At 38.8% G+C, this 60948-nt stretch overlaps 3 protein-coding genes and 1 pseudogene across 3 annotated transcripts; 2 read left to right on the forward strand and 2 right to left on the reverse strand.

The window, feature by feature from the left end:
• Positions 1-24333: 24333 nt before the first annotated feature.
• Positions 24334-28682, forward strand: LOC146377086 (uncharacterized; annotated as a pseudogene).
• A 254-nt stretch (positions 28683-28936) lies between these two features.
• On the reverse strand, positions 28937-34625 carry LOC146377087 (uncharacterized). The gene is made up of 16 exons (XM_084944339.1): positions 34596-34625; positions 34099-34121; positions 33465-33678; positions 33275-33350; positions 32862-33133; positions 32578-32655; positions 32218-32259; positions 32065-32138; positions 31666-31707; positions 31194-31399; positions 31018-31114; positions 30755-30974; positions 30511-30614; positions 30275-30419; positions 29687-29810; positions 28937-29292 (listed from the first exon to the last, which is right to left on the reverse strand). Exons 1-16 carry the CDS (start codon positions 34623-34625, stop codon positions 28994-28996), a joined length of 2046 nt encoding a protein of 681 aa, XP_084800465.1. The 3' UTR covers positions 28937-28993.
• A 10998-nt stretch (positions 34626-45623) lies between these two features.
• LOC146377088 (uncharacterized) lies at positions 45624-53195 on the forward strand. The gene is made up of 11 exons (XM_084944934.1): positions 45624-45942; positions 47200-47262; positions 49100-49525; positions 49732-49792; positions 50358-50493; positions 50705-50800; positions 51028-51320; positions 51601-51824; positions 52112-52312; positions 52430-52619; positions 52876-53195. Exons 1-11 carry the CDS (start codon positions 45841-45843, stop codon positions 53178-53180), a joined length of 2097 nt encoding a protein of 698 aa, XP_084801060.1. The 5' UTR covers positions 45624-45840; the 3' UTR covers positions 53181-53195.
• Positions 53196-53594: 399 nt separating this feature from the next.
• Positions 53595-55999, reverse strand: LOC146377089 (uncharacterized). Its single transcript, XM_084944187.1, has 3 exons — positions 55618-55999; positions 55367-55429; positions 53595-55013 (listed from the first exon to the last, which is right to left on the reverse strand). The coding sequence occupies exons 1-3, from the start codon at positions 55717-55719 to the stop codon at positions 53901-53903; spliced, it is 1278 nt and encodes a 425-aa protein (XP_084800313.1). The 5' UTR covers positions 55720-55999; the 3' UTR covers positions 53595-53900.
• Between the last annotated feature and the right edge of the window lie 4949 nt (positions 56000-60948).

The following is a 60948-nucleotide window of genomic DNA, read 5'->3' on the forward strand; positions in this document are numbered from 1 at the left end:
TAAGATGAAGTCCAGGCTCTGAGGAGACCAATTTAAAAGTTCCTTTCACTGCATAGACAGTGTGTTTGGGGTAATTATCATGCTGAAAAATAAAGCTGTTGCCAATTAGGCATTTTCCAGATCATATCGAAAGGTGGATCAAAGTCTAAAGACACCCAAACACCACTGGCACAGTTTTAAACCATGACAGAGTCTTCACTGTGTTCTACAGATGACTATATACGATCACAGTTGTATCTCTCTCCTAACCTTTTTTGTGCATATTGACAAAGACACTGACAATGTTATATTTAGACATGAAATTCTTCACCTCTTAAAACATCTTACTGATGATTTAAAGTCTTGTTCTTGTGTACTTGGCACACCTCTGTCACTTGGATGTGTTACAAAATGTTTCACCCACTGAAAAAGCAACATCCAGATTCAATTCAATTCAATTTTATTTATATAGCGCCAAATCACAACAAAAGTCGCCTCAAGGCGCTTTATATTGTACAGTAGTTCAGTTGTACAGATGAACAAAGTCAACTTTTTCGGAGGTTAGTAAGGGACTAATAAACTTAAAATACTACAGTTTTACATCTCTGCAGACAGGTTGTAGCATCTAGCAGGCCAAATTGTTTCTCTGTTAATCCCATTAAGATAACCCCCACTACAACACTAAAAAGAGGTCCAGGTCACTTATAGTTAGTTGGAAAAAGACACAATATTTGTAATATTTGTCATTTTGCCTCTGTGCACTACCGCAGTGTATTTTAAATCACATTTAATTTACAATTACAGTACATTTAATATCTGAAGCACAGACTTTCAGCTTTAATTCGGAGGGGCTACACAAAAAGTTTGAAATAACTGTTAAAAATTATTGTCATTTTTATGGATAGTCCCCTATTGTCTATAAGTACAGCTGACAGACAAGCAGTTTGACTAGTAAAGTAGGCATTATATCTGAAGTTGATTCAAAGTGGTGAACTTGCATTAGATCGTTTTTCACTGCAGTTTTAATTTGAAGCCCAAAGAGATACTAATGCACGTGGCATTGTCATTATCAGACTGAACAAAGAAAGTTAACCTGTCACAGACTTTGAAAAAAAAACTTTAGGAAAACGCGAATCAACAATCTGGTACTTTCTTAAAAAGAAGGAATTCAACAAGCTGCTCAGCAACACCAAAAGACATGAAAGACCACAGAAGAACACTTCCATTTTAAGAAAGAGTCAAGAAGGACGTAGGTGTATCATTGTCAAGGTCTTCATCCTTCATCAGCCAGCCTCAAGGATCTGGTCGTGGAGGAGGTCTCGGTCTGGCTTTCGTAGAGCTCATTCTACTGAAACAGCTTTTCTTAGAGTTTCCAGTGACATTCTGATGCAAAACGATGCAGGAAAATGTTCTGTACTCCTAATGTTGGACCTCACGTCAGCCTTTGACACCGTTGATCATTACATTTTGCTTGAAAGGCTGAAATACTGGGTTGGTGTATCTGGGTCTGCCTTAGAGTGGTTCTCCTCGTATCTCTATGAACGATACTTTTCTGAGGCGGTCTCTAAGTACAGGTCATCTTCCAAGTCCCTTTCCTATGGTGTGCCACAAGGTTCTGTGCTGGGGCCCTTATTGTTTGTAGTATATGTACTTCCTCTCCAGCATATTTTGAGCCCCTTTGAGGACATTTGCTACCACTGCTACGCAGATGACATCCAGTTATATATTTCTTTTAAACCTGAAGATGTTTCTAAGCTGTAAACGAGTGCTTAGAATCCATCAAAGATTGGATGGCTGACAACTTCCTCCAACTTAATGAAGAAAAGACTGAAGTCCTTGTATGTGCTCCGGACAGACATGTACCTAACATAATGAATGCTCTTGGTCCTCTTTCAACATTTGTGAAATCGTCTATCAGGAACCTAGGGGTAACCTTTGATTCTGCTCTTACCCTGGATGTCCACGTTAAATCTCTGGTTCGGTCCTGCTTCTATCATTTAAGAAACATTTCTAAATTGAGCCCCATTGTATCTCATACTGAACTGGAGATTGTTATTCATGCATTCATTTCATCACGATTAGACTACTGTAATCCACTGTTTACATGTCTAAACAAAAACTCCCTGGATCAGGGCCTACTTGTTCTTCAGCATACAAGGCTGAAAACCAAGGGAGATAGAGCTTTTGCCACTGTGGCCACCAGACTGTGGAACTCTCTTCCTCGGAACTTAAGATCTGCAGACTCAGTGATCACTTTTAAAAAACAACTAAAAACACATCTTTTTAGAATTGCTTTTTGTTAACTTTTGTCTGTTTGAAGCACTTTGTGATCTTTTTATCTAGAAATGTCATATTTAAATATAATTTTACTTACTTACTTACTTACTTACTTACTTACTTACGTTAATCAAGAAGAAATACAGAGTTTATAACAATGCTCAAACTACTGATCACACTCAACAACAGGAATGCACTTCTTTTTGACTTTGTCAGAAAACATCTAAAAGGGCCTGCACAGCGCTGGGAATAAATAGACTGATGAATCCGAGATCAACTTGTAGAGAATGATAGGAAGAGAAAAGTATGGAGAAGGAAAGGAGCACCTCAGTCTGAAGGATTGCACATGATCTGTCAGATATGTTGGAGGCAATGTTACCTTTGAAGGGGCAAAACATGAAATGGACATGATGAGCCAAAATGTCTACATTAATACATGCTTTGCCTTAATATTGGGCTGAAGTAGATACTGACCCAAAGCATACTAAAAAAAAGTCTTTGGGCAATCACCTGATCTCAGCACAACAGAGCATGCTTTTTGTTTGCTGAAAACTGAAGGCAGAGAAACTCACAAACAAGCAGCAGCTGAAGATGGCTGCAGTAAAGGCCTGTTAGCATGTTTTTAAATGGGGAATCAGCATTCAGTAATGTCCATGCGTCTAAGACTTAGACACTCATTAACTGCAAAAGGTTTCCATCAAGTAGTAAAACAATAATAAACATTACAATTACAATTTAAAATTGTATTAATTTGTCTAATTACATTTAAGACACTAAAAATGGGTGACTATTTATAAAAATGACTGTAGTGATTTTAAATTTTTGTTAAACTCCTTGAATGAAAGCGGAACGTCTGCACTTCAATCTTGACTGTTTGATTACTTTAACTGTACTCTTCACACAGTTGTTATGAAAGGGGAAATGATCAATAAGTAACTTTTGCAAACATGTTTTTTAAAGCTGTAAAGTTAACACGGGAATTTGTGGGAATTTCGAGCCAGTGTCAATTGGCCATTGAAGAAATTGCAGATTTTGACACTTTGGCATGATGTGAAAGCTCCGTAGTTAACCGATTACACATGGATAATAGTATGTCTCTTGTGTTACACAATTGAGAAAGAAAAACATGCTGTCACTGTCACCAAACAGTGAGACTTAATTAAGAACACAGAGACACTTCTTGGAATTGGCAGAGCATGATCAACACAACAGATGAGATGTTATGTTAAAGTGAAAGCAGTCCTTATGTAAAGACACACAGGAGACTGTGGGAGTTACCCTAATTAATAATAAATAGCACCAAGGCAAAAGAGAAGCTCAATTTTCTTTGTTGAAACACCGAAGACAAATTACTGTTCTTCTTCTCTTGTCTCCTCCTCATCTGTCATCTTTTCTTTCTCATCATCTGCTCCTCTATTGTCTTTGGTCTGTCCTCTCTCTTCCCTCTCTTCTATCTTCTACTATTCCGATTCTTCCTTTGTTCATTTTTTAAATTTTCACATCTTTTGTCCTCACTTTTGTCCTTGATATTCTTCTCATTTCTTACAAGTGTTGCTCTTTCTCTGTTCTTTTCTCATTTATTCACAACTCCTTTCTTTTCTTTTCTACTTGTCTCTACTGTCATCTCTACATTTTATATTTTCTTCTTCCCATTTTTTAATTTTGCCATCTTACTTTCTCTTTTTCTTCTGCTTTCATTCATTGTTGTTTGTTTCCTTTTTTGTTTTCTTTTGTTTCATTTCTCTTCTTTCCTATGTGGTTACATCACTTCTTTTATTTGTTTTACTTTCACTGTTTATTTTTGTCTTTACTGCTCTTTTCTTTTCTTCGCTCTCAATTCTTTCATTTTGTTTCACACCTTCTTTTTTTTTCTCCCTGCTTTCTAGTTTTCAGCCCCTTTGTTTTCTTTCCAGGTTCTTTTAGCACACATTTTACTTTTCATTTGCTTTTCATTTGCTTGTTGTCTGGTTCCCCATTTTCTACCATTTCTTTTTAATCTGTTTTTCCTCCTTTTCTGTAGTCTTTTCTTTCTCCTCTCCTTGTTTCCCCCTCGCTTTACTTTAGCAGTTCTGTCTTAACTCATTTTTTGTATCCACTTCTTTCTTCCCAGCTTTTTTCTTTTTTCCTTCCTATTCTTTATTGTTTTCTTTTTCAACATTTCTTTTGATCTTTATTTTTCCTATTCTTTATTCCTCTTTGCTTATTTTATTCATTTCTTTTTATTCACTTTTTTCTTTTCTGTTCTCATACTTTAATCTCTGCACCTATTTGTTCTCTCTGTGAGAATTTGGGCAGGTGTGGGTTTACAGTGTTTTCTGTTCCTTCAGGTGGAGATGTGGACATCGCGTACCTTTAACTATAGTGGTTATCTGTGTGTGTGTGTGTGTGCGAGTGAGAGAGGGAAAGTGAGAAAGAGAAGTACTCTGGGAGCCAGTATTGAGCGCCACCTCAGCTCTTCGATGGCCTTGATGAAATATAAAGCAGCAGTGTTTTCCCCGAATCAGCATGCTGGTAATTGCATACGACAGAAATGGATTTCCTGTCACTCCTGGGCTTTATGAAGAGGCCTGAGCCACTTTTTTCCTTTACAACATGTGTTTTGATTTCCAGCATTGTGAAAAATGGTGATAAATTAGCAGACACTTTTATCAGCCATCAACTCAAACATGACAGATTCGACCACAGCTCCATGAAAAGTCCAGTCCAGTCCACTCATGGATTATGTCTTTAGTTTAGTTCCTGTTGTTTTAAGTTCTCAGATTTATTTTGCTGAAGTTAGTCCAAAGATCTAAATGAATCAGATGAATCTTACTGTCATAATTTATTTCCATTTAAGAAATTAAAGTGGAACAAATGGCTGATTTTTATGAGTGCTCCACTTGGCATTGGAATCTGATGAGAAAAGCATTTTATGGAAACACATTAAAAAAGTTTCCAGGAAAAAAAGCACTGCCCGGGATCAATATGGTTGCAGCAGAACAATTTGTCATTTTCTCAGTCATAAAACAACATCTCATGTTTAAGCATTAGTTCACGTTTGTGTAAAGACAAAAAAGGGGCAAATTAAGAAGAACGTAAGAGGAATAAGAATGTAAGTAATCTCTACCAGCATGCACAGTGGTTTCTAGCTAAGTAACTTTACACTGCTCTCATTCACACAGTCTCTCATGACTGGTCTTCTGGAGGGCCACTTACCAAACTCTGTCTTATCGGAGTTTGCAGAATAGCAAGCGGAGGAAGCCATCAGACCCTCAGATCTGAAGCTGTTTGTTAAAATATGTGTAATGATTATGATGATCACACATCGTATCAATTATTATCTCAGTATAGCCTTTAATTATAGCCAGACACAATTTAAGCCAAGACCAGAGGAGAGAAATAAAAGACAAAAAGATCAACATGAAACATTAGCTTAATGAGATGAGAACTTAATGCCTTTTCTGTGGCGCGAAAGGTGTAGTTCTGATGGTGAAGTCAAGATGTGGACTTTCTGGACTTCATTAGAGCTGCTCTTTCTTACTGATTCTGTTCATAACTTCTATCAACACATTTTGAAGCCAAAGTCACAGTGAAGAGTGTGTCAAGTTTGGTAATCTCAGGATCTCTGCTTTCTGAAGCCAATAGGACCAGAGCAGTGACCTCCAACTAGCGCTGGGGTGATTTGTAGCTGTGCAAAGTCATGAGGTTTGCAGAGTGTAGACAGCATTTTAAAAACTAAAATAAATAAAGAAAAAAAATGAAACAATGAATAATGCTCTAACCAATACAAATGGGCAATGTCCAGAAATGTATTACGCATACACAGATATTTTCCGCTTACTGAATGTGCCGGTTCACAAGGTTTCCTTAATCTAAAATTTGGTTAGTTGCTTAACTAGTTATAAGTGAGTGGACATGTAGTTGTTTTTGTTTTGTTTTTCCTTTCATGACCAATAGAAAGTGTCAGAAATATTTTAAAGATGAAATAGATATCTACACACAGATTTACACATTTAATTAAAAAAGCATTGAGTTAACACCTAAAAAATTCAAACCATTGTTAACAAGAGTTAACATGACAGCTCATGTTTTTCTTCATCTCCAGTTTTGTGCACTGGTGGTCATGTCAATATCCATCCATCCATCTAACACTTATCAGGGTTATGCTCATGACACAGCAGTCAGAGCAGAGAAGCCAAGACTTCCCTCACCCCAGCCATGTCTATCAGCGCATTCTGGGGGACATCAAGTCAGTCCCAAGCCACCTGAGAGATATAATTTCTCTAGCAAATCCTGGGTCTGCTCCGGAGACTTCTCCCTGTAGGACATATCCAGATTACTTCACCCATAATGCATCCAAGAGGCATCCGAGTCAGATACCCGAACCACCTCAACTGGCATCATCAGTCCTGACATCAACTCCGTTCATTGTGGAGAAGCAGCGGCTGTAGTCCGAGTACCACTCTATGTCCAGCCACCTTTCAAAGCAAACTCATTTCCACCGTATGTGTATGTAACCTCGTTATTTCAAGTCGCTCTGTGTAAAACACACTAGTAACTCATTCGGAAATCGCACTCCATTAGGACAAGCAAGGTCCAGTGAAATTTAAAAATAGAAAGATAAAATCAATTAAAACCAAAGTGAAAGTGCATCTCAATCAGCATTTTGTGCCATAAGCTACAATCAATGCCTATTATCTGCTTTTAATTATTACCCTCTTGTGGTTTAAAGAAACAACAAAAAAATAACACCTCTCCTTGGAAAGCTCCATTCTCTTTGACGATACTGTGGGACTTGACTCTTGGTCAGAGTCTTGCTTTGTCTCAAGGAATGGAGCTTGATGTATTATTCTAATGGTGTCTCATCACACGTTCCCCACAAGTTTCCACTCTTTCTAGTTACGTTGTGTATGTGCATGTAGCTGTAGTTTATCTTTCTCCAATGTCACAGTGTCTGTTAAGGTACTGTTATGTTTGTCTCTATTGAGAAGTATAGATTCTTTAGTTTGATTTATGTTCTGGACTTAAATACATTATTGGACTTCAGTTCTCTACCTAAATAAAAGGTTGGTTTTAGTTCTTTTCCTGTGAGTCCTGCATTTGGTTCCTTCCTGCCTACTCTTGACAGTAACTTTGTATATTTTATATCAAAGGAGCTTGAAAAGAAAAGCATCTGGACTTCTTTAAGTTACTTGAAGACGTTTCACCTCTCATCCGAGAAGCTTCTTCAGTTCTAAGGTCAAATGGTGGAGAGTCCCAGATATAAACCTAGTGGGAGTATCCCCCCACAGAGGGACAAAAGGACCCCCTGATGATCCTCTAATCGCCTGAGCCAAGGTGTGAAACTGGGTGTGGGTCCCAATCAGCCAGAGTTTCGGGTGTGTTCATTGTGAAACCTGGCCCCACCTTATCATGCGAATTCCTGAGGTCAGATGGCCCAGGATGTGAGTGGGCGTTAAGGCGTCTGGGAAGGGATCTCAAAACTGGATTATAGATGGCAGAGAGTTGGTGTCGTAAACCCCCGCCTCTGTTCAAAGATGGTCGCTCACAGTGGACATAGATGGCTTCTTTCACTCCTCTTTCAAACCATCTGTCCTCTCTGTCCAAAATGTGAACATTGGCATCCTCCTTTATCCTTAAGATGCAGATGGACTGCTGAGTCTTGTCCTGTGGAGGTGGCTCTTCTGTGTTGTGCCATGCGCTTGTGAAGTGGCTGTTTGGTCTCTCCAATGTAGAGGTCTGGGCATTCCTCGCTACACTGTACAGCATACACCACATTGTTAAGTCTGTGTTTTGGCGTTTTGTCTTTCAGGTGAACCAGTTTTTGTCTGAGCGTGTTGCTGGGTCTGAAATGCACCGGGATGTCATGCTTGGAGAAAACTCTCCTGAGTTTTTCTGATACACCGGCTACATAGGGGATGACAATGTTGTTGCGTCTGTCCTTCTTATCCTCCCTCGTTGGTGTCTGGTCTTCTTTTCTGTGCCTCTTTGCTGACTTTAAGAACGCCCATTTAGGATAGCCGCACGTTTTGAGTGCTTCCTTTATATGTGTGTGTTCCTTCTTTTTTCCTTCAGGCTTAGAGGGAACATGTTCTGCCCGGTGGTGTAGGGTCCTAATTACTCCAAGTTTGTGTTCCAAAGGGTGATGGGAGTCAAAGAGGAGGTACTGGTCCGTGTGTGTGGGCTTCCGGTAAACTTCGATGTTGAGTTTGCCGTTCTCTTCAATGTGCACAGCGCAGTCCAGGAAAGGCAAACAGTTGTCCTTTGTGTCTTCCCTGGTGAACTTGATGTTTTTATCCACAGCGTTAATGTGCGCAGTGAAGGATTCCACTTCTTGTGTCTTGATTTTGACCCAGGTGTCGTCCACGTATCTGTACCAGTGGCTGGGTACTCTTCCTTTGAAAGAGCCAAGAGCCTTCCTTTCCACTTCCTCCATGTAAAGGTTGGCTACAATAGGTGACACGGGGGAGCCCATGGCACAGCCATGTTTTTGTCTGTAAAAGCCTTCGTTGTATTTGAAATATGTAGTGGTGAGGCAGAGGTCTAACAGTGTGCAAATCTGATCGGGTGTGAAGTTGGTCCTGTCCTCCAAGGAGCTGTCTTCTTGTAGTCGTTTTCTGACAGTCTCCACGGCCTCCGTGGTGGGTATGCAAGTGAAGAGAGAGACTACATCAAAGGACACCATGGTTTCATCTGGATCCAGGGTAAGTTTCTGGACCTTGTCGGTGAAGTCGGTGGAGTTCTTGATGTGGTGTGGGGTGTTCCCCACAAGAGGAGCAAGGATGGTAGCAAGGTGTTTAGCAATGTTATAAGTGGCTGAGTTTATGCTACTGACTATGGGTCACTGTTTTACCAGCTGATAAGGGAAGATGCACCGTGGTCCTAAACACTACAGATTACCATACAAAGATCACTACTCTCCTCAGTGACAACAATACCTACGAAGCCTTAAAGCGAGACCCCACAAGCAGCTACAAAAAGAAAGTTATAGCTTGCCTTCAAGACTTTGAAAAGGACAAAATTATTGACCGCCTTACATATCACCGCCTTTACCCAGGGGATGCCATACCCTGCATCTACGGACTTCCTAAAATCCACAAGGAAGCTGTCCCACTCAGACCCATAGTCAGTAGCATAAACTCAGCCACTTATAACATTGCTAAACACCTTGCTACCATCCTTGCTCCTCTTGTGGGGAACACCCCACACCACATCAAGAACTCCACCGACTTCACCGACAAGGTCCAGAAACTTACCCTGGATCCTGGTGTCCTTTGATGTAGTCTCTCTCTTCACTTGCATACCCACCACGGAGACCGTGGAGACTGTCAGAAAACGACTACGAGAAGACAGCTCCTTGGAGGACAGGACCAACTTCACACCCGATCAGATTTGCACACTGTTAGACCTCTGCCTCACCACTACATATTTCAAATACAACGAAGGCTTTTACAGACAAAAACATGGCTGTGCCATGGGCTCCCCCGTGTCACCTATTGTAGCCAACCTTTACATGAAGAAGTGGAAAGGAAGGCTCTTGGCTCTTTCAAAGGAAGAGTACCCAGCCACTGGTACAGATATGTGGACGACACCTGGGTCAAAATCAAGACACAAGAAGTGGAATCCTTCACTGCGCACATTAACGCTGTGGATAAAAACATCAAGTTCACCAGGGAAGACACAAAGGACAACTGTTTGCCTTTCCTGGACTGCGCTGTGCACATTGAAGAGAACGGCAAACTCAACATCGAAGTTTACCGGAAGCCCACACACACGGACCAGTACCTCCTCTTTGACTCCCATCACCCTTTGGAACACAAACTTGGAGTAATTAGGACCCTACACCACCGGGCAGAACATGTTCCCTCTAAGCCTGAAGGAAAAAAGAAGGAACACACACATATAAAGGAAGCACTCAAAACGTGCGGCTATCCTAAATGGGCATTCTTAAAGTCAGCAAAGAGGCACAGAAAAGAAGACCAGACACCAACGAGGGAGGATAAGAAGGACAGACGCAACAACATTGTCATCCCCTATGTAGCCGGTGTATCAGAAAAACTCAGGAGAGTTTTCTCCAAGCATGACATCCCGGTGCATTTCAGACCCAGCAACACGCTCAGACAAAAACTGGTTCACCCGAAAGACAAAACGCCAAAACACAGACTTAACAATGTGGTGTATGCTGTACAGTGTAGCGAGGAATGCCCAGACCTCTACATTGGAGAGACCAAACAGCCACTTCACAAGCGCATGGCACAACACAGAAGAGCCACCTCCACAGGACAAGACTCAGCAGTCCATCTGCATCTTAAGGATAAAGGACACTCTTTCGAGGATGCCAATGTTCACATTTTGGACAGAGAGGACAGATGGTTTGAAAGAGGAGTGAAAGAAGCCATCTATGTCCACTGTGAGCGACCATCTTTGAACAGAGGCGGGGGTTTACGACACCAACTCTCTGCCATCTTTAATCCAGTTTTGAGATCCCTTCCCAGACGCCTTAACGCCCACTCACATCCTGGGCCATCTGACCTCAGGAATTCGCATGATAAGGTGGGGCCAGGTTTCACAATGAACACACCCAAAACTCTGGCTGATTGGGACCCACACCCAGTTTCACACCTTGGCTCAGGCGATTAGAGGATCATCAGGGGGTCCTTTTGTCCCTCTGTGGGGGGATACTCCCACTAGGTTTATATCTGGGACTCTCCACCATTTGACCTTAGAACTGAAGAAGCTTCTCGGATGAGAGGTGAAATGTCTTCAAGTAACTTAAAGAAGTCCAGACGCTTTTCTTTGCAAGCTCCTTTGACTACGATTACCTGGATGACTGAGAACCTTCACAGATATATTTTATATCCATTGTTTTTCCTTCACCTCAACTAACTCTTGCAAAAAGATGAGTGTCTTGTGGCCATCTATCTTGTTTATAGTTATTGAGTCATGCATAATTCAGTGCAAGAAAAATAAAATGTAACTTCATTGCTGTGCAAAAAATTATATGAGACATCTTGAAAGGCAGGTTTTGCATGAGCTGTTTCAACTGAAATACAGTTATAAGAAATAACAAATTAGTAATGTGCTTGATATAATTTTATCTTATTTATTACAGGTATTTATCGTACAAATTCTAACCAGTGAATAAACTAAGCTGTGTATAGCAACCTCTAAATTAGCGTGTGTGTGTGTGTGTGTGTGTGTGTGTGTGTGTATATATTTTCTTTTTTTTTATCCTGCTGAGAGTTGAGCTCAAATGCTTCCCTGACATTCAGCACTTTCTTAAGCTATTGAAACAATTTAAATTGAGCAGAAACGTTTGACCGGGGTGTGACCCTAGATTAATGTAGAAGTGGACATGCCTAAGTGAATGCGATGTCTCTGTAATAACTACTTTTAAGATGGCTGCAACATTACATCAACCATAAAAGGGAAGGGTTTTAAGTGCGGCGGCTTTCTACTGCCAGCCTCATTAAGACAGCAACATCAAACACTCCACTGGGAGATAATCCCAGCCAGTTCTCAACGCTTTAGCTTTCAGCAATAATCAAAGAATACAGGTAGATGCAGAATAATTTAATCCTCTAGATTAGTGGGAGTGCATAAAAATGAAGGAATTGAAAGGGAACAGAGGGAGGAAGAAAAACACTGCTGAACATAGAGAAACTGAGACAGGAGAGAGTTTCTGGCTGTCTCCTGTCAGGTATAGATCTAGCTCAATACCACAGAAATCCATACCAGCATACAACTCAATGCAAAACTCATTTGGTATCAGTAGCTATTAAAAAGCATTGATCACATAATCTTTTACGCAGTCTCAAGGACCTCACAAAAACACTTTCTGTGCTTAAACAGCTTTATGTTTCTACCAGAGGACAGGCCCTTATGACCCTAAAAGTCCAGGACACAAGATTCGTCCTGCTGACTGCATTTGTCAACACTGCTGAGAATGAACCCATTTCCAAAGTACAGCCTATAACATAACAAACTGTTATCCTATAACTTGCAGGCTCTAAGGAGGTCGATTTTTATTCCTTTGTGACACTCAAAGCAATTTATATAAAAGCAAATGAACTGAAGTCTGATTATAGTTCAGCTAGTATAAGTAACTATATCTCATGGGTGTGTTACAGAAACATATGTATTGCTATTGATAGGGATGGGTATCGAAAACCGGTTCTTGTTGAGAACCGGTTCCCACTGTTTCAATTCCTTGGAATTGTTTGCCATTTTTGCAAACGATTCCCTGCTGCAAAAGACTTTGTTTGCACAACTCAGTTACTTTTTTGAAGAAGTAACTATATAATTAAATTGCCCAACATTGGTCATTATATATTGTATTTTGCAGACAGAGAGTTACAGGACTCTCTCCCAGACCACAGACTCAGACTCATAATATGAGTTTGTGGTCTCATAATATAAGTCAGAGCTTTAGGAAGAAAAAAAAAAAAAAAAAAAAAAAAAAATATATATATATATATATATATATATATATATATATATAGTGGTGCTAGACAAACATGAGAAGGCGGCCGTAGTGATCGATGTAGCGGTTCCGAATGACAGCAACATCAGGAAGAAGGAACACGAGAAGCTCGAGAAATATCAAGGGCTCAGAGAAGAGCTCGAGAAGATGTGGAGGTTGAAGGTGACGGTGGTCCCAGTGGTAATTGGAGCACTAGGAGCAGTGACTCCCAAGCTAGGCGAGTGGCTCCAGCAGAACAACATCGGAGATCTCTGTCCAGAAGAGCGCAGTCCTACGAACAGCTAAGATACTGCGCAGGACCCTCAAGCTCCCAGGCCTCTGGTAGAGGACCCGAGCTTGAAGGATTGACCGCCCACAGGGGCGAGTGGGGAATTTTTATATTTACTTCCAATAGTGTTAACATACTACACAGGTCATGAACAAGATTTTTTTTTTCTAATTTTCATTGTAAGTGGGCTAAAGCAGTTAATTAAAAGCGTCTAACATAAATGTAAATGCTGTAATTTGATTATTTTAATAAACCATATAACTTGGATGGATTAGATGCTGGTGTGACCACAGTGCACACGTCTGCTGTTGCTCACAGTGGTCCAAGGGATTGCTCAGGGAGTTTGTGTGTTCGCTCAGACACATGAAAAATTAGAGGGAACATTGGTTACAAATTTACACAAGAAAGCTAGATACAAGAAATATAAAGTGCAGGCAGGTCCACCTTATATTGGTGCTTGTGCTGGAAAAAATTAAATGATCTTATTTTCACTCACAAAGTCAAAAAATGTACATTTTGTTTTCTGGGGTTTTTTTTGTTTGTTTTTTTAACCCTGTGGAAGAATTTACATTTACACTACCTTAAGAAAGAGCTTACTTGCCAACCACTTGCTTAGTTTTGGCATTTCTTTGTTAAACATCACTGATCATAAACATCTATGCTGTTTGCACTAATATTGTTTCCTTTCCCTAGTCATTGTCAGTCGGGGAAGCTTCTATTCTCCTGATATGGTCACCACACAGAATGCTTGCTTGTACCTGAGCAGTGAGCCCCATCGATGGAGCCACTGTCAACATGGAAGAGATACTTGCATCACTACATAAATGCTAATATTACTGTCAACCCTTTGAACTTTTTCATTTTGCTGCTTGCTTGACTGGCTTTTGTCATTGTCATCACTGTGATTTATTTTACTGAATACTGATTAGTCTGTATAAACTGATAATTCAAAGCACTATACAAGCCCATCCATCAACTGACAGCCTGTGCACATGCAATTTGATGCCATTCATAATTTGGTGTATTGTGGTATTTTGTATGGGTATAAATTTGCTGAGTGGTGAATTTATTGCAAATACAAATGACAAGTCGTCTGTATTTGTGGGCTGGACCGCAGCTTTAGTGGCATTTACTGCAATCAGAAATGACCTTATGGATGACCCTGAAGTAGGATATTGAAGACCCAAACTTTTAAAATAAATACATGTCTGATAATGACTGTGTTGAGTCTGTTCCTTCCCATTCCATGCAAGGCCACCTGGGTTGGCTGGAAGACTGTTTACTTAGCCTGGCAGGGCGAAGGACACTGTCTCAGCTGAACTATGGACACGCACACACATACATATACTGATACTCACTGACGCATCACCCTCCCTACCCCGGATCCAACGCCACCTCCAACGCTTAGCTCCCCTCTGATGTGGACATCGGGTCAGCTGGAGGCGCAGTCGAAGATTGCAGCAGTCCCAGATCAGATGTACACACTGGAACACTTTCCCATGTTGCTTGTCTGTGTTTATTGTGCTATGGTGTGTTGATATCTGTGCATTCCTGTATTATCCTTTTGTGTTACACATTTCGATGTTTTTTTCCTCGCTACCTAGCCTGACCTGTCTCCCCAATGTGATGTTTGTGTATTGTATGTACGGTCGGCAAGGTCTGTCATCTCGGTTGTGGGCAAAAGACCTGCGACTGACAAATAAAAGCTATCTCATCTCATCATCACATGTCATGTAGCACACTTTTTTTTATTTATTTAGAGGAACAGTATTACATATACTTCTTCAGGTCTGCACTTCATTCCTTGATGCTTATTAAGCTAAAGAGCTTCACAAGCTAGGACAGAATTAAAAACGGTACTCTAACGTATTAATTAAATGAACATATTAGTCCAACTTTCACAGTACTGGGTCGTGTGACCCAGTGTTTTTGAGTTTCATTGTATTTTGTTATTCATTTGTGCTCTATTTTCAGTTTAGCTTATCTAGTTATTTTCTCCGATGCCTAGCTTGCCGTTTTAGTCCTTTGTTTTTAGATCCTTTTGTGTCATCTCTCCCTGTACTAAGTCTCCCTGTCATGTTTCATGTCTGTATTGTTCTTGTTGTCAAGTTTGTGGCATGTCTGCATCTCGTCATGTTTCCTGTTTATTTTGAACGTCTTGTTTTCATGTTATGTGTGCCTAGTTTATACTTCCCCTGTGGTGTCATTATGGCCAGTTGTGTCAGCTGGTTCCCCATGTGTGTTCACTCCCCTCTATTACCCTCCTGTATTTAAGTCTTGTGTCTCTTACTGTTAGTTGTCAGGTCATCTGCTTATGTTCCCCCCATGAAGTCACAGTCATAGTCAGAGTCAAAGTCACAGTTAAAATCATAGTTTAGTCCACAGTTAAAGTCATAGTCCAGTCTTAGTTGTTGTTTTTGGTTTTGTTATTCATGTACCGTCTTTCTCAGCATCTGCTTTTGGGTCCTCTTCCTCCCTCCACATGGTCTGCCAGTACAGATCTTGACACCAACCTTGCATTTAGTACTACACATGTGATAATACCTGTGACTTAACTGTTAACAACTTAATAGTGAAAAAGACAATCTTTTACTGAATCATCTGTTTTTGATTGTTGCTGAATACAATGCTGTCTTCTCCAAGTTCAACGAAGACAAACAAAACAACAAAGAAAGAACAAAGAAAATGTCAGTCGTGTAGTAGCTAATCCAATTCAGAACTAAGATGATTAACCCTCAACCAAGAAGGCAGAAAAGCAAATCTTGTAAAAATGGAAAAGTGTCTGTAAAACAGAAAAATATGTAGCACAAATAAATGTTTTGCAAACATGGTTTATTTGACTTCATGTTATCACATTTGATAAATGAACATCTGAATAGATTTTAATCTGTTTTTTGTTTTCCTAATAGTTGATATAAAGAGGTTAAATGTTATTTTGATGTTCACCTCTGGCTCTCTCTTTAAGAATTCTACATGTAACTCAATATTAGCTAAATTAGCAAGTTATTGTGAAATGTATTCACAAAGTTCCAGGACTCTAACTTTAAAATGTATTGTTTTTTGTTGTTGTTGTTTTGATTTTCATTTTTTTTAATTTGTTTATTTTTAAGTGCAATCTCCAGAACATTTTTATCACCATTGAAAATCAAGTTAGTGTGATAAACAATAAATTTCTGCTTTCTGGATAAGGGAAGTCAATGACAGAATGGAAGAAGTGTGCAGTTTAGCAAATCTGCAAAAGGGGATCACCTCACGAATTAGGTCAATAAAAGGTCAAATCAGGCATACTGTTTTACTTGGTGTAAACAATCTTTTAAAAAACCACAAATTCCTCAGTGTAGTGATCAAACTGAGTCTACGGCTGACGCATGTTCCTGATATCCAAAAAGAAATGTATTCCACTTGAATCACTTGTTTATTTAGAAAATAACCAAAGAGGTAATAATGAATTCCTTCTAAAGACAAGTATGTACATTATTAAGACATTATGAAAACTCATAAGACATTAGAACTCATGTACATAAGAAAACTGAGAGACTCCTAACCTCTCAGCCCATGCACCTCAACTCACTAATGTGCCCATGTTCTTGTCTTGCCATTGCACTTATGTGCTTAAAATGGTAAACACTTAGTTGACCAGTGGACTAATTGTCGTTGTTGTCACTAGTTGGTACCAGAAATACTAGTTGTTTAATCTAATTGTTAGAATTTTAATTGATGCCTTATGCCAGTAAATGTAAATGTTATGCAGCCATCTGCCATCAGATAGCGCATTAATGCCATTAATGCCCATGCCCATTAATCTGTGAATCTAGGTCTCATCTTTTTGTTAACACTATTAGAATCAGGACACGAATGCGAGTGATGGAAATGAAATTTTTCCAAAAGATGGATAGGCCCTCCCTTAGCAGTAGGGTTAAAAGTTCAGTCAGAGCGGAGGGGTTCAGAGTAGAGCCACTATTCCTCCACATCAAAAGGAGATGGCTAAGTCTGCTGCTTTAGGAGGACTTCTGGTTTAGGTGAGCATGGAGTAGGTTGCATTGAGCACAGCTCTTGCAAAGTCTAGTTATTATCTAGTATTTCCAGGCACATTTTGACATTTTTTTTAATATATTAACAGTTTTATATTATTCCAAGACAAGATCGTTTTTGCTTTTGGCATTTATATTGTTGCAAAAAGTTAGTAAGAATGCAAACACCTCTCAGCTGAACCTGCGGCCTGCTGCTAATACTGCATCCCCACCTCGTGGTAAAACTGCCTGGGCCGTCCGACACGCCGCTTGGCGATATGGAGAAGTTCACGAAGGCTGAACTCCTTTCTGAACGTCGTGAAGAAAATTCAGCACTTTTTAAAAAGGAGCTGACAGCAGCATTTGCAGGGAATCTATATGTCGGACCTGATAGATGTGAGACAACTATCAGGTCCGAAATATAGCAGCTAAAAACTGACCTTTCCTCAGACATAACAACCATGCAGCAGGAATTCACTGGGCTCAGAAGCACAGTTATGGAGATGGAGCAGTCCCTCTCTACATGAACAGATGATATTGTCCACCTCCAAGCCAAAGTGGATGGTATGTCAAAAGAGCTGGCCAAATTGGAGAATAAATGCGAAGATTTGGAGTCCAGGTCTCGTCGCAATAATATACACATTGTTGGTGTGTAGGAGAACATACTGTCTACTACAGATGTGTCCATGCTTTTGATGGAGGCATTTCAGCTTGGGAAGGAGACGCTTGAGGACAGAGCCCACCGAACTTTGGCCTCCAAGCCTAACATGTCCCCGCGCTATGGTTGTGAAGCTGCACTATTACGCGGACTGTACTAGGATTCTTCAGAAAGCCAGGGTACAGATAAATAACATGACCATTGCTGTCTTACCTGATCACACCGCTAAAACAGCGCGGGCCCGTGTGGCTTTTAATGAGGCCCTTGGCATTCAGGGAGTCTGATTTGGGATCCTCTATCTGGCCAGGTTACGGATCACATATCAGGGATCGCAGCATGACTATGTTTTGCCAGAGGAGGCCAAAGAATATATTAAGACAATAACAACGCAATAAAAACATAGTGGGACATATATTTTTTTGTTTGAAATAGCGAATAATCCAAATTCAAACGTAATTTTGCTGAGTTAAGTTTTTCACTCTGCCAAACACTTGTTTTGTTCTGCTTGTCTAATAGTAAAGGATAATTTTGTTATTTTTATTTTATTTGTGCCTTCTAATTTATTCGGAAATTACTCTGTTGGAGCTTTAGTTTGACATGGTTCGTTTTGTAAGCGTTTTTGTTCGGATTGCTCCACGTGGGAGTGTGCACTGCCGTCGCTATCGTTTGGGGATGGAGGCTTTTGCTGTGCAGGTGGGAGGCGGGAGGGTTTGACGTGTTATTATTATTTTTATTCTGAGGCTGTACTTCTGTTGTTGTGGTTTTGGTTTGTTTGGTTTATGTGTGAGTGTGCTTTTTCTCCCCTTTTTTCCTTCCTTGGGGTGAAGGAAAAAGTATTTTCTTTTTAATCTGTCTGCAATGATCAGCACTAGAGGTCAATCCTTAGGCAATAATAGTATTAGATTTTTAACTTGGAATGTAAAAGGTATGAATAACCCAATTAAGTGATCTAAAATATTCTCACATCCATCTAAAAAGTGATGTAATGTTTTTGCAAGAGACCCATTTGCGGAATAGGGATCATCTTAGGATCAGATGTCCATGGGTGGGACATGCATTTCATTCAATGTTTAATTCAAAAGCCAGGGGGGTGGCTTAATAAACAGAAGGGTGCAGTTTACGGCCTTCGAGAATAAAGCAGACAAAAACGGGAGATATTTAATTGTTGTAGGCACCATGCACAATGTATCCGTCCTTTTAGTCAATGTGTATGCGCCAAATTTTGATAATCCAGGTTTTACAGATGCACTTTTGAGTAGTCTCCCTTCTCTTGATACTCATCTTTTGATATTGGGTGGTGACTTAAACTGTGTTATTGATCCCACCTTAGATCGCTCGAATCCTCGGACCCTGATCCAATCCTCTATGTCCAAGTCTATTTCAGAGTTTATGTTTCAGAATGGTTTTGTAGATCCTTGGAGGTTTTCTAACCCTACTAACAGAGCGTATTCTTTCTTTTCTCAGGTACATCAGTCTTTTTCACGTATTGCTTATTTTTTTGTGGACCGTTATCCCTTATCCCAAAAGTACTGTCATCTACATATCATCCAATTGTCATTTCCGATCACGCACCACTTAGTGTTGATATCAAACTCATAGCCCAGTCCTTTTTCTCCCCACCCTGGAGATTTAACTCTTTGCTGCTTTCGGATGAGGGATTAGTTACCTTTATTAAATCCGCAATTGACGAATATATAGTGTTTAATGACAGCGATACTGTCACAAGGTTGTTGCTTTGGGAACCTCGTAAAGCGTATGTGTGTGGGCAAATAATTTCTTTCTCTGCTCATTGCACTAAAGGCTGCAAAGCCAAACTTCAAACTTTGACTACACAAATTTGTGACATGGAAAGGTTGTAGCCAGTCCCGCCCCTCATTTTTATAAAAGATGACTTTACTTGCAGACCGAATTTGATTTGCTTTCTACGGCAGATGCTGAGCGCCTTTTACTTCGTGCACGCACGACTTATTATGAACATGGTGATAAGTCGAGAAGGCTTTTGGACAATCAGTTAAAATGTAAGGCTTCTTCTCGATTAATTTCTCAAATTAAGGATGCAGCAGGCAACTTGGTCTCTGATTCAAAGGAAGTGAATGAGGTGTTTAAGAAGTATTATTCCTCTCTATATTAATCAGAATCCCCTGCTGATGCCTCTGAGGTCCATTCTTTTTTGTATTATCTTACAATGCCAACTGTTGATCCTGTTGTAGCTGAACAATTAGATGCCCTTCTTAGGTTGGATGAAATTGTGCATGCAATCAAAACCACGCGCAATAGTAAGGCAGCAGGACCTGATGGGTTTTCGGTTAAAATTTTAAAAACATTTATAGACAAGTTAGCCTCAATACTTCTTTCAGTGTATAATGAATCTTTAGAATGTGGTCTATTACCCCCTACATTGTCTCAAGCACTAATTACTGTTCTCCTAAAGAAGGGTAAGGATCCTACGTCTTGCACCTCGTATAGGCCTATTTCACTGCTGAATGTGGATGTTAAAGTCTTGGCTAAAATTTTGCAACTCGCCTTGAAAAAGTTCTTCCTATTATTATTTCGGATGAACAGAATGGTTTTATTAAAGGTTGTTCTTTAATGTTCGCATGCTTTTGAATGTAATTATTTCCCAACACTCAACTATTAATCCAGAAGTAGTTATTTCATTTGATGCTGAGAAAGGTTTCGATCGCGTGGAGTGGAGCTTTCTCTTTGCGGTCTTACAAAAATTTGGTTTCAAGGACCGATTCATTTCATGGATTTGATTGTTGTTCAAGTCACCCCAAGCCAGTGTCTACACAAATGGTGTTTCCTCTGGTTACTTTGCATTGTCCCCTGCCCCCCCCCCCCCCCCCCTACTTTTTGCTATTGTAATTGAACCCCTATCTATAGCTTTGAAGTCCCTCCCTCATTTTCATGGTATTTTACGGTCAGGTCTTGACTTAAAATTGTCTTTATATGCAGATGACCTGCTTCTATATGTCTCTGATCCCTTATCTAGTATACCATTGATTGTGTCTCTATTAAACAAGTTCGGCTCTCTATCAGGTTATAAAATAAATATTCTTAAGAATGAATGTTTCCCCATAAATTCCTTAAGTCTTATACTTAAACAATCTGATATTCCTTTTAGGCTTAGCCCCACTGGTTTTAAATATTTGGGAGTTAACATGACTCATAATTTACTCATACTCTTTATACTCTTCCAATTTCTCCCCATTGATCACTCAAATTCAATCAGATTTCCAGAGATGGAATTCACTACCTTTGTCCCTAATTGATCGGATTAACTCAGTAAAGATGAACATTTTGCCTCGATTGTTATTTCTGTTTCAGAGTATTCCTGTATTTTTGCCTAAAGCTGTTTTCAAAAAGTTAGATCAGCTAGTTCTATCATTTTTGTGAGGAAGGAAACATCCCAGGGTGAGGAAATCACTGTTACAGAGACTGACATTTGATGGTGGTCTTGCCTTGCCTAACTTTTTATTTTACTATTGGTCCTCTCATTTTCACAAATTGACCCACTGGCTTGAATCTCAAGAATTGCTGTGGCGTAAACTGGAGCGCCTGTCGTGCACTTCCTCCTCCTTAGAAGCTTTAGTGTTCTCTCCACTACCACTCAACCCTTCTCATATCACAAAAAACCCCGTGGTACAGTCTAGTCTTAAGATTTGGTCACAATTCAGGGGTCATTTTAAGTACATCTCTGCATCAGTACACATGCCCATCACACAGAACCATCTATTTACTCCTGGTCTCATTGATGGTACTTATGTACAGTGGAAACATCATGGTATTAACACTTTTAAAGATTTTTATAAAGATGGCACTTTCTCAAGTTTTTCAGATCTCTGTTCAGAAACAAATCTTCCGGCTACCCATCCATTTCGTTATTTTCAGGCGTGGCATTGCACTTATGCTCACTTCTCTTCCTACCCTCTTCTTCCAAATGTCCAACCGTGGGAGGAATTGTTGTCCCAAAAATAAATCAATTATATCTTTGATATATAAATGACTTATGGATTTAGATGTCCATTAAGTGGTTAAAATTAGGAGGGCTTGGGAGCAGGAGTTAGGAGTAATCTTTTTGGATCAACAATGGGAGAAAGCAGTATCCCAGTCAACACACATATGTGGGGCCCAAATAGGGAGCAGCAGGGCTAATATTTGGGGCCCACTTGGGAAACCCAACTGGGGTCCAGCTAATTTTGTCCGCAGTTTCCATGGTGGCCCCGAATGTGTTTTCCTAGATGGGCTTATGCTGGGTCCCAGATAAGCCCCAAATCAGGCCCAGTCAAAAAAAAATATGTGGGGCCCAGATGGGTAGAAGCAGATCTGATATTTGGGGCCCACTTGGGTTACCCACCTGGGACCCAGCTAATTTTGTCCTCAGTTTCCATGGTGGCCCCAAATGTGTTTGCCCAGATGGATTAATAATGGGACCCGGATGGGCCCCAAATCAGGCCCAGCCAACAAATGAGTATGGGGCCCAGATGGGTAGAAGCGGGTCTGATGGTTGGGACCCACTTGGGTTAGCCACCTGGCACCCAGCTACTTTTGTCCTCAGTTTCCATGATGGCCCCAAATGTGTTTTCCCAGATGGGTTAATGATGGGTCCCAAATCAGCCCCAGACAACAAATGAGTATGGGGCCCAGATGGATAGAAGCGGGTCTGATACTTGGGGCCCACTTGGGTTACCAACCTGGGACCCAGCTATTTTTGTCCTCAGTTTCCATGGTGGCCCCAAGTGTGTTTGCCCAGATGGAATTTTGGATAATGAAAGTAAGGTGTAATTTAAATCACCTGTAAAACAAAGCCAGTTTATCTTTTTTATTAATACTGATTACTATGAATTTTTAAAACAGTATACTTTTTTATATAATACATTTTTTTGTTTGGAGAACATGTTGACAAAAATGTCCACAGTATACTCAAAATAATAACAAATAAATGTTATACAGTTTAAAGGAAAAACAAATGCAGCAAACCACAGCTTCTCACTCATTCACCAATCCATTGGTCCTGAAAGAAATAAAATAAAATAAAAAATTAGTGCATTTTCACAAACAAAATCAGATTTGCGATAGTACTGGAGTTGTTTTGGAGGTTGTGCTGTTCAAGTTGTTTGACCTCCTACATTGAACTTTTTGAAGACCATGAGTATTCATGGAAACAGAAAAGCTGTTTACAAGTGGTTAACCAGTTTTTTGCATGGTGCAGCACCTCATAATGAACACAAAACAAAATAGTAAAATGTAACAATGGCTACATCTACCAAGGTGAAAACATATTCCACTTCTTGAGGTGTGTGCCAGGCGGGCGCCAATGATTTTCATGTAAATCAAAAATAGGGCCATCAGAGTGTCACCAATCACACCGGTAAAAATACAGGCTGGCTCTGGAGTTCCTGGAGCTTATTCACATTCTGTGAGCAACCAAAAAACTGTTTAGTGAGAGACTTCTTCAAGTATGCTGCAAGCCAGAAAGAAACGTGGTCATTCCTGCCAGCAGCCACCAACCTCCAGAACAACATGAGCTGATGGTTTCATCTCCATAATTTGTACAGTCTATCTAAACCTAGTCACTAAGGGATACCTCTCGTGCACACGACACTGCGCCCTTGCCATGCGGTTTCCTCCTCTATCTCTTGCACCAATAAACCACTTTTCTGCCTCTTTTCTGGTAATCTGGCTGGTAAGAGCATTTTTTTCAAGCTCCCTGTAAAGTACACATATTGACCACAGGAAAGTGAGACTATATTACTAAATCTAAAGACAAAGCTTTATCGGGTTTTTTTTTTCCATACTTACATTTATACTGTGACACTGCTTAAAATCTCATGGCCACGCCGGCGCAACTCAATTACATGACCACTTTAAGACGGCGCAACAACAAGATGTAGCGACCCCGAGTCTCCGTTTCAAGTTTTATTTAAAGCGTGGACCTTTATATACCAGATTTTAAATTTTGTAATCAAAACCAGAGTTATGATTAAAAAAAATATATGCAACATTTTATTTCTGAATAAAACTGCTGTATTTACTGCGAGGAGAAACAGTAAAAACAGTGTTTTCTATGGACAGCGCTAGCACGCACTCTGCTTGCGCGTGAAAAAAAGAAAAAGAAAAACACCCCTTCCCTATTAGTGTTAAAGCGTACCATGTCGACCAATCAAAAAATTATATGGTAACATGTGGCATTTGGTTGTTTAGGAAGAGGGAAAAGTTTTAAGAGTGATGCCGGCGAGTGAGCGAAAGAAAGAGAGCGAGCAAGTTTTGAGTTGTTAAGAGATTTTTGACGTTTGGCGTGTTTGCAGTGTGTAGTGTAGTGGGATAAGCCCTGCTATCAGGCCTGCAGGGTTTTTCCCTGTGGTTCTTCTCTGCATTACAGTGAACAGAAACAATTTTTTGGGAGTGGCACAAATAATGTGTGTGGTATCTTATTTGATGCAGAGCACCTGATTGTTCTAGATAGATACTACATTTTTAGATAAATAGTTGCATATAACCTTGTTTGCAAAACTTGTGCAAAGGTTTTTATAATTTACAAATTCTATTTCCATTTCAAGATTTGAAAATGAATCATTAGGCATGTTAGTGGTTGTTACAGTAAAAATTTAGACCTGAATTTAGGTTTATTGTATTAATAACGTATGTCAAACTGAAAAAAATAAGTATAAATTCAGACATGCGAGGTTGTGCTAAAAAGAATGATACTAAACAAGGTAAGCTTAATAGTTTTTAAAGGTGAAATATAGAGGTCAAATCAAAAGTAGTCAAAAATGGCCAATTATACCCTGGACCCCACAGGGTTAAGTCACTGATTAAATTGTTTGGAAGAATGACTACAGCTGTAGTGAGCATCTGTTATTCAAACATCAACAAAATATCTTACAACTAATGAACTTACCATATAGCACTTCAAAAACTTTAAGCCCTCGAAATTCCCGCTTTCCATGGTGCCCAACGAAGTTATATTGCCTGGAAAGAGCATTGTCCATAATGAAGGCCATCATTCTCTGCCACAACAGCAACCTTAGGACACGTAAGGACAATAATTTTACTGACAGTAGTACCATCAGTCACACCTAAAAGAAAGCAAGCACAGCTACACAGTAATTAGGCTCTATAATATTGATGCTATTTCACTGAGAAAGAGTTAGGTGTCAAAGTCGAACACTGTCTGATGCAAATGCAAAGAGCTAAATGATTCACCAAAAGTAATTTCTTAAGTTTTGGGTTTGGCATGGCACAACTTATAACTAGGTAATGTTTGGAGAAGTTATTTTATTAACAAAAATAGCAACTTTTGTTCAGCTCTCCTCCCACTCCATTGCACTGACCATGTTCGAACAAACAGCAACTTTCCTTGATCATAACTGCTAGCAGGAAACACAGACTGATTGAGGCATTAATTGTTGAATATTGTTATTACATCATTATTATTTACCACTTCTTTTAGGAAGACAGGGTCTGCCAGTTTTTGCTCCAGTGCTGCCACATCTGCTACTGTCCGGATGGGAAATACAGCACCCTCGAGTAATACTGCAGCAACTGGTCCATCACGTTGTGTAAGGAGAGACTGTAGCATTCGACTGTGGACCCTCTGTCCTTAATGTCTTCCAGGAGGGTTAGAACACGTACAAACATGCTCGTATTGGTGGCTTGTAGAAGTTGTCTTGGAACTGGTTGTGAAACAGGTGAAGGAGTTGAGGGTTGTAGCGACTGAACAAATGGATGAGTCATGTTCAGGAAGGGAGTTTCATTTGAATGTCTATTCTCCATTGCTGATGGTGGTGAGGTCTCTGGCTGTTCCGCAGTGTTGTCCCAATCCTCATCAGAGCTCGACAGGATCACTTTTATCACTCTCCAACCAAAATTAACTGAACCAGCAGCAAAAGAAGGTCCAAAGTACGCTTTACATTTGATAAATACTGTCATTAATTCCCTCTTGCTGTCTTGTTATGGGCAGAAATCTGTGCCATCAGAAACTGAAATTGAATAAGTTAAATTTGAATTTGAATTGCTTAGATTGAATCTGAATTGTAACTTGAATAAATGCTTTTGAAAACTGAATTTGAATTAGTCTAATTTGAAATTGAATTTATGGTTTGAAAATGATCATCACTAAATTGAAATTGAATTTTATATTTTGAAAATGAATTCATTTGCTTTGAAACTGCATTTTATCCTTTAAAAATTCAGCTCTCGAATAATTTCAGTTTCATTTCTCACCTTTCAGTTTCAGTTCTACAATTCAATTTCAGTTCCAAAATTCAGTTTTTTGGAACTTACATCCGGTTCCGGTTCTTGCGTAATCGCGCGCAGAGTAATCGAACTTCGTTTTACTAGCGGACCGCAAGTGGCAATCTACGACATCTTGAGCTGGAGCTGGAGTAATTCTTCTGAAGACATTCGTGATGTCAAATGACCAGTTGAGAAACTCTCAGGTTGGTAATAAATGTATTACATGTATAAGAACAAGCGTCATCTTAACAAATAATACCCGTACAGTAACGTTTATGCGTGTTGTAGCTGTTAGCTAAAAACGCTAATTTAGCGTAGATTGCCCTGGGTTCAGCGTTGACAAACAAATATGAAAGACTCCTTTCAATAGAATCCCAAAGTTGTCATCTTGTAGCCCTCTGGAGTCCTCCACACTTGCAGAGGCCCCTACAGTAGGATGAAGGAAAATTTACAGGCTAGTTTCAGGTGTGAGGAAGTTGCAGGTTTCCTGAAAAGCACTATTAATTCTTTAAAGTGCTTGAAATCCATGAAACTGTGCTTATTATTGTTAAATTCTTGTGGATTTAAAATGTGAAGGCAACGCTGATGGTTTGTAATGGCCTCAAGTGACACTTATTATTAACAGTTATCTTAATACTAAATGACATTGTATTGCATTTCCTTTTTCAGAACATATTCGTGCAGGAGTGCTTGTCCAGAAGGCTGGAGTATGTCCTCAACAACGACCCTCTTGACCTTGATTTTCTGGAGTACATTGTGACCCAAGAGAGGACTTTCATGAATGCACTGGAGAATGCTGACCTTCCTGCTGATGTCTGCGAAGCTATAGAAGAACTGAGCAGCTTGTTACACCAGCAAAACAACCCTCCCCCCTTCAACTCTGTGGTACAGATTATTGGTCCTTATGGGCGTTTTAGGCTTCAGGTCACAGAGAATCACCTCCAAAGTCTTCTTCAGCTTGGTCTACCTGCCACATGTGTAGCAGACCTTCTTGGTGTCTCAAGACGTACCATGTACAGGAGAATGCAGGAGTACAACATGTCAGTTAGGAGTCTTTACTCTACCATATCTAATGACGCTCTTGATGCCAAAGTGAGAGACATTAAATCCAGACTACCTCATGCTGGATATCAGATTGTCAAGGGTTGCCTTCAAGCTGCGGGCCACCGTGTACAGTGGAACAGACTAAAGGCATCAATGCACAGAGTTGATACAGAGGGCATCTTAACAAGAATGTCAACTTTGGGCTGTGTGGTTCGGCGAAAGTACTCTGTTCAAGGCCCACATTTCCTACAGCACATTGACACCAATCATAAATTAATTAGGTTTGTTTTGGCATAGAAAATTAAATGACTAACATACTTCTGAATAATTTTATCCATCAGATGCTTTATGCTTTGCTTGTCTTTTTTTCACCAGATACAACATAGTGATATTTGGCGGCATAGATGGCTACTCTAGGAAGGTAAGTTGCGTACCCAAATACAGCACATATTATTAAATCCACAAAGACTTTCTCACATCTTGTTATCTTTTCTCTCTCCGCTTATGTAATTATACAGCTCACATATTTTGATCATATTGTGTATTATGACAGTTTGCACACTCTTGTCACATGTCCTCCTATAAACATTTTGTATATATGTATGAATTTTTAATGTGGTGGTGTTAATCAATTTTCCCCCAGTTTAGATTATGTACCTTAATGCTGCATGCAACAGCACTTGATTTTTTTCTGGACGGAGTGAGAAGATTTGGATGGCCTTACAAGTGAGTAATTCTTCGTTAAATTTATTCTGGAGTTTGTCTCATGATTTGTGTTTGCCATGTTTAACCATGAAATGATCAGGATTTCAGTGCTGTATATAAATTTGCAAGTGTGTCAATCATGTATTTGAATAATTTTTTTGTGTATTTTGTTCTTTCAATACTTATTTCAAAATCTTATATGGTACAGAGTGAGAGCTGACCAAGGAGTTGAAAATGTCAAGATTGCTGAAATGATGTTCACTGTGAGAGGCACAGGATGTGGAAGCTTCATAAGTGGAAAAAGCGTGCACAACCAGAGGTAATGCTTGTAAGATCTAAATGGCATAACATTGTTATTTCATCATGATTGACTCCAGCTGAATTGCTGTTTGGCTGTCCTTTGTTAGTTTTTGATTGACCTTTCAGACCTTTTCTGTATTTTTTTTTCAAATGTAGAATTGAGCGCCTATGGAGGGACGTTTGGACAGGGGTGACACACATTTATTATGATGTACTACACAGCTTGGAGGAAGATGGATTTCTTAACATCTCAGATAGTCTTCATCTCTTCTGTGCCCATTACACCTTCCTCTCAAGACTCAAGGGGGATTTGGCAGCACCCCATCAGAGAGCCACAGAGATATGAAGAAAATTTGGCAGTTGAGTAATAATGGCAATGTTTTGGTTTTATTGAGTGCTATATGTAGATTTTTAAAATCATTTACATATGCTGCTTTATTTCAGGAAATCCAAATTGAGAGCATTGATTGGGAGCGTGCAGGGCTATCCCATCATAACAACCCAGGTGTTTTGGTGCCAGAAATGGAATGTCCACTGAATGCTGAAGATATTGAATCTCTACGCCTTTCCATAGATCCTCTTGTGCCTTCATGTAGTTTTGGAAGAGACATTTACCTGACCACACTCTCACATGCTCTTCACCTACATCACCATCCATGAAAGTTGCAGCTTGGCCCATCAGAGAGTAAAATTATAAGAACATGTTATTTTACAAACTGCTAGTGATAGTTTTTCTTTTAAATAATCCCTTCTTCTAAGAAGAATAAGAACCTCTCCTTGTTTTAATGGTAATTTTCATTTTCTTACTTTCTGTTACACTCATGAACCCAAATAGATACTCACAAGCTGACACAGTCAAATGGAGGAGGGAATGAGATCAGCAAGGACTATATTGACAAAAACTTTTTTTTTAATAATTTCAATGGCAATAAACAGAATGCTTAAACTGTAAAACAATAAAAAAAAAAAACCATCAAGCAACACATGTCGATTTTTTTGTTTTACTAACATTTCATGGAACAATCAAGATGTCTGGCTGGCTGATCATGCTCCTAAATATGAAGAAATGCCTGACCATAGTGGAACGCGTTTGTCATCACATGCTTGAGCTCTTCATAAGTTTGCATATGCTGAACAGGTAGCTTGACTGTATTACTACATGCTGTAACAGTTGGGTAGCAAACTTCATGAGCGCCATACTGAATATGGCATGAGTGGTTGAACTGCACAGAGACTTTGAAGTTCATCTTCTCATCTGGCAGGACAGGAATGTGGCCTTGTCCTGTGAGCCACTGTAAGAATGAACTTGGGGAAAGGATGACTGGACGGTCACTGGTCTCAGGCTCTTCACCTTTTTTTAAAAAAAGACAAAGCAGTCATTTAGATAAAATATTAGATACTCTTTACCTGTAACTTCACAAACACAACTTAAAAATTTAATTACTGACAAAGAGTGAACAAGCACCCATAGTGTAATCTACAGCTGTGGCCAAAGGTTTACAGAATAAGAATTGTTTTCACACATTTTGCTGCTTTTGTTTTTTTATATCTTTTTGTAAAACGTTTTCTGAAGTGTACTCCAGAAACGTCGGACAAAAAGATCTAAAAACACTAAAGCAGCAAACTCCATGAAAACCAAGACTGGCCGTTCTCTAAAAGTTTAGCCATTCCTTACATAAAATTATGATTCCAAGTTTAACACAGAAAGACAAAATACATTGACAGTAAACTACATGTGCACTTACGTGATTCCAGCTCTTGCAAGAAGTCCTGTAGATGGTTCATAATCCTCATTTCCACCCGTTCTTTGTTGGAGCCCTTCTCGCTGAACTCAGGATGGCATGTTGCAAAAACAAACTCAGCATCAGCCTGGTAAGAAAGACAAAGAAAATTGTGACTTTATCTGAATCAAGACTTAATTGTAATTGAGATCAAGGATCTATTATTTTGTCTTTATTCTAAGTAATTGTATTCTTTTGTCACACATAAAGACAGGGACTTAAACGTCTGTCTCATGCTGCTTGCTAGTTCTTCTCATTTAATCTTATAACTTTGTATAGATCAAGTCTCTTTATAACTCTGTAGGTTACATGTAAATACTCCTTGTTAAAAGGGATTTTTTCATTGCTCCTGATGCCTTGTGTTTGCTCTAAACGGTTCAGGAATATTAAGCAACTTAAGACAATTTTGAATATTCTTTTTCCAGTGCCACCATTAATTACATTCTCTACTATAGGACTTAAAGTATATACTGTAAAGTAAAGGTAAAGAGCACTTTGAACTGCTATTCACAATTACAAGTGTTATCCCTACTAAAGCCAACATTTACTCACCTTAACTTCCACCCCTGGGACAAACAGCGATTGGCAGATGTTTGGGTACTGCTTCAGTAGATCAGTAAGACCATAAAGTTTGAGACCATCACGTAGCTGGGAGAGGAGAGGCACCAACCGAAGTGTGGCATGAAGAACAACAGCGCTGAAATGCAGAAAGGAAGAAAAAGTAGCATGCTGCTAAATGAAAAAAAAAAAAAACTTTTTTTGGGGGGGAAACAGTAAAACAGTTTTACCGAACAATTTCTTCTTTCTTTTCGACATTAACAGGTCCATGATAGCCACAACTCAAAATTTCATCAGTGAGTTCTGTCATTTTATCTTCTGTGGCCGAAGCAACCTTAAAGGACACAAACATACACATTAACATGACCAATTCCAGAGTCCTATAATTTGCAAATAACATAAGGGATGGTAAAGTCTGTGCTAAACATGTAATTCAAAACACTGTAGAGCAGTGAAACCTTTAAGACTTCATACCTGGGAGATAACAGAAGTATAATGAACATCACAGACATCCTCTTTCCTAATGTTCTCAATCTGCAGCTCTCCACTGCACAAGTACTGGTAACACCAATCTTTGAGGCAGCAGGGTGGTGGCCCACCTTGCGCCAGACTAACTGCCCAAATTTCACCAGCACTACTGTGAGAGGAGAAGAGATAAATAACATCAATCAGGTAATTTCCAATGCGTGTGTGTGTACACACAACTGAGGACCCCAATGCATGTGAGAAAGGCCTACCGGAAGTTTCCTAGATCGAGATCCAGCAATGAATATTTGGGAGCCTTCCCAGTCTGGTCACCCTCAAATAGCCTTTGCCCCAAGCCTGCAACCATTTCTTTTAACACAAATAGTTAGTCCGGTTAAGTAGCCATTTTCACTCCTATCAATTTAGATCACATTTTAAATATGAGTACCTGTGAGGAATTCTTTCCGTAATGCCCCTGTATCAATTCCTGCCTCTCCGATGAATGTGACCCTCAGCTGATTTGTAGGCAATGCCTTTTTTTGCCTCTTCCACTGTGCAAGTCCCCGCTCCACCATATTGGATCTTGAGACAGTGATACGGAATTCTTCCTCTGTATTCACAGCAGTACTTATGGCCTGCAGGATTTCATCCAGGCTAATGGAGAAAAACTCGCAATGACAAACATAATACTGGAAACCATGTTGTGTGTATTCATGTGTATTCTTTAATGTCTTTTAGGTTTTCAAACTGAATTGTGTCACCACTAGCAGTATGTGACTTTGACCTAACAGAAGAAGAAAATGCAGTAGACAGGCTAAGCCTTTAGGTAGCTGGATTCCTTTACACAAAGGGTACTTGGCAGAAATTGTTTGAAAACCACTGTACAGAGCATTGAAGAAAGACTACTGATGTGTACAAACCTAGAAATGCCCATTCTTTGTTGTGAAGGTAGGTTTGCATTGCTGTAATGAAAAAATTACAGAGTAAAAACCACATCACTTGACCTCAAACATGTACTGTACAAAAGCAACAAATAAAATACCTTTAAAACTTAAAAACTTAAAAGAGAACTTCTTCAACCGTGTTGTAATAACTTCTGTAAGACTTAAACAATTAAAAATGTTATGGCAACAATGACAAAACCTAATGCAAAAAAAAAACTTTATAAGGATCAAAACCAAAGTATAACATACATGGCACAATCAGTAACAAAGCATAAAATGCTGTCTATCAAAATATAAATTAATAGGTGGACAGCAAAAGGCTTGTAGGGAAATTCTCAAACATACGTTGGAAGCCATATTAAAAGACTGCATTACCTCTCACAACACTCGCTTGCATGTGCCTCCACCTCATTCTGAGGAAATGTCTCACCGCAGACAGGGCACACAATCTGTAACAGGAAACAATATCAACGATAGAATCAATAATGCCTCAAAGACAGACATTCAACACGTTGCACTCAACATTACCTTTGCAGTTGAGGACAAAATAATGACATCTTCCTCCACATCCTGTCAAGACAAGCAAAGAAAGGGGAAAAAACCAGCAACTTTAAAAGAATGGAATTGTGATGTGATTGCATACATCTGATTGTTGCTATCTGTTGTTATCTGTCAACTTTCATTACAAATACAGCTTACATAGGCTACCCACTTTAAATATAAGGAATAAATCCAACCTCTAATAATGAACCTCTTCAACTTGGCTATTGTAGGACACTTTAATCAAACTCAATTTTCTCCCCATTCAATGTAAGGCATCATATTTATGTTCCCGTGTTTGTCATGCACAGTCAAATAGATAAGGGTTAAAGGGGTACCAAACTTCACCTTTAGATGTGAGTTAAGTTGATCGTCTTCTGTATGTGGTATGGGATGTGGTGCGTCCTCTATGTCTTCATTACAAGTCTGATAAAGGAGAATAGCAAGTACAAACTTAATAAATTACCTACAGAAACACAAGCAAGTGTAGTGACATCCACAACATTGAACATGAAGCTCCTGACTGATAAAAACATTTTCAAAACACGTTTCAGTCATTACGTAGTTTTATAGGACAAAGCTACGTGTAATGTGATCTCCCAGACTCATCCATGCAACGGGACTGTACACACCTCCTGTGCATTAGTATCTGAAGGCTGACATGTTTCAACATGCAGTGCTAAGAGTTGAAGTGGGTAGCTGGTTTGACATGAGTGGCACATCGCTTTTGGCATATTGGAGAAGGAGCTAGAGTCAGGAGGCAGCGGCTGAGTGTCTAGCTCTTCCTGGATTGGAGCAATGTATAGGACGGTCTTTCCCCCAGCACTTGCATTTTTTAGCAGTGACCCAGTATATCCACTGTCCTCAGGAGGCACCATATTTAGTTTCCGAGAACCCCATCCACCTGTCGAGAAAAGTGAGTGATTCAGTACTATTCAAAATGTGGCAGTACACATTGCAGTGCATTCATGGTCATGATATCATCAAAATTCTTCTATAACTATCAATTCAAAAGTTGGAATGGCCATTAAGAGGTTTTTTCTACCTGCTCCTTTGTAAATCAGCCAGCCCCCAGAAACACTTTCCAGTTTTGGATACAGATCTTTGAGTCTTGAACATACCTTTGAAATAAACCATCAGCCACCAAATTAATTGACTCTGAATAAAGACAAACACTTTTTGATCGTTAACTTACAACAAATATATTTTCCTGTCAATGTGGAGCAGTACCTTACCTCATCATGACTGTAGCTGTCAGGTATCGGTGTAGACCTACGTCCCAAACCAGCTTGCAGATGGACAAATTCTTCACTGCCTTTTGGAGTAGACTGAACAAGCTTGGGTAAGAGATAAAAATTAAGTTGTATCTCTTTAACTGGTGTGAATTGGTTGGCAGGCCCTCGAAAGCACCGGCGCTTTTCTTTGTTTCCATAAAGAGCAGGAAAAGACCTGTGAAGACATGTTGTAAGTTGATATAAAATAATACAATTGTACATCTGAACAAGTTATGGGTATTGAGAACTTAAATAAGTAAGTATAAGGAACAACAAGTCTGACAAAGGAACAAATACAACAAGGAACCTAGTCATTTCTGTGTGGATACTTGGTCGGCCATCTCTCCCTCTCTCCTGACTCGTTTCCTGTCTGCTAGAATGACACAATATTCAGAAGATGCATCACATCATTTTATGCTAACTAATTAATATAGTACAACAGTAAAACACATGTCAAATGATTCAAAAGTCATTTGGTAATCTGTGCATGTGTTGTTTGTGTCTAGCTTCACAAAACCTGAGAGGCTCTTGGTGAGTCTGACCACTGGGCCGAACAGTGGTAGAAGTTAGTAAATTTAGCAGGTGTCTTGCTGACCTGACAATTTCTGAACTGTCTGCCTGTCAAACACAAGAATTGAGGAGTATGTTAAGAGTACTGTGTATTTAATCATACACTATGTAACAGAAAAGTTATATATCATATCACACCGAAGTGATCAGTAATGATCCAGACACTGATGAGTGTTAGACTAAATATACACTGTAGCTAAGGGTTTTAAGTAAGCTAAAGACTCGGGATGCTGTGTGAGACATAAGTAAACCCAAATAGCAATGGTTTTGACATTCTTTTGCACGTTTTCCTACTGTAGGGGCCTCTGCAAGTGTGGAGGACTCCGGAGGGCTACAAGATGACAACTTTGGGATTCTATTGAAAGGAGTCTTTCATATTTGTTTGTCAACGCTGAACCCAGGGCAATCTACGCTAAATTAGCGTTTTTAGCTAACAGCTACAACACGCATAAACGTTACTGTACGGGTATTATTTGTTAAGATGACGCTTGTTCTTATACATGTAATACATTTATTACCAACCTGAGAGTTTCTCAACTGGTCATTTGACATCACGAATGTCTTCAGAAGAATTACTCCAGCTCCAGCTCAAGATGTCGTAGATTGCCACTTGCGGGCCGCTAGTAAAACGAAGTTCGATTACTCTGCGCGCGATTACGCAAGAACCGGAACCGGATGTAAGTTCCACAAAACTGAATTTTGGAACTGAAATTGAATTGTAGAACTGAAATTGAATTGTAGAACTGAAACTGAATGGTGAGAAGTGAAACTGAAATTATTCGAGAGCTGAATTTTTAAAGGATAAAATGCAGTTTCAAAGCAAATGAATTCATTTTCAAAATATAAAATTCAATTTCAATTTAGTGATGATCATTTTCAAACCATAAATTCAATTTCAAATTAGACTAATTCAAATTCAGTTTTCAAAAGCATTTATTCAAGTTACAATTCAGATTCAATCTAAGCAATTCAAATTCAAATTTAACTTATTCAAATTCAGTTTCTGATGGCACAGATTTCTGCCCATATCTTGTTTCCACCACGATTTAAAAATAAATAAATAAATAAAAAAAGTGTAAAAATCACACTTCCTGCACAGCTCTCTCATAGTGTACTTCAAGAAAAGTTTCCCCATCTGAAATCTGTTTTCCACATTATTCCCTTGCTTATTATACATCAGTGTACGGTTGTGCTTAGCGCTGTTGTCAGTTGTTTTTTTGTGCCAAATTATGCCAAATTGCAAAAAACTCAGCTTGTCCTCTAATAAAACCTCTAATAAAACCTCTGTAACTTTGCTCTGCTTTACTTCAGCAGCATCAGGTAATGTTCATATATTGATTTATGGTTTTCTTCAGTTTTTGTTCAACTGCAGAATATTTCTAAGGCTATCTGATTTAAAAAGCCACTCCAGGAAAATCTCCTTCATGTTTTTCTGTGTTTTATCCTCAGTTGCTTTGGCATAAAGACATCTGCTGTGATGCTTACACCAGCCTTAAAAGCTGTTTTATTACAATAAAAGACCCTGACATCGCTTTATAAAGTAACAATTCTAATTGTTACAAACTCAAAAAAAGATTCCTACTAGTATATTTCTGGCATGCATCAAATTTTGAATAGAAATACATTTTGAAATATACACTGCTTCTTATATCAAAGTTTGTAAAAATCAAGAAAGAAATAAACCACACAAAACCCTTGCTACTATTCACTCCACTGTCCAACAGCAAAATCAAACCAATATACAGATATTAATAACATATTTATGTAATAGTGTGACTGTGCAATTTATAAGTAGCCATAGTCAGCCAAGTCATAATTAAAACAACAAACATCTCAAGTTTTGAGATAATTGCAAACCCTCCTGGCCAAGAACCACACAAGCTGTCCATGCAGGAAGGCTGATAAAGGAGCAAGCACAAAATTCAAACAAATTTAAGCCATAATGAAACAAATTAAAATAACAGTGCGCATGCACAAATCAGGCATCAGACAAACACTTAAAGATCACAGATCTTTAGAACCACATCCAAAGAGCAATTGCTTTTCTTTTTTATAAATAAATAAATGTGTAGATTCTAGCTAAATATACATTACAAAAAGGAAAAAAGGAGGGCCACAGCAATCATAGTAAAAGAAGTTGGCACTGTGGCCCTAACAAGACCCATCAGTTCTGCTTAAATAATCAGTTTCCCTCATGTACAGAGCTTGCACAACAGTAAGAGGCAGATTCTAGAGTCAGTACACTATTTCTGATGAAGTTCTCACTAAAACAACTACACATATAAAGTTGCATACTAAAGTGTGTATAAAAAACCCCCCCCAAACAAATCAAGAACACCTATATTTTATTTGCTTTTTCTGGAAAAATGAGAACAAGAAAACTATGAAAAACTAGAAAAATTTGCATTTCCTGCAAAAATGCTGTGTGGATGCCTTAACGCTGAAGATTTCTGCTGAAAAAAGCTGAAAAAAACGTTGCCCTGAGCAGGATTCAAACCTGGCCCTTCTGGTCTCAAGGCAGCTACTCATCTCACTGAGCCAAACTCCTTGTCACAAAGAAGAGGTGGAGAGACTGACAATTCTGCTGAAATGAGCAGAAGCTGCTGAGAATTGTGCTGATAAGAGGTGAAAAGTCTAAAAAATTTTCAGAAGAGGTGAATAAGCAGAATTTGGGCAGAAAAGAGGTGAAAATTCTGGAATTTCTGCTGAAAAGAGTTGAATCAGCAGAATTTCTGCTGAAAAGAGTTTTTTTCTGAAAACAGCAGAAAAAACTGAAAATTTTGCTGAAAAGAGTTCAATCAGCAGAATTTCTGCTGGAAAGAGTTGAATGAGCAGAATTCTGCTGAAAAGAGGTTTTTGCTGAAAACAGCTGAAAAAGCTGGGATTTGTGCTGAAAAGTGGTGAAAAAACTGAAAATTCTGCTGAAAAGGGGTGAAAAAGCTGAAATTTGTGTTGAAAATAGTTAAAAAAGTTTAACTATTAACTGAAAGAAATGTTGCCATAAGCGGGATTTGAACCCCGGCCTCCCACTCCGAGAACGGCTGCTCATCTCACTGAGCTAAAACACAGCTCAACCCAGCATGCAAAATCAGTGACCACATTGATAATGTGTTCCATTTATTTCAATGGTCAAAAGTCATAACACACATTAGCAGAAATAGCAGAATTTTTTAAAGTTTAAACATAGTATTTCTGCTAAAACTTAGTATTTATACTAAATAATATTTTTTTCCTGTCAAATCATAGCATTTGTGCTGAAACAAAGAAAATTCTGCCAAATCATAGTATTTGAGCCAAATCATACAATTTGTGCTAAAAGATTATTTATGATTTATGATTTAGCAGAAATACTGGGACTTGGTAGAAATACTATGATTTACATGAAATACTTTGCTCTTAGCAGAAGTACTACAATCTAGCAAAAAGTACTACAGCATAGCAGAAATTCTATCATTGAGCAGAATTACTAGGATTTAGAAGAAATACTATGATTTGGCACAAACACTATGTTTTAGCACAAACACTGATGTGGCTCAAGAACCTTTATTGTGCAGTTATACTATGATTTGGAAGAAATACTATGCTTTGGCACAAATACTATGATTTGGAAGAAATACTATGTTTTAGCACAAATACTATGATTTGGCTCAAATACTATGATTTACCAGTAATACTGTGTTTTGGTACAAATGCTATGCTTTGGCACAAATGCTATGCTTTGGCACAAATGCTATGATTTGGCAGACACTATGATTTAGCAGAGATAATATGATTTGGCAGAAATACTAAACTTTGGCACAAATACTATAATTGAGTACAAGTACTATAAGATTACAGAAATACTATGATTTAGCAGAAATGCAATGTTTTTGCAGAAACACTGTAATATCGCTTAAATAGTATGAAATAGCAGTAATACTATGATTTGGCAGAAATACTACTTTTTAGCACAAATACTATGATTTGGCAGAAATACTATGACTTAGTAGTAATACTATAACATAACAGATTTCCTCAAAATACTATGAAATTGCAGTAATTCTATGACTTGGCAGAGATACTACGTTTTAGCACAAATACTATAACAAAGCAGAAATACTATGACTTAGTAGTAATACTATAACATAACAGTTCAATGTTCTTGCACAAATACCACAATATGGCAGAAATACTATGTTTTAGCACAAATACTGTGATTTGGTATAAATACTATGATTTGGCACATATACTATATTCCACAGATACACTATAACATAACAGATATTCTACGACTTAGTAGTAATACTATAACATAACAGAATTATTAATTGGGCCAAAATACTATAATTTGGCACAAATACCATGATTTGGCAAAAATACCATGATTTGGCACAAATACGATGATTGGGTACAAATACTATGATTCTGCAGAAATACTGCGTTTTAGCACAACTACTTAGATTTGACTGAAATACTATGATTTAGAAGAAATACTATGACTCCATACAAATACGATGCTTTGGGACAAATACTATGTCTTGGTTCGAATACTATGATGTGCAACAAATACTATGATTTGGCACAAGTACTATGATTTAGTACAAATACTACGAATTGGCAAAAATACTGTGACTTAGTAGTAATACTATAAAATAACAGATATACTGTGATTTTGCAGACATAGTATGTTTTTGCACATATACTATGATTTCGCTCAAATACTATGAAATTGCAGTAGTACTATGATTTGGCAGAAATACTATGCCTTAGTAGTAATACTATAACATAAGAGATATACTATGGTTTTGCAGACATACTATGTTTTTGCACAAATACCATGATTTGGCACAAATGCTATGATTTAGCAGAAATACTATGATTGGGTACAAATACTATGATTTGGCAATAATACTGCGTTTTAACAACTACTGAGATTTGATTGAAATACTATGATTTAGAAGAAATACTATGACTCCATACAAATACGATGCTTTAGCACAAATACTATGATTTGGCACAAGTACTATGATTTAGAACAAATACTATGATTGGGCAGAAGTACTATGTTTCAGTACAAATAATATGATTTGGCAGGAATACTCTGATTTAGCAGAAATACTATGTTTTAACATAAATACTATCTTTTGGCAGAAATTCCTGCTAAAAGGTACTATTTCTGCTTTTTATCAGAAATACTGTAATTTGGCATAAATACTATGATTTGGGATAAATACTATGATTTGGCACATATACTATATTCAGCACATATACTATAACATAACAGAAATTCCTCCACTTAGTAGTAATACTATAACATAACGGAAATATCATGATTTGGCCCCAAAACCATGATTTTGCACAAATACCATGATTTTGCAAAAATACTATGATTTAGCAGAAATACTATGATTTAGCAGAAGTACTAAGATGTAGTAGAAGTACTTTGCTTTAGCAGAAATACTATGATTGAGGAGTAATACTTAAACATAGGAGAAATATTGATACACACATACACAGAGAGTAAAGGGAACAGGAGCTGTTGAGAGTCTGGGCTTGGTATATGTAGGTCAGTTAAATTAGCTGCACCTGCTGTAGTCAGCCCTTACACACACAGACACAGAGAGAGGTGTGAGTTTTCTTCAGTGTATTTCTGACATTCAGGATTCCCCTCGAACAAATGGCCATAATTTCCTAACCGTAGAGGCTAGAACGGTCATTAAGACATTGTTTTGTTCAGAAGAGATGGGGGAATCTTCAGGTCTTCATAATTCAGAGATAAAATATAAATTATTAAAGATATATGACTTGTAATACACTGTAACTGAGTAGAGGCAAAGCAAAAACTGCCTTGACTTGCTCTCAAACAACCTTTGGTAACTCTAAATCTATATGGAGCATCAAAATCATTCTTTCACCGTAAGAAACAGCAGGCTTGGGTGAACAGTCATGGAAATTTTCAGGGCTCTGTGGAAATCCATCAAAAAGATATGACAAGAGAAAAAAGTGCCTCATTTCCAGAGTTTGAAATCTGAAGAAATCTGAGCGAGGGACAAATTTCCTACCCTCAAACAAGTCTAACTCATCTGAGAACGGTAATAGTTGAGAAAATAATTCTTGAATTGTGAGCGTCAGGAGTGTCTGAAGATATACGGGGACAAGCCTTATGTCTTAACTTCGCTTCGTTAAGGAGATATGACAATTTGAAAATGCCTCTCATTAGAGAAATCCAGCGGTGATTTTGAACAAACTCTCCATTGAGTTTCTATGGAGAGTTTTCACACTTTGTGTTACTCTGAGGAGATTTGCAAAAAATCTATAAGTCCCACAACAATGATAGTGACATTTTCTGAAAGCCAGCAAAAATACCTACGTTTTGATGTATAATTTGTGGAAGTTGAGTGGAAATTGAGCGAGTAGCAAGAAGTTGTTCAGACATGAAGAGAAAATTCAGAACGGACGAGTGCGCACTCTGAGTTAATTGCATAGCAACCATAGCAACGCATGTATTTTCTGAAAAATCACAATTTTGCAACTGAAGACTTAAAGAGGGATAAGATTAAAACAGTAGAAGATCTGAAAAAGCTGAATCATACAGGAATAGCCCAATAATTTGAGAACATTTTAAAGTTTGAATGGAGTTTCTAGGTGAAAGTATGAGGAAGTAGTTAAGTTTCAAAAACAAGCAAATTTTAGCAGAATTGCAGAAGTTTCCCATTCATTTCAATGGGACAAATTAAGCTTAATATTTTAAAAAGTATAATAGCAGAAAATACCAAAAGACATAGCAGGAATTAGCAGAAATAGCAGAATAGTTTAAAATTTGAATGGTGAAAATCGGCTGAAAATTGTGGAAGTAGTTAAGTGCCAAAAAGTGTACGGAAGTCCCAAGAGGAACTCAATAGTGTGGATGCTTAAAGCATCCACACAATGATGATGTCTTCTACAGAAATAGAGTGCTCACTGATCTGCCTCTCTGACTGCTGTGCATGCTCCTGACACAGGGGCAAAAGCTGGGGACTAGTTGCTCATGGCCATGGCCTACCCTCCTCACTTAGCTGTGAGGAATGAAGCTAATAAAGACAACACCAAAGCAATTTTGGTTGCTGTGATAGTGAAAATACCCTCCCATATTCCTCTTAAAAAATTTGAACTTCGTTAAATTGGTCTAATAAAGTCCTTTATTAATACTAATCATAGAGAAAAACCAAGATAATGTTTAAGTACAACTTGATGTTAAGTACACGCAGTCATTAATTTTGGTGCAAGGTAAGCAGTATACAGGACACCAGACAATGCTTTCAAACTGTGAAAATTGGCTAAATCCAACATTACGTAAAAATTTCAACTAGCTTAGCCTTGCTTGAGTGCTAGGAAAAGGTTCGCCAGCACTTGTGCCATACATTACTTTGCAGCATCATAACTTTGTAAACATTTCATTTATACTTAGAGATTCAAATTAAGTCAAAAGGTTCTTACCCTTAGTGCAGAAAATAAGTCCGTAGCTCAACGATGCACTTAATCCAAAAATTGCCAGCTTAACTGTCAGCTTTGTCCAAGGGCGCGAAATGAAGAATGTTCCAGAATGGGGGGGACCATTGACTGTAGAAAAGATGGACGACGCGACACTGTCACTACCCGATCCGTACCGGAAACCCGATCGGTACCCCGCATGCGCGAAAGGTGTCTACTTCCGGTTGAAGCGTTTTACGATAGTTACAGGTCAGAGTATCTGTTAAGATGTTAAGAATAATAAGTATATCTTAAAATGTTTGCAATAATGAAACATTTCAATATAATGTAGACAAAAACGAAAAATAAAAAGATAGTTACTGATCAGGACGCTCCGATCCTTACTGCGCATGTGTAAAGTCGGACCGTACAAACCGGTTCTACCCGATCGGTACCGCGCATGTGCAGGGGTTTTCTTCTTCTTCTGTTTGTTTAAATTCAAATTGACTATGTGCACGAGACAATGCTAACTTCCTGGTTTGAGACCGGATGTGGGGTTGTGCATTTCCGGTAGCTTTACTTTGCGGTCAATCGCTACTGCGAAGATATACTCCAAAATCATGTCCAAAACTCGAAAACGGAAAGATTGCGTTAAGTTACAAAGAGCAGAAGGTGGGAACACTCACCGCTGTTGTGTCATAAAAAAATCTAATGATCAATTTTGACGTTTAAAGCGTTTAGATCGATCAGTTGTTTACATCACTCAACACAAGCAGAACTGCATTACTGCATGCAGAAGACACATCATCCACATTCAGAAGCACATCTCTGTATAATGACTGGTCTTATGATTTAAACAGGCAAATGTTCAGCATTCAAACTACAGGTGAAGAATAGTCAAACCAGATGTTTCCCCCGTTATGTCGATATCAGCTAGTCAAGTACACACCTACACAGCATGTTAACAAACTGTGAAAAAAGCCACACAAAAAATGAATGATTGCTGGTAACGGTTTCTATACATTAGTATTTACGAAGGGTATGTTGTGACTTACCTTCAAAATTACAGCGGTCCCTCCTATAACGCGGTTCACCTTTCACCTTGCTGTTTCGCGGATTTTTTAGTGCAAGTTTGCATGCTTTTTTTTACGTCACATTGTGTCCTGTGTCCTGATCGCTGCGACGATCTCCTCCGTGACGTCTCTCCTGTACAGTACAGAATCGCTGCATCGATCGCTAGCAGTGTGACTCTGAAGTGCAGTACTGTATGTCCACGAAACGTTTTGCACCGTCAAAAAATAAAATTGGCTACTTGATTTCACCTATCGCTGGTTATTTTTAGAACATAACACCCGCGATAAACGAGGGACAGCTGAGAAATATAACATTTGAATCCCTTTTCTCTTTTGCTCTGAGGCGCGGGGGAAAAATATCGACAAGTCGATGAACATCATTTACAGATATATTGGGTAAATGCCCAAGACATCTATAGAAATGTAAATCGCCGCTTGATTCATTCATTTGCTTAACTTGTTTTGGACCGTAAACCAGGCGCGAATAGGACACCGGAAACAAAGCTCCCCACAGGAGTTTCCGCACCGGAAGTAGCATATGCTAACGTGCACATAGTCAATTCAAATTTTATTTGAATGGCAGTTTACTCCCCAGTGTACGAGGATACCGCCACCTGCTGACCGAGCGAATGAACCCTATTATAAACTGAAGCAGCGTCATTACAAATGCGTGTTAAATTTGATTTAGTGATAGTCGAGTGAGTTTATGCTTGTCTGTGAGGAGAGGATTGTTGGAATAGTGATGATGATGTCCGCTATCACTGTCAATTGTCAGTAAACACTTAATCTGGCTGATGAATCTTTACATGACACATTACTAAGTCAATATTATTAAGTCTGTAATTAGGCGCCATTCTTATTATTTTACGGCGCTGTTGTTCAATCGGGGGACACTCTCTGTGGAGGAGAAAAGCATGAATTTGTTTGTATACGGATTATCTATTGTTTAAATGTCCCGGGCAGTCGAAAAGGAGGCAGAGCTGTTGAGAAATGCTAGGAGCTAACTGGGCGCTAACCGTATCATTCAAATATATTGAATGTCGCAATGTTGGCAAAGAGAGGAAGTGACGTAAGATTTGCGCATGCGGGGTACCGATCGGGTTTCCGGTACGGATCGGGTAGTGACATCCACCACCTCCTACCATTGTGCAAAAATGAAGCCAAAATACCCCGCTTGTGGAGGCTGCCATCTTGCAAATTTGGAGCCAGAGTCTGCGCAGTAGTGACTTGAGGTGGAGCAACTGTGTAAGGCTCCCGCCCACACACCCGCTGGACGTGACTGCTAACACGCCCCTCTACACTTTTTACGTAGCCCGGTGACTCGAGTTTTTTTGCTGGTTTACCGCGACTGACGACTCGTTTAATTAAGGTAAATACAACCATGTCACTGTTATAAAAAAAGACACACAGCTTATCATCTTATAGTTCTAAAATCGCTCTGTTGTTAATTCGTTTGCTAGATTAGCCGCTAGCATATGCACTGTGTTGGAGGCCTGTTGCTAGCTAGTTAGCGAAGCTACACACCTGTTACTCTAATAGTCTGTATTATTGACATTCACCCTGGAGAGAAACTAGTGAGGGAGACCATCAGGACCAAGCTGGGTTTCCTGGGTCCAGAGGTTTGGAGAAACTTCTTCACTTTCTTTCATGACAGCTGTCCTGTGCCAGAAGTTCCGTTGACCCGCTGAAAGAGGCATCATTTAAGAAACAACAGGAAGACTGAAGCTCATCGCATTGATCAAGCAGGACTCATGATCTTCACCAGCAGCTCCCTGACAGGGAAATCTTCAGCACTCCTCCGTAGGCCCGCCCCAGGAGATGGATAAACCCAGCATTTCATGAACACTGTGATGGAGACCTTTGCTTTGTGTAATGTTATAAATACTCTGATACTCCCCAGAGGCTCCAGACTTTTACATAAACATAATATATTCAGTCCTGTAGAAAGTTATATATTTAAAAATATATGATCCTCTCTGGTTACTCTGGTATGAATAACTCTGAATTACTTTATGGTAAATAACACACCATCTGCAAAAAACTGTGAAAGAATTCCAGATGACAAGTTTGTAGTTCAATATACAAGTGACGACCTTTGACTTTCATCAGGTTTTATTAAATTGTGTTAGAGAAAATCTCATATGCTCTTCGTGCAGCTGAGTACATCAAGTGTTTAAAACGGAAGCTGTGCAGGTCTGAGATCAGCAGCTCTCTGAAACACCAAACTGAGGTCCTGTTAATGCTGATATATAGTGACACAGTTACATGAGTGATTAATCCTTTTGTTTTTTTGTCTTTAACTTTATCAATAAAACAGCTGCAGCTTTCACTACAGCACATGTGGTACTTTAACCTTTGTACTGTTTTCATCAGTTCATTTTGCAGTTAACATATGAACATGTTGGATGATCTGTCTGCTGTCACTGGGTGGTGCTGAGGTCTGAATCTGAGGGCAGCTCCTGTAATCACAAAGACAACAGAACCACCAAACTCAAATATAAATTTTATCCCTCAAAATTTAAATAAAGCTGATTCTTCTGTCCTCACACACTCAGGATCTGAAGTTCTTCTCTTGCATTTTTTTATGGGGCGCCGTTTGTAAACTGAAACATGCCGAAATTAACGGCAACATTTTTCCACATTTAGCTCTAAATCTTACAAAAACATGTTTTTTCGAGTCATTTTTTTACAACATTTAGTAAAATATTTGTAACTTTTCATATTTAAAACAGGATTTTAAATGTTAAATCTAAATGTTAAATGTTAAATCTAAATGTTAAATGTTAAATCTAAATGCTAAATGTTAAATCTAAATATTATATTTAAATGTAAATGTTAAATGTTAAATCTAAATGTTATATATAAATCTAAATGTTATATATAAATCTAAATGTTAAATGTTAAATCTAAATGTCATATATAAATCTAAATGTTATATATAAATCTAAATATTAAATGTTAAATCTAAATGTTATATATAAATCTAAATGTTATATATAAATCTAAATGTTAAATGTTAAATCTAAATATTATATATAAATCTAAATGTTAAATCTAAATGTTAAATGTTAAATCTAAATGTTACGGGAAACTAAATATTTAGCTAATATGCAAATTTATTGTACGGGTCAACGGAAATACCAAAATAAAAGCTTCAAGAAAACCTCCCGCGCTAAAGTGTGCCGGTCGTGGTCAGGTTCTGTGTTTGCGCTCCTCTCACGGTCACTTTTGACTGCCATGAGCTGCTTCACCTATTCCCTACCAGCATGTCCAGCGATTTAGCTGAAAACATTGGAAGAGCCGTTTTGTCGGCCATCCAACGATTCAGCGGTAGTGCACCCTCGACCTCACAAACGCCGCAGCACTTGGTAAGTTTATTGTATAGCATTTTGGACCGGTTGATAGCAGTGTTAGCAAAACTAGCAAAGCTAAATTACTTAGCTAGTCCTCAATTATTTCATTTGGTAGGCAGCAGACAGAGATCGAACATCATGTGCTAGTCGGACTCATCTCGAAGGGAGACGAGGCAGAGTACAGAGAGGAAGTCCTGAAGCTGGCAGCATGGTGTTCAGAAAACAACCTGGCACTGAACACCAAGAAAACCAAAGAGCTCATTGTTGACTTCAGGAGACACAGCACCGACTTGGCCCCCCTCTACATCAACGGGGAGTGTGTGGAGAGGGTCCACACTTTCCGGTTCCTTGGTGTCCTCATCTCTGCTGACATCTCCTGGACAGGAAGCATCTCAGCGGTCATCAAGAAGGCCCAACAGCGGCTGCACTTCCTGAGAGTCCTCAGGAAGTACAAGCTGAACTCCAACCTGCTGCTGACCTTCTACCGCTCGTCCATTGAGAGCCTGCTAACCTACTGCATCACGGTATGGTACGGCAGCTGCACCAAAGCAGATAGAGTGAGGCTTCAGAGTGTGGTCAAGACAGCACAAAAGATCATCGGCTGCCCTCTCCTCTCCCTGATGGACATTTATTCCTCCCGCTGCCTCACCAGAGCAGCAAACATTATCAAGGACAGCTCCCACCCTGGCTTCAACATGTTCAGCCTGCTTCCCTCAGGGAAGCGCTACAGGTGCATCAACACAAAAACCCACAGACTAAAAAACAGTTTCTTCCCCAAAGCGATAACCACCCTGAACTCACACATGCACAGATAACACAGCCCCCCCACTTCCCACTTCCTCTATGGACCACCACTGTGCAATACCAATTCTATGTGCAACAACTCAACTGTATATACATAACACTATTTATACCAATTCTATGTGCAATAACTCAACTGTATATACATAACTCTATTTATACCAATTCCATGTGCAATAACTCAACTGTATATACATAACACTATTTATTACATATTACTTACGGCTTGTATATTGTACATTTTATATATATATATATGTTTTTCCCTATGTTAATACTGTCCATATGTACATAGCGCTGCAGAACTGTACCCCCCCCCAGCATGTTTACACTGAGTAGGAGATGCTCTGTATCTCATTGTACAACTGTATAGTGACAATAAAGGCATTCTATTCTATTCTATTCTATACAACTCTATTTATTTATTTGGTAGGTAGGTAACAGTCGTTCTTGATGTAAATGTTTCCTTAGGAATCCAGCAATGCACCTGGACCAAGTAGACCCGCCGTCTCCACTGGGATACCATACCGCTCGGTAGGCCTTCTTACACATATCATTTAATTTATTTATCATGAAATTTCCCCTTGTGGGACTAATAAAGGTATGTTATCTTATCTTAGCTGACTGGTTTTGATATACAGTCAGGTTCATAAATATTTGGATACAGACACATTTTCTAATGTTGCTTCTGTACATTACCAGAATGAATTAAAAATGAAACGACTCTAATGCAGTTGAAGTGCAGACTTTAAGTTTTAATTCAGTGGGTTGGACTAAATGAATGCATAAAAACGTGAGGGGGGAAAATTAATTTGTAAACACGATCCTATCATGTCAGAGGCTCTAAAGTAATTAGACAAATGAAATAACTGAAAATAAAATGATCATTTCTATTACTTTATTCGAAACCCTTTGTTGGCAATGACAGCCTGAAGTCTTGAAGTCATGGACACCACCAGATGCTGGCATTCCTCCTTACTAAGGCTCTGCCAGGCCTTTACTGCATTGGCTTTCAGTTGCTGTTTGTTTGTGGGCCTTTCTGTCCAAATTTAGTCTCCAACAACTGAAATGTATGCTCAATTGGGTTAAAATCCAGTGACTGACTTGGCCATTCAAGAATATTCTATTTCTTTACTTTATTAAAGTCATGGGGTGCTTGGACTGTATGTTTTGGGTCATCTTCCATCTTTATTATTAAATGCTGCCCAATCAATGTGACTACTTTTAGCTGGACTTAAGCAGACAAGTATGTCTCTGAACACATTCAGCTGCTTCAGTCCTGTGTCACATATTCAGTAAACACTACCAGTGCCACTGGCAGCCATGCACGCCCAAACCATCACACTGCCTCTGCCATGTTTTACAGATGATGTGGTATGCTTTGGATCATGAGTCGTTCCACCCTTCTCCATACTTTTTTCTTGCCATCATTCTGGTAGAGGTTGATCTTGGTTTTATCTGTCCAAAGAATGTTTTTCCAAAATTTTGCTGGCTTTTACTAGATGTTTTTTTTTTGTTAAGTCCATTCTAGCCTTTCTATTCTTGAGGCTTATGAGTGGCTTGCACCTTGCAGTGAACCCTCTGTATTAGGGCTGTTCGATATGACGATATGAAAACATCTATCATTTCATATTCTACGCTATCATTTGTTCTGTGGTGTCGCAAAATAAATTTTACGTCAATATTTTTCATCGTTTTGATGGTCACTGTAGTGGCTGTATTAATTTCTTAATTTTCTTTTTTCTGTTATGTTCTCTTTGACCGCATGTTGTCTGTTCACAGTAAAATTTTCAAAATGCAAACACTACGTCTCAAATCAATTCCAGGCCTTTTATCTGCTTAATTGGTAATGACATCATCATTTTAATATGGATACCCTAAATTAAAGCTGAGTCTGCACATCATGTTCATGATATAATTATGATTGGAAAATGTTTCAGTAAACGGGCAACAAAATAAAACTTGTTAGGGTCCAAATACACACTGACCTAACTGCAGGCCTTTTCTACTCTAATTGAGTACTCAAAGCACTTTATACAACAGATCTCATTTACCCATTCACATGCACAGATTAATACAAGAACTTTTTCTGTCCAACATTCACACACAGTCATACTCAGATAAACCCATTGGGAGCTCTAGATTAGAGCACCTGGGGACTGAATCACCAACTTGACCAACAATCATCAAATGCTAATCTACAAGATACAAAAGGTTCAGTTTTCTGTGTAATGGGTAGACAATAGTAAGATGGTCTGAGTCTACAGTTTGTTTGTTTGTTTGTTTGTTTTAATGAACAGATAACAGAAACCTTACGGATGTATTGTAATGCATAGGTGTCTATCTGTATCTGTGTTTGAATTCATTTCAGGTTCCTCTTCCATCAGTTCCTCAAGCTCATGCTACGCGCTCACATTTTGTGACAAAAAACAAGATCTGCAAACACTATACAAAAGATGTTGTGTGCTTGCCCTTGTCTTCAGCATCAACGTTTCTCATACCGAGAGGAGATTCAAGAGCAAAACTAGCACAAGATGGCCTTATTGGGAAGATCTCCTTTACATCTGACTGGTCTGAAGCACAACTTAGAGAAGAAATAGCAGCAATCTTCAGAAGAACATTTGCACTGTCAACTGGCCAGACATTCCCTTTTGAGTATTTGAGTACAATTAGAGGATGTAAACGACTAATGAAACCAAATGTTTCTAGCAGTTTTCTTTGGGGTGGCCAAGAAGTTGGCTCGATTTGTTCCACCACCTGCCTCTATATAATGGCAGGGATACAAAAACCTGCACAGGTAAACATTTTATATTGCAGTGCAGAAATATTTATTGTCTAAAAAGTGAGTCTGTTCCCTTAACATAATTTTATTAATTGTATTAATTAATATTGCAGTTTTAGCAGGTGTAAACAGTTTTTAGTGCAGCCATGTGCCTCTGTGTTACCAGTGATTTGGTGCAACTGTATTTGATTTTATGTAGAACATGCTTTCTTTTCCCTCAGGAGGAACCAGAAGAGCTGTCTGACAGTGACTTTGAAAGTCCAGTCTGCCGGAGAAGACGAGGTATGTGACGTGAATGAAAACCTAGTGAGGTTCTAAGCTCAATGACCAGTTAGATTTTGTTACTGTAGTGCGTAATAATTCCTGGGGGGTTTGTTTGATGAGAGCATCATTAATTTGTCCGATTGGGGCGATCGTGGCTCAAGAGTTGGGAGTTTGCCTTGTAATCGGAAGGTTGCCGGTTCGAGCCCCGGCTCGGACAGTCTCGGTCGTTGTGTCCTTGGGCAAGACACTTCACCTACCGCCTACTGGTGTTGGCCAGAAGGGCCGATGGCGCGATATGGCAGCCTCGCTTCTGTCAGTCTGCCCCAGGGCAGCTGTGGCTACAACTGTAGCTTGAATGGGTGGATGACTGGGTGTGTAAAGCACTTTGGGGTCCTTAGGGGGGACTAGTAAAAGCGCTATACAAATACAGGCCATTTACCATTTTAATGTTTACGGATTATCACAGGTGATTACAGCCAAGGAGGAATATGTGCCCAACTTTCACTTAAACTAATATAAGGATATATAAAGGCTCTGTTAACATTATGAAGCAAGTCATGCTGACCTTCTTTCCTTTGTTCAGTGCATCATGCGTTGTCTACAACACCAGGTGAAAGTGAGGCCAAGCATCAGGAAACAGAGAGCTGCATTCAAGAGAGTGAAAATGAGGGCCAGGCAGAGGGACAGCAGATGTTTCCATATAATGTGGCAGAATTTGTGTAAGCTGTTGTCTAGGGGTTAAAGAAATCCTTCATTTTTAGATGTTGTTTAGGATATTGTTTTGATGCAGGTTTCCAATTTGCATGTTTGGGGTTTTCTTGCTGAATGACTGCAACTTTAGGATTTACATTTTTTTTTTTAATGATGTAGTGTGAGAAATTCTTCAAGGCTGACATGTTTTATGATTTCTAATATCTCTTATCTACTTAGCCCTATTTTTCTGGAGGAAGATGAAGCTCTTGAAGAAGCAATTCAGCGTAGCCTCCTAGAAGAGTCTGATAGACAGAGAGAAGTTCATATTTCAAGGTAAGATTTGAAAGTAACCTTTGATAATTGAATAGCTTATTTGCATCTTTACTTGCATCATTTTTTTGCAGTTACACAATTACAAAGGTAATTGCTCATTTCTGACTAATTTAATATGGACTATCACAACATAATTATCTGTTGTAACTCTGTGCACTTGAGTCAAATGTACAGCAAATTTCCATTTTTCCCCAAGATCTGTTTGTCATTATCCCTTTTTTATATAGGTCTTTTAAGAAGCTCAGCAAAGAAGAAATTGAAGGTCTTCTTAGAGCTCATAGTGAGAAAGTCATTACACCAGGAACAAGACAACTCCATATCAGTCGAGCCAATGTGTGGTCGACTGCTTTGCGTCAGTTCAAGAGACCCAAGTTTGCAGAAAGCTGTGAGATGCTTTATGTCACATTTGCAAGCGATGAACATGATACAGAGGAAGATGCTGCTGACCTTGGGGGGCCAAGGCGGGAGTTTTTCCGTTTACTGGTGAAGGCCATCTTTCAGGACAGTGGTGCTTTTGAAGGTAATATGATTTCATAGACAAACTAACTAACTTACTTACTCAAGGCCTAAAGGCTTGTTGACGACACTCGTTTTTATAATGTTACAAACGCAACAACCACCTGATCTGAACATTGTTTGACAGAACATTAACAAGTTAATAAATGACTACAGATAATAAATCTGTTATGTTCTGTGTGTCTGAAACAGTAAAAAAAAAAAAAGTAATACATTTTTGTCTGTCAATCTCAAGATATCAGTTGGGGTCTGTACAGAATATACTTTTTTGTGTTATTTTTCAGCTACACCAAATGGATGCACACTGAAATTTAACATCCTACACTTGCAAAATGGAGTATATCGAACCATTGGCAGGATGTTGTCCACGATAATAGTGCAAGGTGGAGAAGCACCTGCCTTTCTCTCTCCACATGTAGTAGACTACATTGTGTCAGGAGACATTCTTCAAGTACACCTAACACCGGATGATATAGGTGACCCTGAGTTAAGAGAGAATCTGAAAAAGGTGAATTGCAATATTATAACAAGAATATTGTAATATTTCCTGTATTCACAAGTCTTCTGGTCTTCTTTTATAATATATAATAAATACACTTTTGGTTATTAGAGGCAATTCCATGTATTATATTTTCAATTTGTTTCCTTTTTGTTTAAAAAAAAAAAATTATTGGTGAAATACAGCCAAATAAACCAAAACAAAAACGTTTCGAGTCCAATTAAAATGAACCATCTGCAGTATTTGTGTACACTGGTAAAAAACAAACATTTAAAGTGTTTTTCTTAAATATTTAGGTTGTAAATGCAACAACTCAACATGATTTGGAGGAAGCAGTCAGCTGCTGCGACTCATGGCGATATCAAGTTGAAGGTCTTCCACTCACAGTCACCATGGCCAATAAAGATCTGTTTGTGAAAAATGCAGCTCTATACCTTGCAGTTCTGCAACGGCAAAGCTGTTTCGATCAACTAACTGATGGCTTGTCCTACTATGGAGTGAGATTTATATTTTTTCTGTATCAATTGGTCATTATTTTATAATAAACATTTAGAGTTAGCTGCTTTTTGTATTTAAAACTGGAATTTAACCATTATTTAAACTTTTCTGTCTAGATTTTATCACTCCTGAGAGAGAACCCCAGTTTGCGTGTTCTGCTTGACCTATCGGGGGAGGACAAAGATCTGACAGCCAGTTTAATTGCTGGGGTTCTCAGGCCAAGCTATTCTGTCCTTGGGAGCAACAGAAGAGTTAGAGAGGAGCTGATGGTGGTCAAATTTCGGGAATTTCTCCAGTGTGTCGAAAGTAAGCAGAAATTCACATATAATGTAGTCTGGCCATGAAACAATTCAGGACACTAAAGTAAAACTTAATTTGTCTTTTTATGTCACATGCACACACAAAACAGGAATAAAGATGTATGATAGCTTACAACTGACAAGCAAAGCAAAGACAGAACCTCTGTATTTTTTATAAATACATTAGCCATCATTTAGTTGTTAGCTCAAGCTTGAACTATTTTAGTGTCCCCAGGTTAACGGTGGTTTTTCTTTGTTTTTAGATAAAGAGCTGAGAGACGCACTTGGAGAAAGGACTCTTACCAAGGATGAAGAGGCATTTGTGAAGGCTTTGAGGCCTGGTCACATCCTGGCTTTTGCCACCGGGAGCAGCAAGGTTCCAGCCATAGGTTTTCAACCAGCTCCTAAAATAACATTCATTCACGATGAAAGCAAACATCTCCCGATTGCACACACATGTGCAAATGAGCTTCAGCTTTTTGTGAATGAAACAACAATGGCTGATGATGCTTTTCATTACTGCTTCTTAGTAGCACTCATGAATGGAGCTTTATTCAGCACCATCTAAACATGTTCCAAAAAAGTGAAATTAAAATGGTGGGTTTGTTAACTCTAATCCTGTTCATTAATTGTAGTTTCAAGTAACTTTGCTTCATACAAGATAGTTGAAATAAATTCAGACTGCATTTAATGTTGAAATGTAATAATTTTCAAAGCTTCAATAGATTTATAAAAATGCTAACTCTGTATTTTCAATGACAAATCAATAAAGTCATTGGTGTAATACAATTAATAATTTTATTAAGCTTTTTCTTTCTTTTTTTTTAAACAAGGACATTTCAAAACAGTTTATGCACAGAGTATACTAAACATGGTTTGTAGAACAAGCCAGGATTACTTAGACATCTAACAGCAACATTTATTAAGACTATTGCAACTTTACAATGATTAGTACAATACTGTAGATAATCTTGTGAATTGATTTAAAGACTGTTCCGTGTTGATAATTTTCACTGTTATACTGTATTACACTGTTACAGTGTGAATTTGATGGCTTTACTGCAATCTGAATAACTGTTTTTACCCATAAACTAAAAGTGGTTGTAGCCTTCTGAATAGCCTATGAGTCACTGTCAGTCATTAACTCTGAGTCCTTATATGGCAGGAGGCATCACTGCTAGAGGGGAGGGGCTTCTGCAGTAGTACAAAAAACGCATTTGCTGTACAGCATTTAAGAATATTAAGTGTCATCACTCTTTAGAACATCACTGGTATCCTGTGGTTGAGGTCACACATTTACAAGTTTGTTAAAAATATACTGCTGTGTTCGTTGAAACAATGTTTTACCATTATTGTTGTCTTCTTCAAAAGGGTGAATGTTTGTATATAGCTCTTGTAAATCGCTGTCATTTAATGGGACAAACCTACTTTGAGAGTTTAACAAGGAGGGTATGGAGACCTCTGCTGTAGAAAGTTCTGGGTTGTGACGATGAAACACATGAGTTCCGCAGGCAAAAAGCTGGATGGGAGTTCTATTACCTTCAGTGGAAATAGAGTGATTGTTATATCCAGCTTTGAATTCCTTCAAAGTGCGGTTGATTCGTGGTAGAAACACATAATGAAGGCAAAATAGGTCTGTTGCATTTTCTAAGTCTAGGATACCAAGTGATTCCAATTCATAAAATATAGGTGCATAAATGCGGCTACAGTTGTTGTTTAAGTCTCGGTTGAAACGCTCAATCCTCTGGTTGTGCACAGAACTTCCCATTAAGACAGAGCTTTCACCCCTGCTTGCTCGCATGTCCTCCCAAATCTGAGCGTTCTCTCCTCCATGATCAGTCCTGATATGCAGGGGTCTGCCAAATTGTCCAACAGCTGCAGTAAAGAGGGCTTTCACAGTCTCAGCTCGATTATTGCTGGAGCACTGAAGAAACATCAACATCCTGCTGTATCCATCTATTGCACCATGAACAACAAACTTCCAACGAATCAGTTTGTGATTTCCATCTATGTGCCATATGAAATTTGGATGAGGCACAGAATATACTCGCCGAGCAACTGCAGTTCTTCTCCTGGATAGAACACCAGCCGAGTCCACCCTCCACAGTGACTCTCTTAGGCGCCATCTTTGAACCACTATGTTTTTGGAACGCAGATGACCCATCAGCATCACTTCTCCAACATTTGGATGTTCAGTTTTTATCTGGGACACTATCTGATCTAACTCATGGTCACTGATTACATTGAATTTTGACTCTGAGATATTATAGTCTTGCAGTAACTTATACAGAGTGGGCCTGGAGATGGAAAGGATAGATGCAGCTTCAGTAAAAGATGTTTTCAGGGAAAGAACATTTTCCAATTCCTCTTTGGAAATCTGAAGCCTTCCTTGGTAAACATCCTAGAACACGGCACAGATAATCTCAATGAGCACAATTCTATAACAAAAGATGGGTAATTTGAGGCAATTGTACTGTGACAGATTAGCTAGAGAGTAATATTTTATCAATAGTTTTAAAATATGAAAGTGAGCAATCAAAAGACACTTCACAGCAAAAACAGTAATAAAATATGAAGTAAAACTTGTGAATGTTGTTGGTGGTGATGTGACACTGCTAGTGATGGACCCCTAAGAAGATGAAATGTATGTAGAATCAGAATCATTACTTTGACAGGATTTAATTTAAGGTGACATATTACACCAAAGAAAAAACAAAAATCAGTCAGCTGAATGATATGTGTAAGAAGGCCTACCGAGCGGTATGGTATCCCAGTGGAGACGGCGGGTCTACTTGGTCCAGGTGCATTGCTGGATTCCTAAGGAAACATTTACATCAAGAACGACTGTTACCTACCTACCAAATAAATAAATAGAGTTGTATGATGTTCGATCTCTGTCTGCTGCCTACCAAATGAAATAATTGAGGACTAGCTAAGTAATTTAGCTTTGCTAGTTTTGCTAACACTGCTATCAACCCGTCCAAAATGCTATACAATAAACTTACCAAGTGCTGCGGCGTTTGTGAGGTCGAGGGTGCACTACCGCTGAATCGTTGGATGGCCGACAAAACGGCTCTTCCAATGTTTTCAGCTAAATCGCTGGACATGCTGGTAGGGAATAGGTGAAGCAGCTCATGGCAGTCAAAAGTGACCGTGAGAGGAGCGCAAACACAGAACCTGACCACGACCGGCACACTTTAGCGCGGGAGGTTTTCTTGAAGCTTTTATTTTGGTATTTCCGTTGACCCGTACAATAAATTTGCATATTAGCTAAATATTTAGTTTCCCGTAACATTTAGATTTAACATTTAACATTTAGATTTATATATAACATTTAGATTTATATATAACATTTAGATTTAACATTTAACATTTAGATTTATATATAACATTTAGATTTATATATAACATTTAGATTTAACATTTAACATTTAGATTTATATATAACATTTAGATTTATATGTAACATTTAGATTTAACATTTAACATTTAGATTTATATATAATATTTACATTTAACATTTAACATTTACATTTAAATATAATATTTACATTTAACATTTACATTTAAATATAATATTTACATTTAACATTTAGCATTTAGATTTAACATTTAGATTTAACATTTAACATTTAGATTTAACATTTAGCATTTAGATTTAACATTTAAAATCCTGTTTTAAATATGAAAAGTTACAAATATTTTACTAAATGTTGTAAAAAAATGACTCGAAAAAACATGTTTTTGTAAGATTTAGAGCTAAATGTGGAAAAATGTTGCCGTTAATTTCGGCATGTTTCAGTTTACAAACGGCGCCCCATATTTTTTTCAGTATTACAGTACACTACAGTACTTTAATCCATAGTTCCTGATTAATGAGGAGTTACCGAAGTACAAGCTTTTTAAAAAAAATGTTATTGTCTTTACAGATGTGGCAAGAGACTGAAAACATGCTGTTGTTGCACATATTTAATATTCAGCTCTGCACAGGAGCTGCAGCAGGGTGCAGCCTGTTGTTTTTAAGTATAATACTTGTAATCAGTGTTGGGGAGTAACGGAATACATGTACCGCCGTTACGTATTTAAAATACAAAATATAAGTAACTGTATTCCGTTACAGTTACCGTTTAAAAAGGTGGTATTTAGAATACAGTTACTTTGTTGAAATAAATGGATTACACGGCGGTACTTTCCTGTTTCATATTGTCGCAGGTCAGGACTGTTTCGGTTTTGTTTGACAGCTATGTTATGTAGTTCCAGGCGGCGGCGTTGCGGTTGCCATGATTACAGGGGGATGCTCTCGCTCTGCGTCTTTCCTGGGTGAGAGAGCGCCTTTTTGTTGTTGTTGTTGTGCTAAGCTAATAGGCAGAATGCTACAGGCATAGCCCTAAAGAATGTAGCCTCATGGGCAGTGTAGTCCGTGCTGCAGGGAGAATGGACTGCCATACTCGTTATGTGTCTGTGAGCGCGAGGTGGAAGAAAAAGGAGAGTCGAAAAGTACGAATTGTCATCCAGCAAAAACGGGAGCTGGAAGCATGTAAATATAATAATAACCACTGCAGCCAAGAAGAGTGCCTGAGGAGCCCAGTTGTAAGTAAGCTATTAAGACTCGACTGTACGCTGTTGTTCGTGTTTTCCTCCCAAACAATAAGTTCTGTTGGAGCAACCTTTCAACGCTTCTCTCTCTCTCTGGCAAGCAGAGTTGACCCAGACAATAAAGTAAAGCCATTTTTCGACTACGAGCCCGACAAGGAACCCGTATTAGTCAGAGGTCCCTTTACAACGGTTCGGAGCCGGGGACCTTCAGTAATAGTAATAAATCACACAGCAATAGTACATTCACGTAGTTGTAAAATGCATGATGATATGTTAAGTAATCCAAAGTATTCAGAATACGTTACTCTCATTGAGTAACGTAACGGAATACGTTACAGAATACATTTTAGGGCATGTATTCTGTATTCTGTAATGGAATACATTTCAAAAGTAACCTTCCCAACACTGCTTGTAATAAAAGTACAGTAACAGTAATTAGTGACTGAGCAGCTCGGGGCGTTTCTCTTGATTTCTTTAGTCAGGGTAAATTCATTCACCTGCATGGGTTAGCTAAACGAACCCTGACAGCCGAGTGCTCATTTTAGCTAGCTAGGTCTCAGGACCTAGCTAAGGACGGTAGTTACGGAGTAGCTTACAAACACATTTAACTTACCGAAAAAGTGCAGCGGGGCCTCGGGTCCTTCTGTCGGGTAGTCCAGTTTACTGAAGAACACCTCAGGCTGTCAGGTTAAAACACTCGGTTGTGTTTTCGTAGTGTAAGCGCTGGCCCTCCTCTCAGAGCCTACGCTCTATCTTCTAGTGATGTGCGGATCGATCCTGAAATATCGATTCCTCCGATACCAATCATTTATGTTCTAGAATCGATTCTCACATTAAAATATCAATATTTTAGTAATTTAGGGTAAATTTGTAGTTTATCATTAACAGGAACACAGTGGATAGAAACTATAACATTCGGATTGTCTACATTCAAAGGAACTACTTCCTCTTCCGCCTTTCATAGTCATGTGCGAAATACGGCTGTGTAAATGTCTCGCAGCCGTTGGCGTGCGCACTCACAACAATGGCTGAGCGTAATTGGAGTCATGTGCGGACTTGTTTTACCTCCACAAACAGCTGAGACCTGGTTTGCGATACATGTGGCAAAAAAGTGCTCCAAGAGTGAGGTGTTGTGGCCATACTAGTGAGACATTCAAAAGGGCTGTTGGGGGGGAATACATTTTACAGGGTTTATTTATCGGATAAAATACATTAAATGTCACCGTTATTATTGGCCGGCCCAGAAACAGCGGGGGTGTCCAAATTCAGAGGCTGCTTCCACCTGAGGACCCGCCTTCGCGGTCTAATGAAAGCCGGGTAGTACGTCACGAGCTCTCTTGGTGGAGTGAAACTCTGCTGTCTGCTCCTTGCTATCTAAAATATAACCGGGCGCTGGCGTAAACTCTCGACTGGCTCACACTTTGTTTAATTAGTTTTCTGTTTGACGTTTATTCAGCTTTGTGAAAACCCCGGAGGAACCCTCCCGAGGGATTAATAAAGTTAAATTTAATTTAATCTAATCTAATAACTTTAATCTCAGCCAAACCGATTTACTCACGAACAAATAAAACACTGAAAAAGCCAAACAATAACATTTTTAAGTTAACAAAGTGACTTATATATCATGTTTAACCCGAGCAGTGAAAGACCGCAGGGGTTTGAAAACGATGTGTTGGTCGTCTCAGATATTTGAAGTTTACACAGCTACATTCTCACCTGAAACTATCTTAAAAGTTTTTTTGCGACCCAGAAAGAGAAATAAGAGTAATATTAAAACTAAGTAGCTGCTGCCATTGTTGGAAACTGGAATTGGCTGGGCCGCGCTATGAATTCTGCAACATGGTTTTTCAATTTTGTTGTCCGGGTGGAAAATCGGGAGAAATTTGGGAGAATGGTGGCTCCGGGAGATTTTTTTGGGGGGGCACTAAAATTTGGGATTCTCCCGGAAGAATCAGCAGGGTTGGCATGTATGGTTGTGGCAACATCACTAACCTTGTCAAACACCTCAAAGTAAATCATATCACAGAATATGATGAGCATATGTTGAGGCGAACTGAAGAGGAGGAGAGGGACAGGTGCTGCTAGGGTGATACAGACGTCTCTCACGGAGTCCTTTAGTGCTGCAGGCAGGCAACGAGTTCAAATAGGCAAAACTTCAGTTTTTTTTATTTCTATATGATGAACTCTGCATTATTAAGTGATAAGAACAAGTAATCTGATGTCCTGTAATCATTATGACGCTATAATTTGAGATACAATAAATAAAATAAGTTTTTGTACAAAGTATCGGTATCGGATCAGTATCGTCGATACCATCCTGAATATTAGTATTGGATTGGAAAGGAAATCAGTGGTATCGCACATCACTACTATCTGCTATTCCCGAACAGAGATACGCAAGCTTCTCCGTGACCGCAGCCGCCAGTCAAAGCTGCTACGATGACGTTTCACCCCAATTTAACATCACCGCGGTAGGAATTAGAATCAAACTTATGGGAAAAGAGACCCCTTGGACATAAATCAGCATGATGAGAACTATTGAAAACAAAAGAAAGAATCTTTGGAAAAAAAATTATCTGAGGAGAATAAATTAATTTTAGTCTGACCCCAGTCCCATCCGCTAACATGGAGGAGGCGGGGTTTATGACCTATACTGCAGCCAGACTCCAGGGGGCGATAGAGACGTTTTGGCTTCATTTTTGGGGTGCTGTTGCGTCGTCCATGTTTTCTACAGTCAATGGGGGGGACGGGTTTGAGACAACCTCGTGAGATTTCATGAAATAACACGAGATTTCAAAAAGCACTCCTACATGAAGTGAAATTTTTTTCCCACTCAAATGTAAAACCATTTATTTTATTTTATTAAGCGTCTTACAATTTTAAGTCACATCTGTTCTTTGTGTTTCACTTATATTAGTATATTTTATATGTATATTTTGTTATTAATTAAATATACATATGCTGCCTCTGGCATAATTTATTATCAGTTATTTCATCTTAATTCATGTTTATACTTACACATGACAAATAATTATAATTAACTAAGGTTGTTACACTCAGTTGCCTGTTCATGAAACTTCCCATATGTTACCCATATGGTGCCCATAGAACATAGCCCATCTGGGCTGGCTCAGGTGGGTCCTACTTGGCTAACCCAGGTGGGTCCCAGATTGGATGCCCATTGTAAGCCCATCCCCACTTGGAACCCCCATAGCCCACATACTGGTGTTTACTGGGATCCAATGTCAGTTATTTTACGTCCTGTGCTAGGCTAGGTTACAACTTATCCAGTTCAAGGTATTGTACAGGGTTTACTATTCGAAGTCTCGTCTGTCTGAGATTTACCCACAAGTGGTGGATCAGTGTGAGAGATGTCATGCCCATGTTTTTTGTTGTTGTTGTTTTGAAAAGCATACAAGAGTGAAAACAGATATAAGATCCCTAGAAAAATTATATAAATGAAACTTGTATGTTTTAGATACTTACCAAAACAACATACGAAAGTGGCCACTTTCATGAGTAAATCATATAAACCTTATATAATTCACTATATGAAGTAGGCCACATCTGATGCAAGTCTTTTATAAGTTTTTTCTATTTCTTTTCCATATGGGTGGAGTCAGTATTCAGTTATTCTTTCCAAGGCTCTTGGGACCCAGGTCTGCATGGACCCTTTTTTTTTTTTAGCTATTTTTGGGCTTCCAATTAATACTGGTCTAACTAACCTTACACACTTCAAA

The sequence above is a fragment of the Perissodus microlepis genome, chromosome 11, assembly GCF_051167445.1.
Source record: "Perissodus microlepis isolate ML-2025 ecotype Zambia chromosome 11, ASM5116744v1, whole genome shotgun sequence".
Classification (NCBI taxonomy): domain Eukaryota; kingdom Metazoa; phylum Chordata; class Actinopteri; order Cichliformes; family Cichlidae; genus Perissodus; species Perissodus microlepis.

Bases quoted from the DNA above. Each gene is read 5' to 3' on its own strand.
- LOC146377087 (XM_084944339.1), bottom strand. From the start codon at position 34,625: ATGTCAAATGACCAGTTGAGAAACTCTCAG. The intron at 30,420-30,510 runs GTAAAACTGTTT...TCTGCATTTCAG, and splicing joins AAGAAAGAAGAAATTGTTCG to CGCTGTTGTTCTTCATGCCA. The intron at 29,811-30,274 runs GTGAGTAAATGT...CTTTCTTACCAG, and splicing joins TCCCAGGGGTGGAAGTTAAG to GCTGATGCTGAGTTTGTTTT.
- LOC146377088 (XM_084944934.1), top strand. From the start codon at position 45,841: ATGTCCAGCGATTTAGCTGAAAACATTGGAAGAGCCGTTTTGTCGGCC. The intron at 47,263-49,099 runs GTAGGCCTTCTT...AATTCATTTCAG, and splicing joins CTGGGATACCATACCGCTCG to GTTCCTCTTCCATCAGTTCC. The intron at 51,825-52,111 runs GTGAATTGCAAT...TTAAATATTTAG, and splicing joins TAAGAGAGAATCTGAAAAAG to GTTGTAAATGCAACAACTCA.
- LOC146377089 (XM_084944187.1), bottom strand. From the start codon at position 55,719: ATGTCCAGCGATTTAGCTGAAAACATTGGAAGAGCCGTTTTGTCGGCC. The intron at 55,430-55,617 runs GTAAGTTTATTG...ATGTTTCCTTAG, and splicing joins CACAAACGCCGCAGCACTTG to GAATCCAGCAATGCACCTGG. The intron at 55,014-55,366 runs GTAGGCCTTCTT...GCCGTGTTCTAG, and splicing joins CTGGGATACCATACCGCTCG to GATGTTTACCAAGGAAGGCT.